Source organism: Zalophus californianus, chromosome 5, assembly GCF_009762305.2.
Source record: "Zalophus californianus isolate mZalCal1 chromosome 5, mZalCal1.pri.v2, whole genome shotgun sequence".
Classification (NCBI taxonomy): domain Eukaryota; kingdom Metazoa; phylum Chordata; class Mammalia; order Carnivora; family Otariidae; genus Zalophus; species Zalophus californianus.
The window spans coordinates 108,584,480-108,654,925 of record NC_045599.1 but is presented as its reverse complement, the minus strand read 5'-3'; the positions used below and the strand labels follow the sequence as shown (position 1 = coordinate 108,654,925).

Genomic DNA, 70,446 nt, shown 5'->3' with positions numbered 1-70,446 from the left:
CCAGACTTGGAGTCCTAGCTTAGCTGTCTTCTCCCCCAAGAAACTTCCAGCCCACCCTGTCAAGAATAGACCTCCCACACACATCATTCTCCATCATGCTGAGCACCTCTGTAGCCTCCTTGATGGCACTTATCCTGATATACAGTCCATTCCCATTGTTCATAGTAGTTATGTTCTATCATGTCACCGCGAACACTGAATTAGCAAATATTAAACCACACCCCTAGGGCAAGTACACGGGTGAGCTCCTGCGAGCCTCTGCTCACAACATTTTCACACAATAAACAGAAATGCACATGTGCATTTCTGTTTAAAGACACCTTATTTAATATAGGTCATTAACTTGTCAATCTCGAACTCAGGGCCAACACTAGAACTAATGCCTCAATGAAACTTATCTAACACACATAACGTTCTCCGTAGGCACATCTTAGTGCTTAGGAACACTATACAGCACCTCAGCACTATGCCTGGGGGCATTTTCAACCACAATCACCAACAAAAAGCACAAAAATATGTAAAAGGTGACACTACATAGCCCACGAAAAGGATAATTGTTTAAAGCATGAGCACTAAATCGACCTCCGCTGGGAACGTGCATATTGAGTGACTCAAATTCTTCTCCACTCCACACATGCACATGTCTGCAAGTGACCTCAGAGGTGCCTTGAGTATTGGCTTTGAGATTACAAATGTATTTTGGTGAGTAGGTACATTTGCAAATACAAAATCAGGGTCTGGGGCGCCTAGGTGGCGCAGTTGGTTAAGGGTCTGCCTTAGGTTCAGGTCATGAACTGAGGCCTGGAATCCAGCCCTGAGCCAGGCTCCCTGCTCAGTGAGGAGCCTGCTTCTCCCTCTTCCTCTGCCCCTCCCCCTTGCTTGTGGGCGCTCTCGCTCTCTCTCTCAAATAAATAAATATCTTTAAAAAAAGGAGAGAAATTTTCATTTTGTGACACTGACTAATAACCCTTACTACTTATGTCACCATTAGCTACATATTTAGTTAAGGCCAAAACTAAACAGCTTTCTGGGGCTGACTTTTCCTGACTGAACTCACAAAAGACTGATATATGAATCAAAAGTTGTTCATTTTTTTATGGGCATTAGACCCAGTGACCCAAATCCCCAGGAACCCAAGTAATTATGTGCAACCTCCTAGTATCGGCTGAATTATTCCTTAGGAGAAGTTTGCTTGGTAATCTAGCATTAAAGGAAGGAGAATCAGAGAGGGCAAAGGGGTCTTCTGCCGTCCCATGAAGGCACATACACCCGCACTTCCATACATAATTGGTTTCTGAAAATGTGACTAACGTCGAAAGTAAAAAGTCAAACAAAAAATTTATACTGTCAACAGGGCACATTTGTTCCTAGGGAATAAAAAGGGTATATCAGTTGCAATTACACCTGCATTTTTGGACACAATCTTTCATGATATAGTTCCTGCTTTTCCTACTATATCCCCAATTTGATTATTTTTCTTCACTAATCAAAAAATATGCGTAAGGGGGTGCCTGGCTGGCTCAGCCAGTGGAACATGTGACTCTTGATCTCAGGGTCATGAGTTCAAGCCCCACAATAGGCCTAGAGCTTACTTAAAAAAAAAAAAAAAATGCTTGGGGCGCCTGGGTGGCTCAGTTGGTTGAGCATCTAACTCTTCCTTTCAGCTCAAGTCATGATCTCAGGGTTATGAGATGGAGACCCACGCTGGGCTCTATGCTAGGTGAGGAGTCTGCTTGGGATTCTCTCCTTCCCTTTCCTTCTGCCCCTCGCCCTCCTGTGCTCACGTGCATGGTGCTCTCTCTCTCAAATAAATAAATAAATATTTTTTTAAGATTTTATTTATTTATTTGACAGAGACAGACAGCGAGAGGGAACACAAGCAGGGGGAGTGGGAGAAGGAGAAGCAGACTCCCCGCTGAGCAGGGAGCCCCATATGGGACTCGATCCCAGGATCCCGGGATCATGACCTGAGCCAAAGGCAGACGTTTAACAACTGAGCCACCCAGGTGCCCCATGTAGGTGGGGGGAGGGGCAGAGGGAGAGAATCTTCAAGCAGACTCCCCGCTGAGTGCAAAGCCCCATCTCACAACCCGTGAGATCATGATCTGATCCAAAACCAAGAGTTGGTCACCCAAACGACTGAGCCACCCAAATGCCCCAAATTCTAGAATATTTTTTCCCCCAAAAAAGAAACCCCATAACCATTAGCAGTCACTTCCCACCCCAACTACCCAATCCCTTAGCCATTGGTAACCGCTGATCTCTATGGATTTGTCTTTTCTGAATATTTCCCATGAATGGAATCATGCTTATGTGGCCTTTCATGTCAGGCTTTCACTTAGCATAATATTTTCAAGATTCATCTGTACTGTAGCATGTGTCAGTCCTTCATTCCTTTTTATTGCAGAATAATAATGTATCCGGAAATACTACGTTTTGTTTATCCATTCATCAGTTGAAAGACGTTAAAGTTGTTTCCACCTTTCAGCTATTATGAAAAATGCTGCATAAGCATTCAGGTACAAGTTTTTGTGTGGACCTATGTTTTCATCTCTCTTGGGTAGCTACCTAAAAGTAGAATGGCTGGGTCATATGTAAGTCTACCTTTAACCCTTTGAGGAACTGCTAAACTGTTTTTTTTTTTATTAGTCACCATACAGAACCTCATTAGTTTTTGATGTAGTGTTCCATGTAGTGTTGCATATAACACCCAGTGCTCCATGCAGTTTGTGCCCTCCTTAATACCCATCACCGGGCTAACCCATCCCCCCAACCCCCTCCCCTCTGAAACCCTCAGTTTGTTTCCCAGAGTCCATAGTCTCTCATGGTTCATCTCTCCCTCCAATTTCCCCCCCTTCATTTTTTCCCTCCCTTCTCCTAATGTCCTCCATGCTATTCCTCATGCTCCACAAGTAAGTGAAACCATATGATCATTGACTTTCTCTGCTTGACTTATTTCACTTAGCATCATCTCCTCCGGTTCCATCCATGTTGATGTAAAAGTTGGGTATTTTTCCTTTCTGATGGCCGAGTAATATTCTATTATATATATGAACTACATCTTCTTTATCCATTCATCTGTTGAAGGGTATCTCAGCTCTTTCCACAGTTTGGCTCTTGTGGACATTGCTGCTATGAACATTGGGAAACATGTGGCCCTTCTTTTCACTACATCTGTGTCTTTGAGGTAAATACCCAGTAGTGCAATTGCTGGGTCATAGGGTAGCTCTATTTTTAACTTTCTGAGGAACATCCACACTGTTTTCCAAAGTGGCTGTACCACCTTGCATTCCCACCAACAGTGTAAAAGGGTTCCCCTTTCTCCACAACCTCTCCAACATTTGTTGTTTCTTGCCTTGTTCAATAAATGGTGCTGGGAAAATTGGACAGCTATATACAGAAGAATGAAACGACCATTCGCTTACACCATACACAAAGATAAACTCCAAATAGACGAAAGACCTAAAGGTGAGACAGGAATCCATCAAAGTCCTAGAGGAGAACATAGGCAGTAACCTCTTCAACATCAGCCACAGCAACTTCTTTCAAGACACATCTCCAAAGGCAAGGGAAACAAAAGTGAAAATTAACTTTTGGGACTTCATCAAGATAAAAAGCTTCTGCACAGCAAAGGAAACAGTGAACAAAACAAAGAAGCAACCCATGGAATGGGAGAAGATATTTGCAAATAACACTACAGATAAAGGGCTGATATCCAAGATCTATAATGAACTTCTCAAACTCCACACCCAAAAAACAAATAAGTCAAAAAATGGGCAGAAGACATGAACAGACACTTCTCCAAAGAAGACACACAAATGGCTAACAGACACATGAAAAAATGTTCATCATCATTAGCCATCAGGAAAATTCAAATCAAAACCACATTGAGATACCACCTTACACCAGTTAGAATGGTAAACTGTTTTTCGAAGATGGATGCACCATTTTTGCATTCCTACCAGTGGTACGCAGGTTTCAACTTCTCCACATCCTCAGCAATACTTGCTATTATCTGTCTTATGTACTATAGCTATCCTAGTAGGTGTGAAGTAATATCTCATTGTGATTTTGCTTTACATTTCCCTAATGATTAGTGATGTTGAGCATCTTTTCATGTGCTTTTTGGCCATCTGTATATCTTCTTTGGAGAAATGTCTATTCAAAATCTCCACCCCTTTCCACCAGCTTTCCGTGCTACCATAATGATACACGTGAATGTCCTGGCAGATGCTCTCAAGAGCATTAACAATTCCAAAAAAAGGGGCAAATACCAGGTTCTTATTAGGCCATTCACCAAGGTCACCATCCAGTTTCTGTGATGAAGAAGCATGGTTACATTGGTGAATTAGAAATCATTGATGATCAGGGCACCTGGGTGGTTCAGTAGTTAAGCGTCTACCTTCAGCTCAGGTCATGATCTCGGGGTCCTGGGATCAAGCCCTGCATCAGGCTTCCTGCTCAGTGGGAAGACTGCTTCTTCCTCCCCCACTCCCCCTGCTTGTGTTCCCTCTCTCGCTGTGTCTCTGTCAAATAAACAAATAAAATCTTAAAAAAAAAAATCATTGATGATCACAGAGCTGGGAGAACTGTGAACCGCTCAGGTTAAACAAGTGTGGAGTGATCAGCCCCAGATTTGATGTATAACTCAAAGATCTAGAAAAATGGCAGAATAATCTGTTCCTGACCTGCCAGTTTGGTTTCATTGTACTGACAACCTCAGCGGGCATCATGGACCATGAAGAAGCAAGACGAAAGCACACAGGAAGGAAAATCCTGGAATTTTAGGGATGTAATACATACTTGCAAATAAAATGCTTTAGTGGACTCTGGTGCTTAAACACAAACAAACCGAAACCCCTTTACCCACTTTTTAATTGATTTATTTGTCTTTTTTATTCTTGAATTATAGGAGTTCATTATATATTCTGAATACAAGTCCCTTATCTTTGCAAACATTTTCTCCCATTCTGTCAGTTGTCTCTTCACTTTCTTGATACATAGTTCTTATCACTACTATTGGTACTTTCATTTTTCCATTCACAGAATTTTTTAAGATGAGATTAAGATGCAATAAAATACCTCTGAAACAAATAATACATTATATGTTAAAAAAGAAAAAGAAGATAGTAGGAAGGGAAAAATGAAGGGGGGAAGTCGGAGGGGGAGACGAACCATGAGAGACTATGGACTCCAGGAAACAAACTGAGGGTTCTTAGAGGGGAGGGGGTGGGGGGATGGTTTAGCCTGGTGATGGGTATTAAGGAGGGCACGTAGTTATACGCAAACAATGAATCATGGAACACCACATCTAAAACTAATGATGTAATATATGGTGATTAACATAACATAATAAAATAAAATTTTTAAAAAAGATGCAATAAAATAATCAAGTACTTTCCCAATCATTGCTACGCTGATGGATATGGAGACTGCCTGTGCGGAAACTGAGCGACTTGCCATCCTGCAAGACGATGTCTCCTTCCCTAACAGGCAGCAATCTGAACTTGGGTACAATGGGAAGCTTAGGGGTGTCAGCATGTAATGGATGAACCTTTACTGTGTGCGAGACACTGTGCCAAGTGCTTTACAATATCACATGTGATCCTCACAATCGCCCCATCAGAGAAGTACTTTTATCATCCCATTTTACAGACGAAGAAAACGGAGACTCATCTAGTTCATGTATGTTGTCCACGGTCCTACAGCCAATGAAGGGGCAGAGCTGGAATTCCAGCCAGGGCCTTTGCTCTCACCCACTGCACCAATAGCTACCATTGGCCAACAGCAATGTCTGTCAAGTGCCAGGCTGCAGACCAGAGCCAGAGCCAGGGCAAGCTTTCATAGGTCCTCAGCGAGATGAGGAAGACAAGGACAATGTTGTGGGGTTTTCATAAAGCTACATCTATTCCATTTAAATGACTGTCCTTGGGGCCCCTGGGTGGTTCAGCCCATTAAGTGGCTGCCTTCGGTTCACGTCATGATCCCAGGGTCCTGGGATTGAGCCCTGTGTCAGGCACCCAGCTCAGTGGGGAGTCTGCTTCTCCCTCTCCCTCTGCCCCTCTCCCTGCTTGTGCTCGCTCTCTCTGTCAAATAAATAAACAAAATCTTTTTTTAAAAAATAAAGTGATTTATTGAAAAAATGCTTACTGAGTCCTACTCTTGTTAGCCACCAGAATGGGAGAATTAGTGTTAGATGCACTGGAGCTACAACAAGCAGGACAGACATGCTCCTTGCCTTCATGGAGCTTATATTGAAACGGGGACAATTGCACATTGTGATGAGTGCTAATAAGAAAAGACACTGAATGGAGAATAGCAATGGACAATGGGGGAAAAAATCCTTTTAATCAGGGAAGACTCTCTGCAGAGGTGACATTTAAATTAGACTTAAAGGGAGCACTTTAGTGGCTCCATCGGTTAAGCATGCAACTCTTGATTTTAGCTCTGGTCATGATCTCAGGGTTATGAGATCGAGCCCCGCATCAGGTTCCAGACTGAGCCTACTTAAAATTCCCTTTTTCTCTCTCTCTCTCTCTTTCCTTCTGTCCCTCCCCCATCTCTCTCTCTCTCTCTCTCTCTCTCTCAAAAAAAAAAAAAAGATAAACTAAGACTTGAAGGATGGAGCCTGCTGTGGGTGAGGAGGAGCAGGCAGAACAGCATTCCAGGTGGAGGGAACTGCGAATGCAAAGACCTCGGGGTAGGGAGGAGTGTGGCTTATTTGAGGAACTTAAGGCAGAATAACAGAGCTGAGGCAGAGGAACAGAGCCAAGAGATGGCAGCAGGCACTGTCAGAATGCACTGGAAAGCTGGTGAGGGGCCTTAAGAAGGGTGGAGCACGGTCTGGTTTGTATGGAGGCTACATCAGGAAAGAGTGTTTAGGGACCAGCTCAGAGGCCAGTGATGCACTGCAGGCACAAGATGATGGGGGCCTGAGCTGGCACTGCTTCTGGCCATAGGACATGAGGCAAAGGGGACCGAATCTAAATATCCATTGGAAGGAGAAGAAAGTGCCTCGATGATGGGTGGGCTTTGAGTGGGGTGAAAGGAAGGGAGAAACAAGGAGGTACAGGCGGCACAGTTGATGGATTCGGGTATCAGAGAAGTTTCTTACTTGAACATCTAGGTCTGCGATGCCTCTGGAGCATCCAAGCAAAGAACTGAATGCTGCTTTCTGCAGCTCAGAGGAGAAACCTCAGCTAGAACTGTAAAGTTGGGGGTAATCTACACGCAATTTTAAATATCTAGAGGTAGATTCGGGCATGGAAAAGAATGTTACAATTACAGACTCAAGTTGCCCATTATAAAACCTAGCTTTTATTAAAGGCTTTATGTTCAATTTACAAATCTTGTTATTACATTATAAATCTAGTGATTTTTCATGTAAAGATAAGAACAATCACTTTCACTTGTTCTCTGATTACTGTTGAATTAATTCTTAAGTTTAGTACATTCAATCCTCCTTAAACATTTAACAGACTTACAGCTTTAATTAACCAAATTTCCTTAGACATTTCAGACTACAAATTTAACATGCCTGATTTTCTCAAACACTTTAAATGCCCAACAGAGCAGACTTACAAATCTAAAAAGCAAGATCTGTCTAAGCACTTAAGCAGCTGTTGTAAATTAATTACCTATAAAGTTATAAATGTAGCAAAGCAGATTCTCCTGGCCGTTTCAAAGAATCTCAAATCCTACACAAAGCAAGGCAAGGATCACAGAAGCGCCTCTCGGTATTCATTTCTTCATTATCTGAATATTTATTTATATTTCCTTTCTGAAAGTAATGAATATTAACAGATTTACTCCCAAAGGAATCAGAATTTTTTTTCCAAATATTGCTATTTGGAACTGAACTACATAATAACATGGGGGGAGAACTTACGATCAAATATTCCTAGAAGAAAGACTATGGGATTGTATATAAAGGGTAGTTAAAAGCATATGTCCCCCCTCCTCAAAAAATTACACGGAGGCTGGGGTTATCAGTCTGGGTCCAATTAGAAGACAAACCACACAGCAATTTGAACGGAGGAAAATTAATATAAAGTTATTAATTATAACAGGGGAACCATAGTAAAGGAGTAAAGAGAACTCTAAAGAATACAGGAATAGCAGATAAGGAGCAGCCAATACCCCGGGTGCTGAGATAGAGCACCGGAGGAAAAGGCACCCATCCTCCTCTCGTGGGGAGGGGAAGCTGGAGCTAAGGAAGCTGTGTGTATTGTAGTAGCCTGGCGCTGGATGCAAGCGGTGTTTTGAAAAAAATATCTAAGGGCAATAAATATATGTGGGAAATGTAGAGCTCTCATCCGTACCAGTCAACTTTGGAACCAACATCACACACTGACTTGTACAGATACCCAACTGTTTTTTGCTTATGTATCTGAGCTCCCCTACTAGAAGATATTCTCTTTTAGGACAAAGATTATGTTTTATCCTTCTCCTGTGGCCAGCCCTGAAATGAGTGTACATAATATGCTCAATAATTTATCCCGAATGCATGAACTCTGAGTGAGGAATTCTATTAAACTGTGCCTTTTTTTTCCATTAATTTTCATTCTATTTTGCCTACTATAAAAGCAATAAATGCTTATTGGGGAAAATGCAAAGTAGACCAAAAGGAGAAAAATATCAACCATAGTTCCACTACCCAGGAATAATTACTATTAGTACTTTGGTGTATATTTTATGCACAAATAGTTGCTTTTTCGTTTTTTAACTTAAATGTACACACATCATATCCTATATTCAATTTTATATCCTGCATTTTTAACTTAACATGAATAGAGCACTTCTCCAACTTATCATCAATTCTTTGTTGAAGAGTCAATGATGAATATTATATATAGAAAAAATTTACATTGCTGTTGAAACTACCTTAAATGTGGAAAACATCACAAAATATCTCATTCTGAAGATGTTTACTTAACCACTTCTCTTGTGGAACTTGAGGTTCGTTTTCTATTATAAATAATCCTACAATGAACATCGTTGTTTAATATTTTCTCTGGTAGGCCAATTTCCTGAAATGGCTGTCCCACATGTGAAATTACTAGGCTAGAGGGTACAAATACGTTTAAGGTCACTGAAGAAAATTTAAGATCACAGGGCATCTTCTTCTAAACATGGGAACCGGTAACTTTCCCTTTTTCATCAGGACACAAACCAAAAGCCTCTCCAATGCCAAGCCAGCTAGTACTACCTAATAGGTACACGTGCACACCTAACCTTCGCCCTCCGCGCCCCCTCCCCACCCGACCCTACCCCCAAGCCCCTACCCCCGTCAGTGCTACCCATCCGTAAATGATTGTACGACAGAATGACCCTGGGCTAGTCCCTACGGGCCAAAGGCCCTCCTTTATCACCAAGCTACCCAGCGGTGGCCTGACTAGGGGTGCTAGACTAGATTTCCCTAAGGCCTTTCTAGGTGTGTGTGTGTGTGATGCCCTGGCGCCGAACCCCAAGCTCAGGGAGTTGGTAGGTCACCGTCACCTCGGAGATACACCGGGAGGCTTAAAGCAACAGAAGCTACAGCTTCCAGAGCTCCAGGGAGGGCTCAAGACACGGCAAGTCCTTCCCCATGCCGAGATTGGCCCTTGATCCTCCACCCCCAACCTTTTCTCCGCGTCCTCCGCAACCTCTCCTCTTCCCCGGGGTTCACCGAGTCCACCCGCCAGACCTTATATTGACTTCCGATTCTTCCCAGCCGAGGGGTCACCCAAGCCCCCAAGGGTCTTCTTCCTCCCTCTCCTTCTCTTTCCGCGCCGACCAAGCCAGTCCCAGCCTCCACAGTCTGAGGTCTCCGCCACCCTCAAGCATCCGACTACCTTGCAATACCCGCCATCAGACCCTCATCATCTCCTCTGCACGTCTTTCCACGTATCTGTACCGGGTTGTCCCTCAGTCTTTCCCGCCTTGTCTGGCTTTCTGTCCTATTTCAACCACCCTACCTCCCACCGGTCTACGGGTCCTCTGGCCCTGGTTCTTCGGTTTTATCCTGTCTGCCCTTCTCATGACAGAACTTCTATCCCCGAAAGGTTCCCCCCTCAAATACCCCTCCCTACGTTTGTCCCTCCGCACCCCCGCCCACGTCTGTACTTCTGTACGCCCCCTAATGTGCTCCTCTGTTCCCGGAGTCTGGCCCTCGGTCCAGCCAGGCCCCTGCTCACCAACCCTCCCCCAGCCTGAAGAGTGTGCGGCCCCGTTCCCCGCCCGCACCCTGGTAACTCTTCCCTCTTCCACTTTCTCTACTTTGAACCCATCCCAGCAGAGTCCAGGAAGTAGCCAGGCGCCGGGGACTGGCGGCGGAGGCCCCCAATGGGGCACGCCAGCGGCGGCAGCGACCCCGCCCAGAGAGCGAACGCGGCCAATGGCCGTGCGGAGGCGGGACTTCCGCTGTCCCGCGGAGGGCGGGGGGAGCGAACTGTTGTGGTGCGGAGCGTTGGGCGGGCGGCGGCCGGGCGGCCCAGGGGCTGCCACGGGACTCGGGGCGCAGCCGAGCGGCTGCAGGGGTGGGGCGAGCCTGACGCGCCCCCGCGCCCGGGCGCCGCGGGTTCGAGGCCGGGCCCCGCGCGGGGAGGCCGCGCCACCCCGGGAGAGCTGCCCGGCGGCGAGTTTGCCCCGCAGCCGAAAGAAGGCGGGAGCCGGCGGGGGCCCTCGAAACCCCCTGGCAAGCCGGGCCCGGAGTCCCCGGGGAGCGGCTGCTTCCTGGGACGCCCTCCCGGACGCCCCCGCCGAAGGGTAACGGTTCTGGGCCCCCGGCAGAAGGCGCCTCCGGGTGACCCCCGGCGGGGCCCTGCGAGCCGCGGGAGCCAACCCCGGGGCCTCGAGCGGGGAGGAAAGGGCTTTCCAAACGCGCGGAGCCGGGGGCCGAAGGAGCCGGAGCGCGGCGGAGCGGAGCCGGGCCTCCCGGGCGCGGGGCAGGGCAGCGCCTGGTCTGGGGACGGACTCCGGGACCCTCGGGTGCGGGGGCCTCGGCGACCTGCCCCTCGGGGCGCGCGGCCGCGGAGTGGCCTACAGGGGATCCTCCCGCAGAGGGGCCGGCCCGGGGCGGGGAGATGAACGGCTTTAGCACGGAGGAGGACAGCCGCGAAGGGCCCCCCGCCGCCCCCGCCGCCGCCCCGGGCTACGGCCAGAGCTGCTGCCTCATCGAGGACGGCGAGCGCTGCGTCCGGCCCGCGGGCAACGCCTCCTTCAGCAAGAGGGTCCAGAAGAGCATCTCGCAGAAGAAACTCAAGCTGGACATCGACAAGAGCGTGAGTCCGCCCCCGCCCCTTCCCCTGTCCCCTTTGGGTCCCCGCGCGCCGCCGCCCTCCGGCCGCTGTCCCCGGCTGCGGGCCGGACCCCGGGGCCCTCCCTGCCCTGGGCCTCGCCGCCCTTTCTCTGCAAACTGGGGAGTTGCACTCGGGATTTCAAAGGCCGCTTCAGCGCAGACAGGCTCGGACTGGGATTCTGACCAAATCCGGGAGGTTGGGGGCGGGAGGAGGGGGGCTTCCGAGGACCTTTCCTGCCTGGGAAGATTTGACAACAGTTTAGGGCTTGTTGTATTGGTTTAGATATTGGGGCCCGGAGACCTGGGTTGATTCTGTTGGCCCACGAAGAAGCAAGTGTTGGGGAGAGGGTGATGAAGGGACCCGGCTCTTCTTCAACTTTTCTCTCCTTCTCGGAACCCTGTTATTCCTTCAGAAAAGGAAAGGTGGCAGTTACGTCCCACTCCCCCCACCACCCCCCCCCCCCCCCCCCCCTGCCGCGGCCTCGGCTTCTGGGCTTCTGCAGAGGGTCACCGAGCTCGCTGCTTCGCATGCAGCTGTGGGGGAAATAGGATTTTGAAGGATGTGGCAGAAATAAGGCCAAGGCCAGGTCTTGGGTGGAGGCTCTTTGCAACCCAGGTGACGGGGAGGAAGAAAATCAATTTTCTTAGGGGTAGCTTCTGTAGAAAGGCGTTGGGGGAGGGGGCTTTAAATTTGAATAGAATAGCCCTGTGTTTTGTGCCTAATTATAGTAAAACTTTTCCTGTTATATTTCACCACTTCTAGTTAACAATTCTAAAGATGTGCCTATTGTCAACCAATTAAGAACTTTTTAGTTTGACATCTGTTGCTGCAAGCCTTAAGTGGCTGCCTTGTGATTAGGAATTGGAAATGAGTTAAGGGGGTATTTAATATTCAGGTAGAACTGCTAAAAGCTCAGGTGGTTAACATCCATTCTCTTTTAGGACCAAAATTCCACTGTTGGGGGAAATTAGAGATTGCTTGTTAAACTGAAAGGACACGCACTTTTCTACTTTGGATCTTACAGTTGAAACTGAGGCCCAGAGATAAGAAGTGACAGAGCCAAAGTCACACAGTGACTAAGAGGCTGGTTAATTTCTTAAACCCATTATCTGACTTACTTCCAAGCCCCATGCATAAGCTTTGATGAAGTCCTAATAAATAAAGTCTTCCCACCTCTTCTTCCAGGCTCTTCCCTCCCACCCCCAATTTTTTAATTTATTTTTTTACGTTAACAATTGCAGTACCTTTGCCACTCTTGAAAGATGCTATTTTTTAAAATGGCTGGGGGTGAGTTAATGGCTTTCTTACTACAAATCTCTATCAACGAATGAATGAAAAGATTTCATCAGAGAGCAAACAACTGGCTAGACACTAACGTCCAGATTAGGACACGTGTTGAAGCGAAATGCCTAATTCTAACACAGCAGTGAATTCCTCCGCTTGGAAACACTGCCTACCTTTCGTGTACGTGGTTGGGAGCCTTTACTTGAGCAGCTTATAATATTTTCCTGTCCTTAAAAAAAAAAAAAGGAAGGAGGGAAGGAATTTCCAGTTCTTTTAAAGCCTTGGATGCCATGACATGTGAACAATTGTGTCGCTGCCACTGGGGCACCATTTACCCAGTGACCCCACTGGAGAACCTGTGCTGAGCTGTGTTGGTGGTTTCACACACACTGTCTACAAGAGAGGCAGCAGGAGCCTCGCCCTGGAGTTCCCCAAACATAGTGCTTCTGGAGGAGGAGTGTCTCAAGGTGGGATCACGCAGTATGTTTCAAGGTGGTGGCGCAGAATCATTTCTGAACGGGATTCTACTTCATTCTCACAGGCTTGGGCAGGAATTCAATTCTGAGTAACTGCCATGTTACAGGAATTTTTAGCTGTTGCAGAAAGTTAAAACAGAAAAGAAAAACACTGGAACCTTTGCTACCATCCTCCTTCCTCCACCTGTAGCCCCCAAAGGCCACTGAGCTCTGAAATTTCTGAAAACCAGTACGTACTTGAAAATGGTTAAGAAGAAATAATGACTATTTATCTTGTAAAAGGGCCTAGCAGAGAACCTTTTTAAATAATAGCACCAGAAATCCAGCTCAGGCAGCTTAAACTCATTTCATGTAGACATTGGCCATGTGCTATGAGTTATTAATATATAACATGCTTTCAAACATTCCTCCAATTGACATATTTCTGCTTTATTCTGGAGAAAAGTGGAAGTTGAAAATAGTATAAAGAAAATGCTGGGGTAGGAAAGGACATGCACAAGGGGTCAGAAGGCCTGGGTGACTGACCAGATCATAACCCCATCTGTGTGGCTTCTGTTTATCTCCGTAGAAAATGAGATTGGGGCCAGTGGGGTTACACTGGTGATTGCTAAGTTCTCTTCCATCCAGAATTCCATTATTCTAGTGTCCTGACCTGAAACCTCCCAGCCACAGCTTCAGGAAATCACCTCTTCCACCTGTTCTCCTACCAAGTGTGTCCCTCTATGAATTTGAGGAGCTGCTTCATCTCAGAGTTCGCATGTGGAACTAGCTAACAGGAGGGCCAGCTTCCCATCAGGGAGGGATAGTATGCTTTCTTCCCCGGTAGCAGCATGTCCGATGCACTGTACATCAGCTAGGAGGGATTCGTTGGGACGGTGACACTGGCTGTGTCCTAAAGTCCTTTGGCAGAGTGGATGCCGGCAAGGCTACTTGAATTTGTGACCATATGTAAAAGGTGGCTTTTGCTGGCCGAAGCTGCTCTCAGACAGGAGGGACCGCGTGTGCTGGTACAAGTACGCTTAGAGAATGCCTGCTGTCTGCAAGATGCGGCCACAGTATAAACTGAAAAGTGCTCCGGACTCACTAATCCAACCCCATGGAAGTGCTGCTTCATTGGACTAAAAAAGCAGTTTTCATTATTTTCTCCATGCAAAGATCTGAATTAATTGATGCTGGCTTCCTATCAGCTTAGTTTTGTCTTTAAGAATTTAAGGAATAAATTCAAATTCAGAAGTCTCTCAAGAACATTTGTGTCCATCTGTTCCAGTGTCAGGACCCCCAAGTCATTGACACAGGCACTTTGTTTCTGTTAGGGTTTTGAGTGGCTCCCCCAGCCCACACTAGAAAGTCGGCAGTAGCATCCAGCTTCTTTCATGTGGTTTCTGGGAGAAAGAGACTTTCTGCATCTCTTCCCACTTCTCTTTGTGGACCAGATGTGTGGTGATGCAAGGAGTATTATTCTGATACACAGGAATAAAGTTTTTCAGATGTCCTACAGTAGGAGCTGTTGTCAGTGTAAAAATAGGAAGTCCCGTCTACCATTACCACAGTCCCTTCTTTCCTCCTTCCTGGGACAGTACAGTGCCTTCCAGCCCATTGTAAATTCATAACTCCTGTAAGTCACATCACTCTCTGTTTCAAAAACCTTGGGGGACTCTGTCTAGTCTGAAGGAAAGTCTAAGCAGTTCTCGTGCCCCCACCCCTGAATCTCTTGGTCATCCATATTTGAAACTCTTAAGTCTTGGCTCGTCTTCCCATCTGGAATGCTTCCTGTCTACCCATAAATCCTCCTGTTTAGTCAGGGACCTCTACACTGACTATCCCAGCCACAGGCCTCTCTCCCTTGGCTGAACCCCTGCCATTTATTATCTCTAGCCTTCAGGGGGAACTTAGTTTATAAACTGTTGCCCAGTGTGATGGTAGTGTTTGTGTCCCTTTGTTGGCTTCTTGTTCTTCACCTCAACAGTAAACTTCTGGAAACTAGGGCCTCCATGTTGTTCTTCCTTCTGTCTCTCTAATGCCTGGCAAAGAAGAGAAGCCCCATAGTTCGGTAGATACCTGTTGCTGTTCCCATGGAATTGGCAAGTCTCACTTTAATTTGCTTCCTATCAGGTAAGACACCTGTATATCTGCGACTTCCACAAAAATTTCATCCAGAGCGTACGAAATAAAAGGAAGAGGAAGACAAGTGATGATGGCGGAGATTCTCCTGAGCACGATACTGACATTCCTGAGGTAAAAGTCAAAGAAGTCCGCCTGAGAAAGCTGGAAGAATGGATTCTAATGTGATCTTTATCTCTGGCATGGTCCGCTTTTTGGATTAAGAAATAATTTTAGTCCCCTTTGTTTTGCTGTGGTTTATCTGAAAAGTGCATCATAGAATCATGGTAATATTGAATCTGAGAGCTGAAAACTTAGAAATCAGCTGGTCTCACTGCCCCATCGTTTTACAGACAGGCACAGAGACCCGAGGTCACACATAGAGTTCGGGACCTCTGGGCCACTGCCCTTTCCACTAGGCCCTACTGCCTTTCCTCAGGAAGCCCCTGATACATTCTTGAATATAACCACAATGTCAAGTTTTTTAAAACTCTTTTTGCCTTTAGAGTTGGAGACTGAGCTTGTATGGATTGGGGGAAGTTACTGGCCCTCTGTTTTCTGATCTGCAGAATGAAGGTGTACATTGTCAGTTCATATCAGCTCTGGTCCCTGGTTCCCCAGCTCTGGTTCCCCAGGAGCCATTCCAAAGTCAGTTATACGGGCCCAGGGTTTCTCAGCCCTGACTCTGCTTTGTCGTGGGGGCTATCCTGTGCATCACTGGATGTTTAGCAGCATCCCTGGATTCTGCCCATTAGATGCCAGTCACCAAAGTAGTGACCATCAAAAAATGCCTCCAGACATTAGAGGATGTCCTCTGGGGGCAAAACCAACCCTTGCTGAGGACCATTGCCCTGGACGATGAGACCTAGGCTTCTTGAACCTTCAGGGTGCCGGTGCCTATTGAGCAAGGCTACAGAAAGGAGTATTGGATTTTTTTTCTAAGTTGTTTTCACTTAAGACTCAGCAGAAGAAAACCCGTTTGTAATGTACATTGACTATTTGACACGTGAATATTTCATAAGGCAACCGCCTGTTAGCACTCAGAGTGGAAATGACTGCGTAGGAATAGAAAGAGTAGGCGGGCCTCTGCAGATGTGGAGAAAGCCTTTGAAAATATGGTCCTTTCCCTCTGCCCCTCCCTGTATCCCTTTTTCTGGCATTGGTTTACAGTATTTTTCTATTGCCTTCAGCATTGGTATTATTATTTCATAAAGAAATGGATGTATTCAATTTCAGTGCTTTTTACAAAAAAAAAAAAAAGGGGTTTGAGGAATGTTTTGAAAAGAATGAAGGACTTTGGTCCCTCATATTGATCATTCATTTTGTTTTTAAGTGCTCTCCACCTGCCTGAAGCAAGAACATCTCTTTTAGAGGCAGGTAAAAGCAGCCCAACTTTCTGGGCCTTCAATACTTAATGACTGTGCAGCTTTCCTCTCTTCCTGTGTTAGAAAAAAAGGGGGGGTCCTTTCCCTCTGTTATCCAGTCATTTGCAGGGACCCCAACCTAACCTGCTGATTTGTATATTCACCACGGTAGCTTTCGAGTTTTCTCTGGAGAGTTGTTCAGGGTTCTGACACCTGAAGGCTGAGCCTAGGGAAGAACTCTGGGAACAGGAGTACCTCCCGCTGTCCTATCTCACGCCCCTCCATCTGGTCTGCTACCAAGCTCAAGCCTGTCTTCCTCCAGGATGCCTGTCTGGGTTTACCTTTGCTCCCCATGCTTGGTGTCCCCCTCTGGTATCACCAGCTTCCAAAGCTCAACTTGAGCATCTCATTTCCGATCACGGCTACAGCACGGTCGCCTACACCCCCCATCAATCTTCCCTACAAACCACCACTAGATCCGTCTTCCTGAACGTCACCCCCCTACCACCTATGGTCGCTCCTTCTGCTTTTCAAGACATGTTACCCTCCAGTCTCACCTTTTAAACCCATCGTGATTGCCTATGACACCCGAGTCTGTCTCTTCATCTCCTGGCTTTCTGTGCTCATGGTCTTCTCTCTCATTCCCTAGTCTAGTCCTGTTACTTGCCGCCTCTCTAAGCCCTGCTCTCCTTAGCTCTAAGTTTCACCGCCTCCGTGAGCTTCCTGGGACCACCCCTCCCCAGCTAGAACTCTTTTTCCACTGTTTTGTTTGGTTTTTTTTTGGTTCTCCCAGCCAGTTATTAGTCCTCATGGACCATTTCTAAGACATCTCTGTAGTCCTCTTCCCCCCTCCCCCCGCGCCCCTCCTAGTGTAGTGCTGGGCACGAAGCGTGCTCCCGGTGAGCCGTGGCTAGTCAGGTGATGGATAATGTGTTTCTCCTCTTCTCTCCAGGTTGATCTGTTCCAGCTGCAGGTGAACACTCTACGGCGTTATAAACGACACTACAAATTGCAGACCAGACCAGGCTTCAATAAGGCCCAGTTAGCAGAAGTAGGTAGACAAATTGCACTGCAAAAAGAGAGAGCCAGCATTGTGCTTCTGATGGTGACCTTGGTTCTCCCTGCTGCTACGTGTGTCTGTTGATCATAATGCCCTGCAAGTAACTTCCTAGTTCTGCAAGTAACTTCCTGTTCCTTCTCTCGTACAGTCTAGAATCCCACACCTGTAAGACCTGGAAAGGCCCTCTTTCTATAAAAGAAACCATGGCACTGAGAGAGGAAAAAACTTGCTTAAAATCACACAGCAAATTAGTAGTAGAACTGAGCCTTGAATCTCCAGACTCCTGATTATAAGTTCTGAGTGTGCTTTTGTTTGTGCATTTGTTTGAATCTTGTTTTGTAAGATTCCATATAAATATGGTTCTTCCTGCACATCCAGTGTGTCAGATTAATCACCCCAAAACCTTTGCTCATATTCTGTGGGAGCTATTCTTTTTCTTTAGTTTTTCCTTTGATTTCTTCTCTGATGTTGGTAATGGAAGTATTTATTATAATGAATAGAACCCAAGAAATTTTTCTCTTACCCTGAGCTCTTAGTACAATTCAGAGGGGGAGGAATGCTCTATTGGCCCTTATTTGAACATACTGACAGCCTGGCTTGATACTTCTGTCCTGTTGGCATTTGTGCGGGTTTCCTCTCGTCCCTCTTTTCTCAATGTGCTTTTCTGCCTATTGTTGAAAATACGGAAGATGGAAAAAAGAACAACAGAATGCTACCATCCAGAGGTCACCACGCGGTGGTGCTAGTTCTCGGACTCTTGATCTGTCCTAGCTCCCTCAGTCCATTCAAAGATTTCCTTAAAGTTTGACAGCCCCATTGGTTTTTGGTCTTTCCTTTAGGGGTTTCTTGCTGATCCATCATTTTTTCTTAAACTTCCTTCCCCAGCATCTAGATAAAACAGAGATCGAAGAGCACAACTCTTTTCTACTTTAAGGTCACATCACCCATTTGGCAGCATTCCCCTGCTGAAAGGGATGGGATGAGGTGGGGCAAGGGCAGACCTGCATTATGAGGACTTGTAAAACCAAGCCAAGTGTCAGGAGCACACAGTAAATGACGAATTCTTTTTCGAATGTGATGTGTTTTTCAAGTGGCAGCTATGTAGTATTTAGATGAATTCTTGGGTCAAACACTTATATCTGTCCCAACTGGCTATTCATTTGACACAGTTTTAAAAAGACGCTTTTCTGCCCGGTGGTGCCAGGGCCTGAGAGCTGGTGATGGTAGCAGCTAGCCAAGCAGAGCCATCCCCACCTAACTCCTCCTTGGGGGTGCCCTTGAGATTATGCCATGATGGACAGTTAGCTGCCACTGAAATAGAACTGCACCTTGTCAATGTTGTGGGTTCAAGCGCTGCTTTTGGAAGCCTTGAAACCAAGTCACCCAGCCGCCTGGGAGAGAAGGGCGTCTTGAGTTCTGCAGCACTGAGTTCTGCAGGGATCATAACCCCCTCCCTAGCTCTGGAAGCTAACCCCTGCTCCGTCTTTTGCACAGTTCAGAATTTGTGGTCCTGATGTATACGATGCTTTAATGGACTCTGGTGTTTTCCCCCACGCAGACTGTCAGCCGACACTTCAGGAACATACCTGTGAATGAAAAAGAGACGCTCGCCTACTTCATTTACATGGTGAAGAGTAACAAGAGTCGGCTGGACCAGAAATCAGAGGGCGGCAAACAGCTTGAGTGAGGATCAAGTGCATCAAGGAATGAAGTATAATGCTGAACGCACAGGTGAAATCTACGTGTAAGCCCGTAAAGACTGTTCAATTTTATTGTAAATAAAAAAGTTTGAATGATGAATACTGTAAATCTTTTTGGTCAGGAGGATTATATTCTCATGTTCAGCATGTGCATACAAAGACTTTCTTTTAAGGCAACTACCGGACTGAAAAAACAAGATCGCTGAGAGATTTAAAAATGATGTATTGCAGCATTCAACAACGCATTAAGTCAATTCTACCGGAAATGTGGGATAAAAAATATCCTGGTACTCACCTTGTACGACCACTCTGCCTTGTGTGAGGTATAGGCCTGGAAGAGCAGTGGGGTGCAGCTAACCAGAGAGGCACGAGTAGACCCCAGTCTGGTGGGCACAGTCGTGCCCCGCTTTGTTGCCGGCTGTGTCGTTGATCAGCAAATCGGTTTGACAGTGGTCTCCCTCACTGGCCGCTGCCCGGCACACAGTAAGCACTCAGTATGGGTGGCCAACTGCCAGCCTGGTAGCATCTGCTTCACACCTCCAGTTAATGAGACCTTTGCCATTTCTGTGGCTCACCACTTAACTTCTAGAATGTGGAGGAAATCCTGATGCACCAACAGGAGGTTCCTCATCAGAAGAGGATTTGAGGGCAGTCGCAGGCACCAAGCTATGTTGGCGGAGAGGTTCCAGAAACACTGATGCAGGGGCCCTCACGGGAGATGCAGCTCTTTGTACATCACTCTGTGCTTTACTCTTTGGGGTGAAATTATAAAGTATGACTTCAGTCATCCTCCTAGGCCATAAATACTTTGATAAATGGAGATATTTAGTGATTTGGGGCTCGTGTTTTCAGAAATACTAATCCTTAGTTCACAACCACCAAGAAAACTGCCAAGGATCATGTGATTCCTGCTCAGAAGTCCACTTCTGGGATAAAAGGTCTGACTGGCCGTGACTCCGTGGGCTTGGGGTCACCAGCAAATCATGGGTTTGAGCAACAAAGGTCAGTGCCATCTGATACTCATTTTTGTGAGCCGTTTACCTCCCTCGGGGGGGCCGGAGATTGCTACAACAATTTTTTTTAAATATGAATAATTACCTGATTTTTTTTTTGAAGTTCAAAAACTCAGATTCCTGTATCTTACCATATCAGAGCCAAAGTCTCCTTTGAAAACAAAGCTTTATATCCAAAAGTATGCTTTTGCAAAAGTTTCTAAAGCGTGCGCTAGGGGACAAAAGGTATGAATAGGGGATGGAAGAAAAGACCTTGGATTCCGGGTTCTGACCGTCGTGACACGTGTTGCGGTCAAAAGCGTCATCTTCTTACTCAGTTTTAATTGTCAGTGCTTTCTTAGGCCTTAAATTATAAAAGGAGCCGTGGATGGCCTATCCCGGCAGAGAGTTTTAATGTCTCGTAAATGGCTTACTCTGAGCATCAGCACAGAGAAGTCCGAACACAACCCCCGCTAAGCAGGGCGGTGCAGTGTCTGAAGGCTGGGTTCTGCGGGGCAGAGGACCGTGCTGTCTGTGGATTGGGGACAGGCCACCCCCTCACTAAATTGCAGTGTGTTCCATTGCAGCAAAGTGTGCACCAGTGTTCAAAAATCATGTCTAGCAGATTGCAGCCTTTTTAAATATGTATAAACGAATGTACATAGAACATATTCTAGGCTATGAGGCGATCTTATTTTAATACACCCAGCTGTGGATGGCACATCAAGGTGCTCTCTGAGTGTTTTTAGTCATTCAGATTCAGTATGTAGAGACTGTCTCACTGCTTATAGCTGAAGGATGTTGATGTGCAGACATCAAGAAGCTCAAAGTTCTGTTGCTTATATAGGTTTTTCTCCTGAGAGACTGAGTTAGAAAGTCTTGAAGGCATCAAACACCAGGCCCCCTTTGTCAAGGGGAGTGTGTTCTCATCGGGCCACAGTTTGGGGGGCAGATGGCACCTACAGGTGAAGGCATGGGTAACCTGCTCTCTGGAAATGTCCATCTCTTACTGAGAAAATGTATCTTTCTGACATTGAAGTGAAAATCGCCGATGTGTAGGTCATGTCACTATTTCTCTAACAGCAAATCTGTTTCCCAGTTGAGGGAGACAACAGTACATTTCTGTACAAGAAGCTGTGGTGTTGGGATCCATCTGTTCCCGTGTCTCTAAGAATATTTTTGTTCCAGTGTGAAGCCTGGGGAAACGCTCACCTTCAGCCAGATGCTCTGCGCACCTGAGTCCACCCTGCCACCTTCCCTCAAAAGAGAGGTGCTTTTGGAAAATAGAGGCTGTGGGTATCTTTTCAACTTTTGAAAACATGTCATATGAGAGAAAGGACAAAACTATATGAACTTACGATTTTCTTGTGTGCAGAAATCTGTTCTTTCATCAAACCACTAAGCCACTTGCCTTAGCCTCTTCTGCAGTTTCCCAAGGCTTCATCTGTGGGCAGGAGACTTCTGCCTGTTAGAAATGGCTCCGAAGCAGTGGAGTTTGGGGAAAGCAGCGTTCATCTTGGCTGCCTACATTTTTATACACCTGCCAAGGACTCTTGCGCTTCTCTCCACCTATAATGTTGCAACATTGCCTTCTCTCCTCTTGGTGCTCCTGGGCAAAACTGGAATGGAAATCCAGAGCTGACCTTGTCTTCTTAAAGAGTACGGTTCCTGCCTCGGTCCGGCTTGGTATGGTTCTTTCATATACCCTGAAGGTTGTCACGTGGAAATGCCAGTATCCTGCCACTCATGTTGCTTCGATTTAGGGTTTTAAAAAAACAAATGGACAAACTTCTTATTTCAGCAAACTCTTAGGTTGGCAACATCACGGGGAAAAGCTCATAGCCAAATCCCACGAGAGATTGAAACCAAAGGCGTCAGGATTGGCATTGTAAAATGACAAGGAATTTCACTTACGTGTTAGAGCCACCAAGTTGTCAGAAGTTCCTGTCGTAGCTAAATACTCACTGCTAGGCTTCCAGAGAACAGATATCAATAATCGTTTGCAGCTGGAATGTTGCATCTAACCTTGGCATTTCAGCTGCTTATTTTGTGGGAACTTTTTGGTTAATATCCCGCAGGACAACTGCCTGGTGGAAGGGAGAAAGTAGGAGAGGGTACTTACTCGAGGGGTCTTGTCTGTTGAAATAGGCTGTCCAGACCATGGATCCCAGAGAAGTTGCTCCATGGAAGTCACCTGAAGGCTCTCGGTCGTTATGATGGTGAGATCCAAAAGTTGGGAAAGGGTCTTTAAGTCATCAGTCCAGTCTTCCCACAGGTGCTGACATTCTGCCTACAACTGTCCCACCAAGGGTTTGAGCAGTGTGGGCTTAAACACCTTTGAGGTCAGGGAACTCACTACCTCCTGGGGAAGCCTGCTCCATCTCTATAAACCTCTGGCTTTTCTGTGTTCTCTGTCATTTCCATCTTAGTCTCTGCCCAGCAGGGGCCGTGTGGAACAAGTTGTTCATCTTGGTCAAGGACCCTCATTGCTGGCACTGCCCCGGGGCACGGCAGTTGTCTTTTGGAAGGGAGCAGCTAGCAGATAGATATTTTGGTGTCCTGGCTGTCTTTCCCCTTTAGTATGGGTCCACTTAGTTCCTTGTTGAAGGATGTTGTGGAAACCCCATCAGCCTGGTTCTCCCGTGTTCTTGCGGAAGCTGATGGAGGGGGTCAGGGAGGAGGGGATGCTATCAGCCTGATTAAAAAAATAACCTAAGAAGGGATGGGGCCCTAGTTCTGTGTTTGCCCCACAAAAACTGATGCTCACGTCACTTAGGAAAAGTTTTAGCTAGGAGATTGTAAAATACTGCTCTGTGTGGAGTTTACGGGCTCCATGGCTGCTGAGAGCTTGTACCTTAAGATTTCTGCAAGTACTTCTACACATTGTTTTTATGGAGAAAACAAAGCTTAGGACCTTGGGGGAGGGGCACGTCACATGTCTCTGTGTCTAAGAAGTGCCATATTTTCAAGCTGGAAAGTCTTGTTACTCTTGCCCCATCATTCATTTTGAAGACAGGAAACTGACATTGAGGACGACCTGTCTGAGTCACGGGACACTGTCTGGACTAACCTCCTGTCCTTCTGACCTGTCCAGAGCTCTTCTCACTCTGACTTGCACATGACTCGAGTCCTGTTCAGAGTAAGCTGCCTTCAGATATTTGCGACCTTGCCACTGGGCAGAGAGGTCCCCAAGGCCAGCCTGGCTCCCAGGGCCTGTGAACCAACCTGCTGGACTCAAGGCTGTGTGACACGATCAGGAAAGCAGTTGAGTTTTGCCAAACGAACGTGAGGGGAGAACAGAATTAGCTGATGATTTAAGACCAGAGTTCAGAAGTCCTGGCGGGAGGTGTAGTGTTGTCCTAGAATGGAAATTCTCATGAAATGGGCTTGCTCTGAGATCTGTTGGTCAGACTTCTGCCTTACAGGTGGTCCTTTGGGCTTGTGTCATTCGGTCAGCCCTGAGTCCGACAGACACCACTCTGAGGCCCTGTGATTCGCGGCCTCCCAGTCCCCATTACTGGGCTCGACAGTTGAACCGAAGGACAGGTGAACTCGAGGTCATGGCCCGGGAAGCATGGTGCTTTGGGGCGCCTTTTTATTCCCTTCATTTCATTACAGACCGTTTCCAAGTTCAAGGTGAGGAAGGGTAAAGTTGATCTGACGTTTTGAGGTGGAGTTTAGTCTGGGGCCCGGTGGGACCTCTTCCTAAGGTAGAAATGTCTACACGCCGTTATTTCATCTAGCTTGTGTCCTAAACCACGAAGCCTTTGGTTGCTCTCACTCCACGAGCACCTCGTCACCAGGGGTGGAGGGTTGTGCGGGACCCCTGCTGTACGTGTCTGCTGTCCGTGATGCCCATCGGAATGTTTTCGCCGTGTGGGTTTGTGTTGCATTTTGTAACTGCCTTATCAAAAAGCAAGTGCCCTTCCATTCCAGGCCTCCTCATATTGTACTTGTTTCCTGCCAAATTCGGAGGATCATTTGTATTTTAATTTTGTAATCTATGGCTCTGTACTGTTGAAAGGCTCTCAATTCTGTGGGGTCTCCTTAGTATGTATGTGACTTTTCATGTTGCAATATCACACAGATGGGATGGCCCGACTTTCGCTCTTAATAAACGATCTGAATGAGTAACGAGAGACACATTCTGTTGTTCTCCTTGACCGTCCACATGGACTTCGGATGCTTTCACTTCCGTATTTGGCCCCAGGCTGTGTCGTACAGCGATCGGTGACGATGGTCTTTCCTCCGGGCTCTGAGTACTGGCTCCCACGTTCCCCCCTTCCAATCCCAGTGCACAGCGAGTGAGCTTAGGTGGTGAGGTTGATTCCTGCTCTCTCACTCCTGTGGAGAGAGACTGAGGTGTCTGACCGCCAGAGGCTGGAGCCTGAATGCTGCAGAACATCCCAGATACCCTGAGCAAAAAGAGTTTGCTCGGGGTCTGTAGGTAGCCATCTCTATGGACCCTCAGGAACCTGGCTGGAGGACTGCAAGCCGAAATGCCTGTGGGGGGCAGCTGGGGAACACAGGTCCCTCCTGAGGGCAGTCGCTCCTCAGCTCCAGCCTGTTGTCGCCACGTGGGGATGCCAGCCCTGTGTGGCCACTGCTCAAAATTTCACAAAAGGACCTGGTCTAGATTATCTAGATTATTAATGTTCAGATGTCTCAAAAACATCTCTCACAGGGTGTGGACTAGTGTTTCTTCACATACAGTAGAGGCTTGCTATTTAGAGTTGGTTCATCATCTGAACACTTGTTAGAAATGCAGAACCTCTGCCCCCCTCGCCTGCCAACTGCCTACTGAGTCAGGTCCATGTTTTAAAAAAGTCCTCAGGCAAGTCACATGCTGACGATGGGGCTACCTGACCGCGTTTCTCTGGTGGGGGCCCCTGAGGCCACGGGTGGGTGGGGGGCGCGGTGAGGCCCTTGCCCAGCTGCGCCTCGGACGCCAGGCTTTCATTTCATGTCTGCACCTTTAGCGCCCTTCTGTCCTCAGCAGAATGGAAGGGAAGCAATGCAATGAATGTTTGTCTTCGTTGTCTTTGTTAACTAGAGGGAATACACGCTAGCTCTAAAATTTTGAAGGGCCCACCCAAACTGACAGCACAGCTCCTCCCCCTCGCCGCCCCCCTCACCCCCAGGCCACTTCCTTGTGTGGAGGCTGACTCTCAGGAGGCATTTTGGGGGGCAACGAGGGTGGGGAGTCCCGGCTGTCCCTGGGAGCCCACAGGATTCCTGGTGGCTTGCTGCTGAAGGATGCCATCGTTTAGGTGATTCCTGAGGTGATTTCCTTCAGAAAGCAAAGGCAGTTCTACGTTTTGCAGCATGTTGTCTCCCCATGTGAGTGTGACAGTTGCCTCCCTCCCTCTGCCCGCCTCTCTGTTCCTCTCTCACAGAAGCGTCGGGCTGCCCGCTGCACTCTAACCCCACACGTACTGAACTCAGAGAGGTGCTCTGTCCCCAGGCTTCCCCCAGCCTGGCCGACCTCTGCTGGAGTCGACCTCCCATGAGCATCTGTAGACATGGGTTATGATGGCAGGATGGACCCACATCTTCGTGTACAGAAGGTTCACTAGGAACCTGACACCCCTTTTTCAAAATAAACCTTTCGAATATTGAATACCAGATCATCTGAAGTCCAGCGGTTTTGAAAGTGTGGCACTTGCCACCTCCCACCTGCATCAGAATCCCCTAAGAATGCTGTGTACAATGCCAATTCCTGGGCTCCATCCCAGAGTCTCAGAACAGAAAGCCCAGGGGCCGAATTCCAAGAATGTGAATTTTTTAATTTCCCCCATGTAAGACTTAAGCTCGATAAAGTTAAGAATCTGGTCCAGAGGTTTCCCAATCCAGCAGCTTCAGCCTCGTTGGGAATTCTAGCTCAGAGTTCCCAGTGAGACCTAGTAACTCCTCAATCTTCCCGGGGCCCAGGAAACCATTTTTACAAAATCACCTGGTGCATTTATCTGCACATCCCGGTTTAGGAACCACAACCCCGCAAGGCCCAGGGAGAGAAAGTAGCTGCGTTCCACCTGGAACAGCTCAGACGTGTCAGAGCCTGAACAAATCCGAGGACATGCACAGCCACAGGGACACTATTATGAGGAGTCATTGCAATGGATCATCTTCAGTCTGGATAAAACCAGAAAGAAAATAATCCACAGTTCGAGCACCCTGCCCGGCATGGAAGGCAACGCTATAAATGTCTGCAATTGAATCTTCCATTAACCTAACCGTTTTTTAGTTTATGAGGATCTTTCCCATCTAGAAACAAGAATAGCTGCCAAGTGCAGCCTGCCCACCAGACAACACACTGCTGGTTTTACACGCGTTGACTCATTTACACTCACTACAATTATATAGAATAGGGACTGTTGTTAACTCCAGTTTATAGAGGTGTAAATGCAGGCATGGAGAGGAGGAACTTTCCCCGAGTCAAAAAGCTAGAGGCACTCCTGGGATTGGGTCCAAGGGTCATCTGGTCCTAGGGACATGTCAGGGAACTCAGGAATGCCACACTTTGAGGCAGGAGAGCCGGTCAGCCTTGTCCCAAAGTGGATTTACTAAGTGGATTTACTAAACTTTAATGAGGGATTCCTAGAAGTCACTAAGACTCTACTTAGGAAATTTAATAGGGTTTAATGGAGGTTAACAAGGTACATCCAACTTTCCTGCCAGGTTTTTTAACTTACCAGAGCCGAGTGGAGATTAACAAGCTCAGGAGGTGTAAAGGCACCTGCGTGATTTAATGGGGTTAATGAAACTGTCAGAGGTGGGCCGGGAGGGACAGAGCTGGGGCACGCCACTGTTAACCACTCAATCTAGTTGAGGTCAAGAGACATTTATTAAAAAGCTGAAGCCTGCCCTGTCCTGCTATGGGCACCACAGGGGAAGCAAGTCAAAGAAGGCCACAACCAACATGCGGCCATGGTTACTCCTCGATGGTGGGATTTGGAGTCTTATTTTGTGCCTTTTTGGTGTCGTCTAAATCATTGATAACGGGCATGAATCATTTTCACCAAACCTATAAAATTGCAAAGCAATTCTTCTCCACATGCTTAGTCATGAGGTGACATATTCCTCAAACCTGTAGAAAATAGGTAAAAGCCACAAGAATAAGACAGTCTTAAATTGGGCAGCACTTCACTGGCAAAGGGCTGTCACCCATCGTCTCAGTGGGTTTTGTCACACCCCGTGAAATAGCCATATACAAGGTCACACCGGGCAGTGGGGGAGAGCCAAAGCAAATCCTCTCTTCTGCCTCCCAGCGTGGCGCAATGTCTTCACTGAGCCTTACTACGTGCCAGGCCCAACGCTAAGCACGTTACATGCTTTACGGCCGTCAGAAACAAAAACTATTATTCTACTACCTAGATAAGTTTATTAGAGAGGTGAAATGGCTTGTCCCAGGCCACCAGGACGTGGTGGGGACGAGAGTCAAACACAGGTCTGTCTGGCCTCAAAGTCCAGCGTGCCCTGCTGCTCACTCAGCGGATGAGCTACTATCTCATGGGAGCATTGTTCTCAACAGTGAAGAAGTGGAAACAATCTGTATGTCAAATAAAAGGCAACCGGTTTTAGAAGTATTATGTCTACGTGTAAAATAATCTCTAACGCATGGAAGAACTTTCATCTCAGTTTAGAAATACTAGATAGGTATAGTACATAGGTATATATGCATACGTGTTATATGAACATGAATATATACACATACACACGTAAATACATGCGCGCACGCACACACCTGTGTCTGTGACTCAGGCCGCATCTGTAGGCATATCAAAACATCTACTTCCCAGCTCCATGTATAGCCATACTGTATCTGTATCATATGATTCAGAGGAAGGGGAAAATAGGAAGAAAAAGGCTTTCTGAAAATCAAGGGAGCTTCCTGGAAGAAGAGGCTCCTAAACAGGCCCTTGAAGAAAATGGAAGGTTCCACAGGAGCCTAGGCTGAGGGGAAGTCCAGTCGGGAGGGAAAAGCTCAGATGCCAGAGTGAGGAGCATGGACTTTGGAGTCACCAAACCTACTGTTTTGTTTTTTTTTTAAGATTTTATTTTTATTTATTTGAGAGAGAGAGAATGAGAGAGAGCACGAGAGGGAAGAGGGTCAGAGGGAGAAGCAGACTCCCCGCTGAGCAGGGAGCCCGATGTGGGACTCGATCCCGGGACTCCAGGACCATGACCTGAGCCGAAGGCAGTCGCCTAACCAACTGAGCCACCCAGGCGCCCCACCAAACCTACTGTTAATAAAAATCCAAACCAAGCAATGCGATATGGCCAAGAAAATGTTTGAGTATCTGCTGTGTGCCAGGTGTCTGAGGGAATCTGGAAAGGGACTCTGTCCTCCGGGAGCTGGGAATTTCAGAGGAGTTCATTGTGAGACAGGGACGGAAAGTAAACCTTCCACTGCTGAAATCCTAGGGTCTGCGGGGCGGCCTCGGAGCCCCGCACCAGCCCGCCTTCAGATGAAGGGGCCGTGCATAATGGGCTCTTGCCATCTTAGAGAAGCCAGTAAGGCTTAGCGAATGCAATGAGCTTAATTAAGCGAAGGCGGCTAATGAGAGAGACTTTCTGACGGCACATGACTACCAGGAAGATGGGACCATGCTAAAGGAGCAACGGGAGGACCCCGGTGCCCAATCAGACCCCTCTGAGGCTCCTGCTTAGGGGACGGGGGAGTTCAGGGGTGGACCCGGCTTCAGGGCCAGCAGTGCCCTCAGCTGTGCGGGGGTCCAACTCAGCCATGTCAACAAGCAACTGCCTGAAGGCGAAACTGTAAGTAATGAAGCTTAAGGAAGCCCAAAGAATGAGAACTGAGGAAAGCAACACTGACAAAATCCCAGCCTGCCTACTGGGGTTTATCTGCACTAGACCAAGTTGGACCTCACTGAGCCAACTTAAACAGTTCTGAAGAGGCTCCACCACCTTCAACGGTAAGGATGTTTATTTCTGGTGGCTAATATCATTTGATATGATGCATCCTATTTGTGTCTCTAGCAAGGAATATTTCCTTGAATATGAAAAAGTGGTCAGGACACCATATCGGCAGAAACAAGAGCTATTATTTGTTAAACACCTACTCAGTGCTAGACACTGTGCTAGGGTCATAATTCTCACACCAATCTGCAAAGAAGCTATCAACATCCCTATTTTTCCAGTGGGGAAACTGAGGCTCAGGGAAGTTAGATGGCTGTCCTAGAGTCTTATGGTGAGCTGGAATTTGAACCTATGTCAGTTTGATTCCTCTGTGCACCGTGTGACCCCTACTACAGAGAGAAGTCGAATACTCACAGTGTGGCAGACATGGAGGGGCAGGAAAGCTCTCAGCAGAACTCGGGATCCCAGCAGTCGGGGGGTTGGGGTGGTTCGTGCAGGGAAAAAGCCCTCCACATCCCATGAGCCCGGCGCAGTAGTGACAGAAGGAGATTGAGTTACCAAGAGAAGATTGTTTTGTTCGGTGGCTCCTATCCAAAGAAAGAGAACAAAACGTATGATGTGTTTTGGACTTCTGTAGGGAAACACAGACTTCTGTCCCAAGGTGACTTTAGGGAAGAAGGCCTCAGAGATCTTGGATTGCAAAACCCCAACATCCCTCAGGAGTAAGCCTCATGCCCAGAACTCCTAGCTCTGGGAACTGTCTGGGTCCCCTCTCTGCTCCCCTGAGCTGCCAAAGGACGTTAGGAAAAGTGGGTCAGGGGCTCCGGGGTCTGGAGTCCTTAACTGGTTTCTCCACACCGAACTCGGAGTAGGGAGTGTGGCCACCAGGTGGCGCCCTCCCCCTAGTGGCAGCCCCAGGCCACAGGGGAAGGCTCAGGGGTATTTTCTGTCCCCTCACAGGAGCTGTGTTCAGTGACTGCTTTGATTCACACCACTGTAAAAATCTAAACAGTCAAGGCAGAAAGGGACTTAGATCTCTGGTCCGACCCCCTCATTTTACAGATGACACCAAGGTCCGGGGGTGGGGGGCAAGGAAATGCCCAGGGTCACACTGCAGGCTAAAACCCCTTCTCTAAAGCCACTGGGTCTGGTGCTATCCCTACACACCAAGTGTTCTCACACTCCCACAAACACCTCCCACTTCCCACCAATGAACTGCTGGAACTACTCCGAGCCAAGAGCCGTAGCTCAGGGCGTTGGGGGAAGTCATCTCTTCCCTCTTCCCTGCCATTCCCTCTTGCTTCTAGATGAAGCCCTGCAGCCCAACCCCAACTACCACAGAGGCAGTAACGATAGTTCATGTTTACCACTGCCTATTCTGGGCTAGCCTGAGAGCTTTCCAATCATCATCTAATCATTACTGGGTCATCACATCTCCGTGAGTCATTCTGCTTTCCCTTTTACAGAAGAGGAAGGGCTCTGGGGCTCAGAGAGGTTAAGAAACCTGTCCAGTGCCACACAGCTTATCCAACCAGCTCATGTGGTTGTTGAGTACAGGCCAGGGGATCAGTCCCAGCCTCCCTGTTGACCTTGGCCCTGTCTCTTGTACTATATTCTCTGTTTCAAAACACTTCAAAAAACCTTTTCCCGTTTCAGCCTGACAAGAGTTCTATGGATCGAGGAAAAGCATCATTAGCCCATCTTAAAGATTAGAAAACTGGGACCCGAGAAGATGGGTGGCCCAAGGTCACCTGACACATGGTAGGCTTGGATCTGCAACCCAGGGCTTTACCCACTGTGTGGAATACTCCAAAGGACCCTCCACAGCTCAGCCCAACTACAGCCCTGCTGATGTCTCCCAAACTCGTGGAACTCAGTGGCTAAAATCGCAGGTTTAGGAGACAGATGAGTTTGGGTGTGCACGCCGGCTGGGCCACTTAGTTATGTGACTGTGAATAGTTACCTACCCTCCGTGGCTGTTAGGAAGCGTAAATGAGCCCATAGATGTTGCACACTGCTCCCTGGTGCACAGTAAGTGCTCAGGAAATGGTGGCTAGTTATTGATATGATTAACTAAAGCTCTGTGTTTAATATTCCTGCTACATGAGCCTTAAGATGTACCTTGTCCCATATGGCAGCCATTAGCCAAGTATGGTTACTGAGTACTTGAAATGTGGTCCAAGCTGAGATGTGCTCTAAGTATAAAATACACCCCTGAATTTGAAGACTTAATATGAAAAAAAGAATGGAAAATATCTCAAAAATAATTTCTATATGGACTACATGTCGAAATTACAGTTTAGACATATTGCATTAAATAAATATATATATAATATATAAGTAATGTAATAAACTATATTGTTCAATTTTATTCCACCTGTTTCTCTTTACTTTTTTAATGTGCCTCCTAGAAAAACTGTAATTACATACATGGCTCGCATTTGTGGCTTGCACAGTATTTCTACTGTATACTGCTGCATTACTTTCAGAAATCCCACTACTGCAGCCTGCCTGCCCTGGTTTACCTTAATGATGTGGAATGTAAGGGATTTGAACCAGGAATCCACTCACTGGCTGGGTGCCCTTGGGCAAGTCACTGCAACTTTCTGTGCCAATTGGAAATACAGGTTCGCCCCCTCTCCAGCCCCCCCCATCTGAAAGCAGAGCATTCCTATGACACCTTCGTAAGCCAAAATGGCATAAAGCAAAGGAGTAATTACCATGAATCTATATGGGGGGAAAAAACTGAGCATTCCCAGACCAAAACAAGAACTTCCTAGGCTTCTCTGATACCTTAGGACACATCTAGCTAATGGAGATAGAGCACAGATGCTCACAGGCGCAGGTCAAAGCTCTGGTAGATTCTGATGCTGAGATGCTGAGTGTGGTTCTCAGGAAAGGAGCCTGGTGGGGCCCCTCTCACCACGGGGGGCCTGCGCTGCCTCTTGTAACACCTCACTGCAAAACACACACTGAATGCTATTTTTGCTTTTTGGCTTTTTTCAGAAAAGTGAAAATTCTCTTCTAATTTCTTTTGGTTAGCAGAAAGCAGGTCCTCACATAGGTCTTTCATAAAGTGAAGTAGCAGAGGACAAACTTCTGAAAGGCAGGGGTACCTGTGTGCCCTGACCTTTCCAAAACAAAACAAACCAAAATAAATCCTCAACGCCTCACAGGCTATTGTGGGGGTGAAATAAAATCATAAAAATAGATCTACCAGGGACAATGCACTACTTTGCATGCCTTATCTCATTCAGTCCTCACACAGCCCAGGAAGTTGGGGTCATGATCTCTCCCAGTTTGTAGGTGAGGACACAAGGCTCAGAAATGTTCAGTCACTTGTCCAGAGTCTCTTGGCCACTGTATTGTTCTATATCCTGCACTAAAAGTTGAAGTAAACACAGGGGGAAAAGAATAAAATTCCCCGCCGTGACCTTGAGCCAGTCCCTCCATTCTATGGGCCTCGGTTTCCCCTTCCTGTAAAATGAGGGAAATGTTTGGATGGTGGGTAAGAATCTTTGAGGTCCCAGTGTTATGGGGTGCTCTGAACATTTCTGTGAAAACAGGACTTCTGGAACTCTTCGAAAGTCCGATGACTTCCATTGTCCATTCTGTGGGGATAAATGTGCATTTCTGTTTGTTTTAATAACATTTGTAGGAGCTTTATATAGTGTCTATGTCTGCTTACATTAGACGCTGTGTATTATAGTTAAGAGTCTTTCACTATTTCCCATATAAACCTTGTTTTTTATGGGTTTGGGAGAGCTCAGCTGTAAAAACTCCCTTGGCTGAAAAAAAAATTTTTTTTTCAAACAGATTAGGTTTAAATCAGGAGGCTGATTTCAGACACTTCAGACCCTGCATATTTTTTCTTCCTAGTCACTTTTCATTTAAAAATGAGACTGGCTGATTTCTTAGTTTCGTTTCTTTTATGGGGATTTAGCAAGACCATAAGCTTAACTGTTGGTTGTATGATGAGAATGGATCCAGAGCCTTTTCCAAGGGAGCGGGGAGGGGGGGGGGGCGCTGAAGCCTTCAGACGTCCTTCTAATCCTAGCTCAGTAGCTCAGTCTTCGACTGGATGTGTGACCCTGAGCTGGTCATTGGTCATTTCACCTTCCCTTCTTCCTGGCAGGAGCAGGATTCCTGCACTGAACCCTTCTAGTTTATGGGGAGAAAAACATGCTCGGAGAAGTGGAAGTTCCAAGGAAAGATGAATGCACTATACAAATATCAGAGGCTGGGACAAAGAATAACATGCTGTTTTCACCAGCAGAAAGTAGATTCCTGGAGTGAGAGTGTTACAGTCAGGAGAGAACCCAGAGGTGGAGAAGCCTACCACCTTCCTCACATTATAGATGGGATCCACTCTGAGCTGGGACAGGGGAAGAGAGTTACTGGTGAAGGCTGGGGTTAGAATCCAGATTCCTTCCCAAACCCCCTTCTTTCTTTCTAAACCACCTCACTTTGGGGGCCAAGAAAGGTCCGACTGAGACAGCTATATTTGTATGAACACACACACACATCTTGGAGGTGCTCTGAGATGTGGGGAAAAGCCAAATCTCCAGAGGCAGACAGAGATGCCCTTTGATCCGAGCCAACCCACCTTTTACCGTCTGTGTGACCTTGAACGAAGTCCTTCACCTCTCCGGAGCCCAGCTGCCTCAGTATTAACCTCATGCAATCTTCATGAGGCTTAAATGAAATAATGCATGCTAAGGGCTTAAATGATTTCCTCTACAAATTTTAGTTGTTATGATTATTTCAGGCATTAATAGGTTTTAAATGTAAGAAAAAAAATAAACGTAAGAAAAGATTCTATTTACTGCGTGGAAGGAATAATAAAACTCTTCACAACAAATATTTACTATTGTATGTTAATGGGTGGTGATTATTAGGATTCTTTCATATTCTTATATTGATACGCACAGTGCCTAGCACCAGGTGGGTGCTCAATTCATGTATGTTGAATCAAGTGTACGAAAAGTACACTGGCCACTGGAGAAATTGGAAGGCAATGGCGGTGTAATTTTTTTCGTTGTAAAAGTAATACTTATTCATTGTTTAAAAATGTAGAAAAATATAGCTCAGCAGAAGGAAAAGTCAAAATTATCCCTATTCCCCAAACTCAGAGGTAGAGGTGTAAATGTTTTGATGTATATTCTTCCACTTTTTCTCCGCGAATGCTATTTAGGTTAGTTTTACATAAAGCAGGTCTGGATAAACAGTCTTTAGCAACCCGGGAGGGTTTTTTTTTTTTTTCCTCCACTTAATATATCATGAACAATCTCTATGTCAATTCCCACACTTTTTCCAGTGGCTGTGTAGTAACCCACTGTACTGATGGATTTATTTAACCAGTTCTGTAATTATAACACATCGGGTCCTTCTGTATTTTTCACCCTTCAGTAGAACAGTCCTGTCGTTAAAGCTTTGTAACATCAGTGACTACTCCCTTACAATAAATTCCTGGAATTTACTTTTAAGTCAGCGACCATTCCATTTCCCCCCTTGATTAAAAAAAGGGGGGGATGTTCTTAATTCAAAAATACTAATGACACTGTTTCTGCCTCTGCTGGATTGAGGCAGGTTTCCGACAAACCGCGTTGAACCCTGGGAGAGAGTAAGGAAGCACCCGTCAGGCTCTAAAGCCATTCCATGGAGCGAGCGCTCACGAAAGGTGAGAGGCTGGAGAGCCGGCGGCGGAGACATGCCCAGGAGCCCGACTCCGGAGACCCCCTGCGCAGACTGGTTTGTGAAACCCGGAGCAAGTCCGCCGCGGCCTGGGGGCTGGGCTCTGCCAGCCGGCGAGGGAGGGCTGCAAGTGTGGCTCGGGCGTTCTGGGGGAGAGAGGGAGGACACCCCCACAAGGGGCAGCCCCCTGTCTCAGCTCCCAGGTCCTAGGCCTGAGATGGGGACCACACATGGTTGGAACTGAATTTGAGGCTCCACCACTGTCTTCTCAAGCACGGCTTGGGCCCGGCCGGATGGGGCTTCCTGAGGAGGCATGGTTATGCCAAGCTTGGCTCCGGCTGCCTCGGGCGGTACCCCTCGGTACCCTCTCCACTCACTGGCCAGGGCTCCGGGAAAGCAGGACCCGGGTGCGCATTCCTCCCGTGCCTAGGATACTTCACGGCGCTAAAAATAGTCGAGGGAGCCGAGCTCTGCGTAAAGCCAGAGGACCATCTATCTATAAACTACACTGGAGTCCTGGGTTCGAATCCAGATAAGGCCCCCTTCTGTGTGGAGGAACCAGGATCGGCTTGCTCCCTGAGCCTCAGTTTCTCCATGCGTGTCAGGATGTCTAACAGGCTTCTCAGCTCTTGGAAAGAAAAGAAAAAAAGAAAAAGAAAACCCCTCGATTTTTCTTTTCTGTTTCTCCCTGAGGGCCTCGGGGCCTGGGCCCGGGGACTGAGGCCGGGGGAGGGGTGTGCCGGGCGGCTCATTACCGCGAGGTGTTGCCCTAGTTAAATCGCGGGCCTGTTTGATCTGGCGGCGGGTGGCGAGAGGAAAAAAAGGAAAAAGTAGGGGGGTCAGAGTAGAGAGACGCTCACACCTCCCCCACCGTTTCCTCGCACCCATAAAACACCTTTTATTAACTCCTTCGCGTCCGGAAGGGCTGGCGTAGCCGTTCAGCTCCTGCCACGGTGTTTACAGCCAAGTCTAATGGGGCCCCATATTCACCCCGATGCCGGGACGAGGCGCCTTGGACACGCCTGATCCTGGAGCTGCCCGGGGTCTCCTTTCTGGCGCACGCCCCAACTTGAGGGCCTCCAGCTCCGGAGCAAGAAAGCGCTCGGAGACCCGCGCGTGCGTCCGCGCGCCTCCCTGGCAGTGAACGCGGAGACCCGTGCGGGCACCGCAGACCGTGAGTTCCCTCGCGCAACGTGGGAGCTGTTGGGACACGTAAAGCGCTTAGCCTCGAGCCTAGCGCAGAGTTGCGCGCAAAGCTAGTTGTCTGTACACTGTTATTTAGGAATACGTAATCGCCAGCGTTTGCCTGCCCCACTTTAGCCTTCCACGCATCCTCGCCTTGGCAAATGCATCCGCTTTTATTCGCTCCTACACCCAGTCTGGGTGTGCCCGTGGGGGCACAGAAACCAGCTGTCCTGCACAAGTGCCCGAACGAGCAAGCACACACAGTCCATCGCTTTGCACAAATCCACATGCTCTCTCACAAATATCTGTTTAGTGCTTTGTTGCTGGAAAGAAACCTGTCTCAATGTAACCATAAGCACTCACGAGCTTATTTTAGTCAAGGATAAAGTAATAGCCGCTATGATCTGTCGAGCTCTTACTGCATGCAGGGAGCTGTGCTAGGCACACCCTGTGCTTATTATTCCCCTCCCCCCACACAGTTGCGGGGCTCCGTGTGAGTTCCTGTACCACTACGCACACATCTATAAGATCAGGAATCTCACGTACATGAACAAAATCCCCAGCGCATCCGCTCCTCCGAGGTGCAATGCCCTCGGATGCCCTTTATTTGTGTGACAAACCCCCTTCCCAATAACCCCAAAACACCGCCTGCAGACACCATACTAACCCACACACAAGCTCAAATGCTGACCCATATAAAACCTAGCCTGCCCTCGCTGGGTCTAATTCGTTTCCAGTTTTCCTGTCTGTGGGTTCACTAAAGTTATCCTGGCCAGCCATTATATTCTAAAAACTTTGTTCTTTGTCCCACGAATAAATCCTTTACCCCCTTTCCCGACTTGAGTTGCAATTTGGTCTGAACATTTATCAAAACAGAAGTCAGAACAGAAGGTTCTCCACCTAGCAGAAATGATGGGGCCAGTGGATATACCCACCAAGACATCACACAGGCTGCCTCTGATTTCAGAAAATCTTTTATTAGTCAAGAGCATAGATACTGCTTTGGCAAAGGGAGGGGGCGGTGAGTGGTCTTATAGATTTGAGGTAGAAAAAGGGTAGGGATGGGGGATAAACAAACACCTGAGCGCAGCAGGCATGGTAGGTAGTTTAAATACATAAAAACTTTTCAACATAGAGAAAAGTTTTTATTTACGAAGGAAGGAAGGAAGGAAGGAAGGAAGGAAGGAAGAAGGGAGAGGGAGAGAGGAAGGAAGGAAGGCAGGAAAGAAGGAAGGAGGGAAAGGAGGGAAGGAGAGAAAGCGTTTCCCTTGGAACTGAATAGGAAGTGCAGCGACAATAAAATAAAATAAAACACCACTGCTTGAGGGAGAAAAACAAAAGACAGCCCTCCATCTTCCTGGTTTGGTTCTCTTTGCCTGGCAGAAAACTATTGATTCCTCTTATTGCATTTTAATTTGGGAAGAGAGCGCCCGGGGGATTTGCCGCAAAGCGGACAGGAGGATGAGAAAAAGAGCCAGTAGGCAAAGTGGAGAAAGCATCGGGGGTTCTAAATTCGCCCCAGAAGGGTTGGAAGGGTGCGTTTTAGGGCGCTGGAGTCCCACAGTCCCTCTCTCCCGCATTGTGCAGCCAAGAGCCGCCCTCTCAGTTTGGGGGGGGGGTGGATATATATATATTTCTCTTTCTCTTAATGTATTAAAAACAATTTCAAATGACATTGCACGTGCGATCCAAGTGTGTTGTTGCAGCCGGCGACCTGCCAGCTCGCAGCCGAGGCTCTGCGGGATGCGCCCCTATAAGCCCCTGGCACCCAGAGCCTGGCCCTCGCTGCCGCCTTCCTCTCCTCCCGGGGCTCCGGGGTCGGGCAGCCGTGGCGGGGTCCTCGGCGCGGCCTCAGCTCACTGGTTTAACTCCAGCGCCCAGACTTGCTGCGGCCAGCCTGTGCGCCCTTTAATCCTCTTCTCGCCTGGGCCCAGGGCAGGAGGAAAGGCTTCGTGTTGCTGCTGCCAGAGGACACACAAGAAAAGAGGCGAGAGACAGGTTTAAATTTTTCTGCTCCTATCGCCCGGGCATTGAGTTGGGGTGGGGAAAAGATTTTGGGAGCAGTAACTGGGCGCCTTTCAATAAGTGACAGATTTCTGTTTGCGAAATTGGCAAACAGGCTCATAAATTTGCCTTTATGCGCCAGAGTTTCTGGGGGCCAGGATGGGCTGGGCAGCTTCTGGAAGTATGGTAATGAGAATTTTCTGTTCCTCCTGAAATTGGTGCGCGTAGTTTGGGCTTTATGGCGCCAAAGGATGACCACCGGGGTTGGAATGGGAAGGGTGGGAATCAACAGTTTTCCCGCTCTCAGACCTGCTTCCCCCACCACAAGTCCCACCCGCTTTCCAACCTGGTTTAGCGTCGGGCTTAGTTGCGGGGTTGGGTCCCTGCTGGCATGCTGGGAGTCTCAGATGGCTAGGTGAAGGAGGAACGAGTCGGCCTGGCCCACTATCCTCCTTGCCGGCTCTTAGCACGAACCAAGCGGTGCTACTTGCAAGAGGTGTAGATGAGCAGTGGGTGGGGATATGCCCCCAAACTCCTTGCAACCAGGCATCGCCCCGGCCTGCCTCTCCTCCACCCCAGTGGCAGTTTAGAGACCTGATGCCTATCAGTCTTTCCCAGTCTCCCCAGGAGAGCTTTCCCTAGTTTACCACAGCCCCTGCGAGTCAAAGAAAACCTGGCAGGGCATTCTGGCTGGCTCCAAACTTTGTACGGCGGGCCTGTACAAACCAATTTAGAGAAAGGAGTTCGCTAGCCTGGAAATCACTGCCCTCAGAGGTCCCAGAGCCCTGGGCCAGCGGCACCGCCCTCCAGAAAGTGTTGCCCTCCCTGGAGAGGATCGAGAAAGGTCGAGTAGGGATTGCGATCTCCAAAGCCAAAAGCAGTGGGGGATACCCGTGCCTCTTGCTTGTCAGAGTTTACACACAAAACGGTCAAGTTCGCCCTAGAGAACTAGCTCGTGGCCAGTGGAGCAGGGGACCCGCTCTAGACTGGGAGTAGAAGACCTGACTTGTTTTACCCCAGTTCCACCTCTGACTCCTCAGTATGTGGCCTCTACCTCCCAGTCCCGTTCTGGGTCTCAATTTCCCTATCTGTACAACAATGGAAGTAGCCTAGCCTCTTCAGCAAAAACCCTTTGAAAATAGTAACTGAGCCCACGTGCATAAACCCCCACTAAGGCAAATTAAACACTTCTACAGCATTCTTAATGTGGATTCCAGGAAAGCCCAGGAATGGATCAGACCCCCTTGAAATTGGAAGCAAAATATAAGACATGTGCATTTTCCCAGGTCTGCATCTTCCAAAGGATCCTTAAAAGGGATCCTTTTAGGATGGTCTTCATTCACAGCTTTACAAAGACTGTCCCACATTACAGATGAGCTCAAATATGAATCCGCCTCCCACCACCCACACAATCCCACACTACAGCCTCAGAATTCCCCGCAGCCTCTCAAAATCTCACACACGGCAACGCAGACTCCTTCCACTGCGAACTGGGCCTGCGGGTGCTGACCCAGTCCTCACCCTGGGCCGGAGCCCGCAGGCCCCGGACTTACCAGCTCCCTTTTCCGCTTGCTCTCGCGGCCGCCATCCGCCTTCTTGAGTTCGGCCTTGAAGGCTTCGGGGTCGCCGGCCTGTGCGTCCTTGGCCAGCACGTCCATCAGATAGGCGATGTAGCTGGTGGCCAGGCGCAGAGTCTTGATCTTGGAGAGCTTGGTGTCCGCAGGCACGTTGGGGATGCACTCGCGCAGCTCTGCGAACGCGCTGTTAATGCTCTCTGTGCGCCTCCGCTCCTTCTTGGGTCCTGAGGCTTTCCGCCGGCCCAGGCGGCCTCCGAGCGCCTCCAGCCGCCCGGGGCTCTGGCCCGGCCTGGCGTCCGGACCGTAGACTGCGGTGGCCGCCGCCGCTGTGGGCGGTGGCCCGCCGGCGGGGAAGTCTGGGGCAGCGTCGGCGGGGCTCAGCAGCCAGCTCTGGAAGTAGGGCCGCTCCTGGTGACAGCGCGAGGCCGGGCCGAAGAGGAAGGGTTCGTGGAGCATGGGGTGCGTTGGGTGTGGGTGGTGATGGTGGTGATGGTGGTGATGGTGTGCGTAGCTGCCCACGAGGTTCATGTTGGAGCGGCCTCTGGCCTGCGCCGCCAGCGCGATTAGCGCCGCCCCATGCGCCCCACGACTGCCGGGGCCACCCGTGGGCTCCGGGGCGGCGCTGTGCTGGACGCCGGCTTTGGGGCAGTGTGGGGCAAGGCTGAAGAGAGGCGCGCAGCCCGCCGGCTTCTCGCGGGCTAGGACGCCGAGGCCGGGAGACCTATTTAACCCTTCTGCGGCCTCCCCTTCAGGGTCTGGCTTATATAAGGCCGCGGCTTGGATGTCAACCTCTCCCTGGAGCCAATGGTAGGGGGCGGGGAGGAGGAAAGGGGGTGGCCGTCCCTGGTTTTACGCTCGGGCTAGCCAGCACCGCTCAACTCTAGGCCGCCTGCGGGGACAGGGAGGCGGCCCCGCCTCCGCCTCCCCACCCCCAGTTCCTGGCTGGGGGGAGGCGGGGGCTCCCTACTTGAGGCACAGGCCTGTCAACACCCTAGACGGTGGCTGCCCCCTCCTCCCTGTGGACCCAGGGAAAGGAATCCAGAATCATCCGGGAACAGAAGGCCTTCACCTAGAGCCCACCCCTTGATTTCTCCTGATAGGGAAACTGAGACTCAGAGAAAGAGTGTCTTGTTTTTAGACTGTACAGAATTCGGAATAGGAATTCTAGCCCTTCTCAGTCCTGAGCTCCATCTACTCCCCTCAGCGTCAGAAGACGAGAGGGCCCTGCCAGAGGCAGCACAGACCCCTAACGTCTCCCTGAAGCACCCCCAGCCCCTAGTCATCAGCCTCAACCAGAGGGGGCCCTGAGCGGTACTTTGCAACCCAGTAGCGCACCCGCCAACTCTGCCCAAGGCATCTATACGGTCCCACAGCCCGCCCAGGGCTGGAGAAGACTTGGTGTGTGGGGGAGGGGGTGGAGGAAGTCAGGCTCCAAGCCCACAGGCATTTACTGATTTGTTCCGGGCTCCAGGGCCTGGGAGTCACTCTTCTCGCCTCCCGGGCGCCTGATCCAGCCCAAAGGCCGGATGGAGGGCCCGAAGCACAGCAACGTTGGGCCACTCCGCCCAGGTCATCCCTGCTTGAGAATGTTCACACCAGCGCCAAGGCTCACAGCAAGAGAAATCGGCGCTTGGCAGTGAACACATACAGAAGGGACCAGGACCTCCACACTATTCGCAAGGCTGGTGCAGCCGGAGAACTACCACGCTGGCATCCCCCACCCAGGAGAGCAGAGAGAAATCCTGGCGGTGCAGACCTCCACTCTTGCCCCTCCCAGCTAGGGCCTCTCTGGGTCTGTCGGGTTCTCCCCTCGGGGGCCTTTCCCAGGACTCTCACTGGGACCTGAAAATCCCAGGGTGGTGCTGCTTCTCCGACTGAAGTAGCTTCGCAGCTGACGCCCTCATACCTGAGTCCCTCCATCCGAGCCAACCCTCCCCAGCCAACCCCTTCCCTAGGTGGGGCAGAGGGAGTATGCCTGTCTCTCCAAAGTGATGCTCAGGCCGGCGGGGGGGGGGGGGGGAGATAAATATGTGATTGCTCTTTTTAAAGGACAAATTCATTCCTTTACACAGTCATTCAACATTGTTTATTGACCGCCCATGATGTGCCTGGCACACTTAGGAGCACAGAGGCAGAGGGAGAAAGGTCAACTCTCTCCTCGTCGGGATAGGAGAGGTGAGGCCCTGAGACGATGAGCCATTATCCCTGGGGTTGGTAGCAAGTGGAGATGTGGTCTTCCTCTCCTGTACAAGGGAATCAATGGAAAGAGGAGGGGACACTACAGGACAGAGGCAGACAAACAGTTCTGAGCAGGTTCCACTTGTGGGAGCTCGGCTGGGCTGTGGGCCCTAGAGGTGCGTGGGGGTGGGGGGAAGGGAGGTCCTGGTTTCCTGCCTGAGGCGGGCTGGAAACCCGTCGCTCTCCCGGGCGCCTGGCGCCAGCAGCGCTGGGGTTGGGCCGAGCGCAGAGCCAGAGGCTCGCCGGGAGGGAGCTCCCGGCGCCCGGTGCAGCCCCGGCTCCACGGGGTCCCGAGCCTCCCTGGCCTGGAGGCGCTCTTGAGTGAGGGTGTGCGGGTAGAAAGCTGTAATTACCCTGTGGAGAGGGACCTCAGTCCTCAACACACACCCAGCGTTTGCCCTAATCCGGGCGATCTCCACCCGCAGCATCTCGCAGCCGGCACACGGGGGCTCACCATGACACGTGCACATATAGGCGCACACAGGCTCACAAAAATCACTGGCGTACACAAAAGTCCATCTACTTATACAGATGCCCAGAAGTATGGGTATTCTCACGGTAACACATTTACACCCATGAGACACACAGCATTTCAATATTCATGCATTCCTAGAATTGTATGCATTGTCTCTGTCACCCACAGGGCACACATCCCAACTCAGCTGTGTTACAGCTATGAGCCACTCCCCACCCTCTAAGCAGGCATGCATAAAGATACCATCATACAGTAGAGGCACACGGATTCTACAAAAGTATCACACAGCTGCAGGGTTTTACACATAGTCTTCTGCCCACAGTTGTGCACAGGTTCACCAATTTGTATTTTCTTACAATTCCCCACAATCGTCTCCACAGCACAAACTGCTGAAAACGCCACCATACATTTCGTGTATTCTGAGTGTCGAAACTAAGTCTTCAGTCCCACAAACACACCCAAGCACACAGCCACAATCACTACCGTGTACACACAGGTGCTCCGACGTAGACGTTTTCGCATGTTAGCGCACTACACGCAGTCACCCAAATTGCAAACCCTTAGACACTTTGACATATATTCTGTCTTACCTATTGGCAGCCACATTCACCAGCCTTGAAAACGGAGTTGAGCAACAGATGCACACTATCACAGTACCCACACAAGGGCAAGCACTCCTATGGATCCTGGCACTTACCCTACAAATTCACAGTTCCAGCACCCACTCACGCACATCCAAAGTATTTCCCCCACCTTACATAGATCCCTCAGAGCCCTCCACACCCCCCCCCCAAATATCCGGCCTGCTTAGTGCGGTAGGAAATGCATTATCAATACTGGATGATGAGTCCCCTTGAGGGCCCTGAGAATGCCTGGCAGCCTCTCGTGGGTAAAGAGCAGGGTGCACCTAGTCATCTGGGCTTTAGAAAACACTGCTCTCCTCCCCACACCCCCCCCCACTCCACCCCCCACCCCCGCCTGCGAAGGAGTCAAGTTGTCAGCCCAGCGGGGCCCGCAGTGAGAACGCAGCCCTAGGGGACCCGCTGGAGCTTCGGGTTTGGCAGCCTCCAGCAGGATGGAGGCCACCGAGATCGCCTGCGTAGACCGCAAGGCGCCTAGACTCCAGCTAAGGCCTTCTGGGAGACCCCAAAGTGCTTTTAACTCCAGCCTGGCTCAGGTGCCTTTGCAGTGCAGCGAAACGCGACCGTGGGGACCCAGTGAGGACGTTCTCTCTCTCTGCCCCAGGTTATATGGTGTGCAACCCAGGAGTTTGGCCAACACAGCTGTCGGCTGAGATATAAGACGCGTGTTCCTTTCCCTCTCTGGGCCTCAGTTTCCCCAATTTCAGAAGAAGTATAGGACTGATAGTCTGGAGTTTTAATTCCCAGCTCTGGACTGTTGCAAGGACCCCACCCTGGTTGCTCTCTCCGAGGACTTAGCGCTCCGCTCCAAGGGTCAGAAGCTAGGGACTCCGAGGGGCCTACGCGCGGGTCCACACTCCCCCGGCCCCGCCTCCCTTCCGGTACCCCGCAGTGCTCACCGAGATAGCTCCTGCTGAAGGTCTGACACTCGTGGCGTTTGCAAATGCGCGCCTTTTCCTCCGATTGTGCTAGTGAGGTCGGGCAAGAACTCTTCCCCCATCTTACAGGGTTGAGAGCTTAAGCACAAAGAGGTTTAAAAAGTGTAGTAAAGGAGTGCTTCAGAGAGGCTGGCCGTGGAAACTGGTGCACCTGGGTTGAAATCCGGGCACTGTCACCCCTCCTTGTGTAAACCTTAAGATCCTCAGTTTCCTCCTCTGTAAACTGGGACACAGTAACACCCGCCCAGAGTGCTAGTTTAAGATTAATTGAAATAATATAGGTGAAGCTCTTAGCAAAATAACCGTAAACCTGGATGGATAAACGGTGGCTCTGGTTTGGGAATTAATCTAACAGGGGAAGAAATGGAGTTTCGGGCGTCCACACGACTGCATAGCCCTGGATAGGGAGGGGGTCCAGGCCACTGGTCTCTGCTTGAAGTGCTGTGTCCCGATCTGACCAAGCCTGTTTCTGACCGCACTGGAATTTTCCTCTTTCCCCAACTACCTACGCTACAGAACCCCACTGCCATAAGGCTGGAGGTGAGAGAGACCGAGCACTGCCAGGTGTGGGGGGTCATGTTGCCAGAGACCTGAATTCCTTCCGGATCCCACCCACCTGCATTTCATTGGCTGTCTGATCTGGGGTAGTTCCGGCCCCTCCAAGACTCAGTGCCCCCGTCTGTGCAGTGGACTGGCTGCACTTAGACGCTCCAGAGTGACTTCGGCCTGGGCCCTGGGGTCCTTCTCCTGCCCTTGCCCCACTCCTCCCCTCACTCCCTCCCGGACCCCACACTCCAGGACTGGAAGGCCCGAGAGCCCGCGCCGCGGCGCCTACCGCAAACCCTTCTCCCGCCGCGTCCCGTGACCTTGACGCCACCGGCAATCCCCGCACCGGACCCCTTATCTAAATAGGGCCGTAAATCAAGGACCTGTCAGGGCCCGGGTAATTACAGGAACTCCATAAAAAGGACCCGGCCGGCCGCCTGTTTATATTAGCGTGGTGTAAAATATTCTCGCTGTCTTGGGGAATCGCGTCGCGCGGTAACGCGCCATAAATCAGCCCGCGGGCCATTTACCCCGCAGCTTGAGCGCGCAAATCCCTTAAACATTTCTCTGCGACATCTAAAGAGTGCTTAGGACTTTTCGTTCTGGTCCCACCCGCTCCCCCGGGCAGGAGAACAGTCAGGGCAGGGGAGAGAGAGAAAGCGGGTCGATTTCTCCTATAAGTTCGGGGTGTGAGAAGCCTCCTTGACTAATGCCGGTATGGGGGAGTAGCAAGTCTACCCAGAGATCTGATCGCGTTAGGACAAATGGGGAAGCCGGCCCAGAGAGGGGAAGCAGTTTACCTAAGGGCAAACAGCTCTGCCAATGAGTGGCAGAGACGCAGCTAGAGGCCAGACCTCTAGGAGAGGCGGGGATTGATGGCGGCCTCTGTGTCCCCTTGTTATCCCCTTTCCTGGGATGAGGAGTGGTCCAGCCTGAGAGGGTCCAAGCTACGAGCTGACATTCCATTCTCTACCTTTTAGTTTCGGGGGTCCCTGAGCTCCCTGCAACTGTGCACAGCATTACATGTGAATGTTCTTGTGGGCAACGGGGCCTCTGCTTCCTAGTGTGGTCCCCTTATTTTACAGGTGGCAAAACACAAGCCCAGAGGATGGGGCGCACAGCTAGAAATAGAAGACCCTCCGCTAATCCATTTCCGTTTATCTCCCCAACATTCTTTCCTAAAGAAAAACTGAGAGAAAGAGAGAGAAAGCGGGAGAGAGAGAGCATGTGTTGGGGGGGGCAGGCGGGAGGCAACTCCATCCATTCTTACGTTTGTAACAGCCTCAAAAACACAAAATCTATTTAAGGTAAACCTGATGCGGTCGTTGTCTAATGAGTAACATAAATCAAGCTTATGGAAAAAGAATATTAAATTTTCCGTGTCTTCCCTCGGGGCTGGGACCTGAGGAGTCGGAGAGAGCTAAACATCTTCCTCCCCCATTCCCTTTCCCTTCCGAAGTCCGTAAATGACAACGTGTTTACACAAGTTTTTATGTCGTCTGAGCTTCGTCCCGGCTCCGTTTCCTCCTCTGTGTATTTTCCGCGCAGAGAAATGTCTGCTTCAGGACGCGTTCAACCTAAACAGAACCCCGTCTGATTGGAAAATGTATTTATTTGAAAAATCGTAACTCACAGTTTTGGTGAAAACGGCCCCCAAATTTATGGGATCGTTTGGGGCGCGGCGGTGATAAATTTAAAAGCACCGACGTCCCCCTCCTCCTCCGCTGCGTCTCCGCAGCCGCTCCAATCAGTGCTCGTGGGGGAGACAGGGTCCCCCCTCCCTCCCCCCCCCCCCGTTCCACTCTGCGGCCCTCTGCGGCCTTCTGCGGCCCTCGCTGCTCCAATCCCCTGCGTGGTCAGTTGCGCTGTAGCAGGCAGGTGGATTTCATTCTGGTTCCTTTCCACCCAGTCCGGTTGCTTTCGGGGCGCTTTCATTTGGTTTAGCCTCACGGCGATCAGTTTCAGGTAGTCAGCTAACCGGGTTCTGTCGTGCACCCTCCGTTTTAGACACACCGGGTTTTTCGTTAAGTGTACGCTGGTTAGTTTCATATTGCTAGGTTGCAGGTCGCTTGTTCCTGGCCCCCAACCAACCGATCAACTGTGTGCCAAGCTGTTTTATGCGGAGAGGTTTATCTCTAAGGTGGGTGTCATGAACGTCAGTTTCACCGCATTGCTTCCCAGGTCAGAGAAATTTTTTCCTTTTTCAATCCAATGTGAATGCCTTGGGAGGATGGAATCAATCCACTCCACCTATCTTTTGGATCCTGCTGCTAGCCTACCCTGGCTGAGGACTGGCAAAAGGCTGGAGGTGGGACCATGTCCCCAAGGACAGATGCCACCAGCCCCATAGGCTGGGGAGTCTTGTAGTCCAAACAGAACTGGATGCATAGGGCCTTCATGAGCAATCATGGAGTCTGCTTTCTCCCAGAAATGCAAGGCTGAGCCTTATCTCCCCGTCTTTTTTACTAGGGATCATGCACTTCTCTGGCAGCGCCCCCACAGCGTCCCCAGTTGGGGGCGGGGGGGCAAGCTCTCCACTCTAGGCTTGTTCGTCTAAGCACATCTATTCCAGGGAGAGAGGTTTGGGATTTACTCCAAACTTTGTACGCACTGGAGCAATGCGGCTCTGCGCAAGAATGGTGGCGAGGTAGTGCGGGAACCCCAGGTTGCTCCGTAACTTATCCCAGCCTACGGGTTCCACCGCAAGCCTCAGCCCTCAGCCACAACCTGGCAGGAGTGATCTATATGCGGTAGCATTTGGTTCAAAGAAATGCAATAAATTGCTGTGGAGAAAACCCAGTCGGGTCAACCTAGTCGGTTCTCTTCCAGAACTGGTGGGAGGTAGACTGGGTCAGGAACCGTGAGGAGGCAAGGGCTGCTCTTCCATTATCCAGCCTTAAAACTTGGGGTCGGGGGTAGAAGAAGGGTGGATCTTCCTTCCTTGGGTCTCAGTTCTCCCAATCTAAAACGGAATGGGCCATGGGATCCACACTTTCTCCAGCTGCCGACAGGACTGGGGCAAGATACAGACTTTTAAAGTTGCTTGGATGCTGAGGTATTAATCTTGAGAACTCTGCTCATCTGAATTCCTGGTGAGGAAGTCCACAGGAACCCAAACGTTTGGGCAACTGGGCTGGGGGGACGGCTCAGTGGCTGGCTACACTTACTGGTGAATATTCTGGCCTCCTCAACTTTTGCTTTCTTCGGAGAGGCATACGGAAACTGAGTCTGCGGGCAAGAAACTGCATCATTATTAGTCTTATTATTTTAAACGGGACCAGGCTACATCCGTCATCTTTCACATAATAGTCAATTGTAAACACACTTTAAGAGAGAAACACAAAAAAGGGATTTAATGTTGACACTGGGAAAATGCTTAGCTCTGGCGTTGCAAGGGAATTGGCAGGCTCTCCTGTCCTTTGGGAGAGAAGTTAAGTGCTTCATGTTTTTTGCCTTTTCCAGTGAATTTTTAAATCTCTCAGGGGTCTTCTTTGTCTCTTTAGTTTAACCAGAGAAGTCCTTACTTAAAAAGTCAGGGGTGGATAAAAGGGCTTTGGCTTTGGGAGGGAGATGGGATGGGACAGGAACTCTGCAGGCTTGCTCAGTCTCTCTCCCAGCGTCTGCTTCTTTCTGCCCCACAGCTCCCCTTGCTGCAGCAGAATGTGGCTCCGGAGCCAGGGGCTGAGAAGACAAGTGCATGGTGGGAACAAGAGAAATCAGAAAGAAAGGCATACCTGGTGACTAAAAAAAGGGGGAGCACACTTCGGGTTCTCATTATGAAACTCCAAAGAAAGCCGGCTCCCTGCCAGAAAGCCCTCTTCCTGGTGTGAATGTCACTCCTTAGCCACAAGAACACCCTGTCACCTCACCTACACACACCACAGGGCACACGATGGTCCCCATTATCTTCCCAACACCACTCAGAGCATGGAGCAAAGAACAAGAAGTCACAGTGGAGCCCACCCCCAAACTCAAACCAACTGCTGGTAGTTATTACATTCATTTTCATCCATGCAAGCAAGGCCCTCAGAAAGTCTATTTTAAAAAGAGCAACAAAGGTGGCAGGAGAAGAGAGAACAGAAAGGAAAGCCTTGAAACCAGAGGAGAAATTAATTTAATTACCTCCTCTCCTCTGCCGTAAATTCCACAGAGGAAATCAAATCTTTCTGTGCATGTGTATAAAAACCAATCAGTCTATTGAGCTCGCCAAAACCCATTATGTCTCAAACTGGGTATCCTAATTGAATGAATCTGACTGTACCAGGCAACCAGGAGTCAAACAAGCCAGGTTTTTCCAAGGGCCTTTGCCACGGAGCCAGAGAGGATAAACATGGGTTGGAACCACACACTAATCAGCTTGCTTGCGGAGAAAGGGAACTCTCTCAGCCTGGGTGCTTGCTGGCAGATGCATCCTAACATTTTGCGTCAGATTGTAATGGAATATTTCTCATAAACAGCCAAGTGTCTCTCCCAGCCACTCACCTGACATGTTTCTTGTTGTTTAACTTCAGATCTGACAGATGATGATAACCTGGAAGAGAGAGAGGTTACAAACGCCAAGGGCTGTGGGGCTGGGCAGTGTAAAGGGCGCCTGCTCAAGAACTGGGACAGGGCTGTGATTTGTAGGGCCCGGAAAAAGCTGTTATGCAACCAGAAGCAAGCAGGGCTTGGGAGGGAAGCACACAGCAATGAGACCTTGGGCTGCTCACTCTAAGGTGTGTGCCACTTGTTTAGTATTCCCTTTTGTCAGATGTTGGATGCCCCCTCCTTTTCACTCTCCCCCCACCGTCCCGCACCCCCCCCCAGGGGCACGCTGATTTATAGCATCTGTTAAAAACACATAATGGATGCAATTAGTTGGGGCACTAGAGGAAAAAAAGGGAGTTGACTTTATTCCAGTTAAAGATAAATGGGTTTGTATTCATGAAATTAGTTCATTAATTTAAATTTCTGGGACGAGTTTTCTAAAAATCACTGTTGCTTTCTTTACTACCTGGGGATCAATTGGTTTTCATTGGCACTGGTTCTCAAAGTTGAGTGGGTATCACAATCCCCTTGTTGAACATGTTTCCAAGGCAGGGAACCTGGTAGGATTGGAGTGGGCCTGGGATGTGCGTTTCCAATAAAGCTCATCCTGTTGCCGGAACCGTGCTCTGAGAATACGACGTGTATGAAAATGGCAGGGGCTCAAGAGTAACCTATTTATCAACAAATATATTTTCTTGTTAGCTGTGTGACTCTAGCAAAGCCAATATATACACAGTTAAATGTGATACGTGTCTACTGCGGAAATTTAGAAAATGTAGAAAAACAGGGAGAAATGACAATTCCTTGATCCTTATAAGCTATTTCAGTTTTCTCCACTGAATCCCACAGAGTCCAGAAAGAGACAAGGCTCCTGTCTTCACCAAGGTGTCCCACCCTTGGCACCCAGCACACATGTGACCTCCAAAAAATTATTCCCTGAAAGAAATAATTGGTTAAATGAAGCTGTGGTTTAGATGGTCTCTAAAGTCACTTCCAACCCTAACATTCTATTTTTCATTTTCTGCTCTAGGGGGAAAAATGTAATTGCATAAACTCAGATGTATTTGTCACTGGGACTCTTGACATTTAAACATGTATATGCTTTTCCTCCGTGTCTTGTCACTTGATCTGACAGCTTTCTGCTTGCTCTCTCTGATAATAGTTTAGGGCTGTCCCTGCCTGAGGCAGCCTAGCCACCACCGTGGATTGCAAGTGAGTGGGGCGGTCCCCACCTCGTACCAAACAGAACGATCAGAGTACATTTTTGGAGACTCCAGCAAAATTGCACAGACAGCCCAAGAAACAGGATAGTGGGCTGTTTGCAGTTCAAAAATGTGCAATTCTTTCCTGAAACCATGAAGCAGGAACCCTCCCCGCTCCCCCCCACCCATCACAGCAGACCACCATTGACAGCTGCATTAAGCTCTTACTGGATGTCATGTGCCTTACACACATCCCTCATTTAATCCTTGCAGCAAGGCCCTCAACTCCATTCTATAGATAGGGAGATAGGCCCAAGGTCACTCAGCTAGGACCCTGGAGAAGTAGGATTCATCTCCAGGTCTCGATTGACCCCAAAGTCCTTGCTTTTAACCACTGCAATGATGTGTGTGTTGGGGGTGGAAGAAGGATCGTTAATATCCTGAAAATATTTTTATTTCTCCAACAATGTTTTTTGTTTGTTTGTTTTTAAAGATTTTATTTATTTATTTAACAGAGAGAGAGATAGAGTGAGAGAAGGAACACGAGCAGTGGGAGTGGGAGAGGGAGAAGCAGGCCTCCGGCAGAGCAGGGAGCCCGAGGCGGGGCTCAATCCCAGGACCCTGGGATCATGACCTGAGCTGAAGGCAGACGCTTAACGACTGAGCCACCCAGGTGCCCCTTTCTCCAACAATGTTTTAACAATAATAATGTACTCTCATTAAAGAATATGAACCTGCCACCTGAGCAATGCAACTCTGTTTCACTCCCTCACCCCCAAATACCATATACTAAGACTCTTTCCTGATACACAGAGTTCATGCTCATCAGTTTTAATAGGAGCATATGGGACTCATCAGGCTGCATCTAAATAGGTAATTCATAATAATAAGGTTATAAACCCCTTGAGGAGAGGAGTCAAATCGGTTGTATTCACTGATGTATCCCCAGCACTTAGCACCTAGACATAGAAATCACTAACTAAAGATTTGTTCACTGAATGAATGATAACTTGCTTAATATAGACAACCCTGAGGAAATGCCTCTGGTACTCTGATCATCTAGAAATTAATCATACAGTACAGCCCCATCACTCAGTGGAGGCTCAGCAAGATGTGCTTGAAGGAACAATCTTTTAGGAAGAGAGCTGGCATATGGAATTTTAAAATAAAGTCTCACTTAAATTAGTAAAATGGAAGTAAAATAGATTCTGCGCCTTAATTAAGTCCCTTGCTACCCTTCATAAGGAAGGCCATGCTTTCTGATCTTAGCTCTGTGCCCCTCATTGTGTGACCCCAGGCCCCAGATCCTCCCTGGGGCCCATTAAGTCCCAAAGTTCTGTGTGTTTGTAAGGTCCTAAGTCATGCATCCACTGCCAAGGCTAGCACTGACTGGAGTCAAACCTCAGCCAACTTTGTTGGGATGATTTGATTCTAGAAGTCAGACTTGTCACACTTGGCACTACTCCCATTTATACTTTTAGAATGAATTTCTAGGGAAAAAGTGAATATAATCTAATGTTGAGTAAAAAAAAAGCAGGACACAAAATTAAATGTACTGGGCTTTTTTACCCCCCCTCAAAATAACAATAAGAAAGGCTTTATTTTTAAGACAAAACAAATAGCATGAATCCACATCCAAATGTAAGCGAGAGATTTCAATGGGTTTTAGAAAAGAGAAAGTTGCACTCAGGCATCAACCAGAAACCAGGACCATCAAATAGGCATGTGCAAGAAGACTTCCCAAAACAATCATTGTTGATGGAATCGTTGGAATTATGGATAATATTTTTTGCCTTTCCTCTACTTTTCAAACTTGTTGTAATGTATAATTATGATTCTATGATTAAAAAATAAATTCATACTCCAAACTAAATATATAACATGAAACATAATTCCTATGAGAGGAGGCAGTCAATAACCAAAGTACCATGGTAATCTGGGCAATAAAAATAATAATGACCACAACATAGCGTTTATTTGACACTTATAATGTGGTGGGCAACGTATTAAGAACGTTACATGGGTTATCTCATTCATCTCAAGAGTACTTCATCAGAAAAGTGCAGTAATTACCCCCATTTTGCAGGTAAAGAAACTGAGGCACAGAAGATTTAAGTAATTTGTCCAAGCTTCCCCAGCTAGTAAGAGGCAGAGTCGTGATTTGAACCACTGGCTTCTCCAAACACATTTATGAAAGGATAGAAAGAAGAAGGAAGGAGAGAAGGAAAATTGTCCCAAGGAGGAGGAAAATTGTCCATTGGCAAGAATGAAATGGAACCAGTGAACCGATGTCAGAGATACCCGTCTGCTCACCCCACATGGAATCACCTAGGGGGCTCATTAGAAATGCAGACTCTTAGGGTTCCTGGGTGGCTCAGTTGGTTAAGTGTCTGCCTTCAGCTCAGGTCATGATCCCGGAGTCCCTGGTTCGTATCCCACGTTGGGCTCCCTACTCAGTGGGGAGCCTTCTTCTCCCTCTGCCCCCACCCTGCTTGTGTTCTCTCTCTCTCTCTCCCTCGCTCAAATAAATAAATAAATAAACAAAATCTTAAAAAAAAAAAGAAATGCAGACTCTTAGCTGCACCTCAGAGCCACTGAGTCCAAATCTACTTTTTAAAAACATTCCAAGAGATTTGTAGGCACAATAAAATCTAGGAAGCGCAGTTAATATAGAATCCATTTGAAAAAAACAGAGAGTGAAAACCCATTTGTGTTTGTCTGGACTGGTACAGCCTTATCAGAAATAGGGGGCAATAGCTGCCTGAATCAGTGTTTTTCAACGTGGAAATGATACCTGTTTCCTCGATTGAAAAAAACACCTGAATAGATTGCAATCAGAGATTTAAAAAAAGAAGCAGAATAGAATGGAAAATATCAGAGTGCATCTCGTGAAGGAAAGGTAAGTGTTCCTGCATGGAACTTTTATATCAAGTATATGTGTGTGTACTGGGTCTTGAGCTGCGGTGACTATCTTATGAACTCTTTGCCAAAAAAAGTTTTAGCAACTGGCCCTCACACTGTGGCCGGAGGCAGCCATGAAATTCCAGGCTGACATTTAGAGGTGTGGTGGATCTACTTCCCATTTCTGATAAATGTAGAAACTCTGGCCGAAAGAGTTGGGTGGCTGGAGCAGGGATGAATGTCTCAGAAATGATCTATCTTCCTGTCCAGCTGCAGAAACATGGGCCCAGAGAGGGGAGGGACTTGCCCAAGGTCACACAGCAAAACTGAGACTTGTGCCTTTGGATAAAGGAGCCTCACGGTGTCAGGGCTTTCATTCACTTTTTGTCCCAACCATGGAAGTCCTGAGTGGGTGGATGGGGATCTGGCCAGGAGGCCAAGCAGGCTGGGGGACATGACTCTGGAATGTGTTAGGGAAACAAGACGCCTTCTCTTCCAGGCCCGACAAGCCAACAGGGCTATGTGTGGCCAGAAAGGGCTCTGGTTATCTGCTGCCCGTCCCTGTTTCGTTTGGTCTGTCAACTCCAGCAGCAAAGTGCCCCAAAGGTGTGAGGCTTGATAAAGGTGGGAAGGTAAAAGGGTGGAGGTGGCAGGACATCAGGGACCAGAGCTTGAGAGATGTTCCAGAGCCTCTGCTTCTACATTTCCTCTCAAGAGGCTGGGAAAGTCGGTCAGACCCTCCTCTCCCTCTAAACAGCCTCCCCTCCCTGGTGATTGTGGCTGAGACCCTGACCTTCCCTGGGTGCCTGGGTCCTCTCCATCTCAAGATGGACACAGGATCAACTCTTAAAACTTAGATGCTGAATGAATCAGAGGACTTAGAATTTTAAAAGAAACCTACCTTCTTATTCTTCTTTTTGTATTTATTTTTTAACTCGAAAAGTACTACAGAGAACTTGGGAAAGAGAAGAAAACACCTATCACCCTACCTCCCCCAAATGACTGTCGCCATTATGATGCGAATGGTTTTCAAAACCGGGTCATAGTCTATCCTATTTCGCTTTTCTCACTTAGCGATGGGTTGTGAGTTTTATTTTATTTTTATTTTTTATTTCCTAGTCAATGAATATCATTTGCTTTTTTATCTTACCTGGATATTTGATGATGATAAAGAATTGTCGCTAGCTTTTTATTTTAAGTGTCACAATGCATTGTGTCCATTCTTTTTTTTATACAGTCCTTCTAGAGATACATTCTGAGCAGTTTCTGAGTCAAATGATGTCTGAGGTTCCCTTCAGAATAATACAGGAGGGGGGCTTGGGTGGCAGTGGAAATAAAATAAGGCTGGCCACAAGTTGGTACACATGGTAATTGCTGATACTCTCTTATCTACATTTAAATAAGAGGTTTTATCAATATTCTTCCATAATACCAGTTGGTTTTTTTTTTTTTTTTTTGTCTATTTTGGTCACAGATCCCTTTGAAAATTTTAAGCAAGCTATGGACCCACTTCCCAGAAAAATCCACATTCCCATATCATACCCACAATTTTATTTTTTTTATTTTTATTTTTTTAAAGATTTTATTTGTTTATTTGACACAGAGAGAGCGAGATAGTGAGAGAGGGAACACAAGCAGGGGGAGAGGGAGAAGCAGGCTTCCCACCGAGCAGGGAGCCCGATGCGGGGCTCGATCCCAGGACCCTGGGATCATGTCCTGAGCCGAAGGCAGACGCTTTAACGACTGAGCCACCCAGGCGCCCCCATACCCACAATTTTAGAAGGCTCACAGTCCCCTAAAACCCAATCATATATCCCAGGTTAAGAACTCCTGAATTACAACATGATTGTTCTTTAAGATTACATAGTATTCTGGTAGATCTATCATCATTCACTTCACCAATTCCCCTATTGTTGCGTATTTTTATAATACCTAGAATTATTTTTAATGAAACATTCTGTGACATATGTCTTTGCATGTGCATTCTCTATGACAAAGTCCTAAAAGTATCAAAGGACATGCCCATTAAAAAAGCTTTTCTTAAAGGATATCACATTGGTCCAGAAAGTAGAGCTCATGCCTTTTAAATCTATTTATTTATTTAATAGTTCACATCTTTTAAAATCCATCTCCATCACTGGAGTCAAGACATCTGGGTTTGAGCCTAGGCAGCAGGCTGCATGCCAATTTGCCCTGCCTCTCTTGAGGCTGTTTTCCCACCTGCAAACACAAGGTTAAACTAGCTGACCCCCTTCTCCCAATCCCCCCCCCACATCTCCCACTCTGTTCTGTGATTCTTCTGATCCTGGAAATTCTGGCAAACTCTATGTGGTCTTCACAGACCCTGTACTTCTGCTTTTTCTCGAAGGGCAGACTCTACATGCATCTAACTGTTCTCACTCCCCCAGTCCATCTCTGACCCCCAGGATGCTCTTCCTAAAGCCTCTGTAGCCCACGAGGCCAGGTTTAGTGGGCTCTGGAGTCAGACTTTTAGGGTTGGAATCCTGACTCCAACCAGGGTGCAACTTTGGGTAAGTGGCTTAACCTCTATACCACAGTCTCTGGGTATTTAATATCAATACATACCTGATAGAGCCAAGTGAGGATTAATTGAGCTAATACATGTTCACATGCTTAGAAGAGTGCCTACCATAAAGGAAACACTCATCCCAAATACTTGCAATTCTTATTATGTCTCTTGCTTATCCAGCCCCTTCTGAGGACTTTCCCTTGCCCGCAGGGTGTTTGTAAGGCCTCTTTAGCCAGGAAAGCCAGCCTTCTCCAGCCCCTCTCCACATCCTTCCTTAGATCCTTTCTGCCTGTGTCCCCCCACATACCCTGTTGTTAAAGCCAAATGGAACAAGTCCTATTTCCACCTCCCCCCCCATCACCATTATGCCTTGGCTGGAGTTTTTCCCTTCATCCCAATGCATCTCCTCCTAGAGCCCTCCAGAGGAAGGTCCAGGGCTCAAATCTACTCATGCCTGAGGCCAGACTGAGCCCCTGGAAGTCCCTGCTCATACATGGGCCTTAGTTTCCCAGTCTGGAAAAGATGTTGGGGGTACTAAATGGTGCCTAAGGCCCTTTCAGCTCTGGAAAGCTCACTGGTTCCAGAATGAGACCTGGCCTAACATTCAGTCCCCAGTCTGGAAATGTCATTTCCAATGCCTTTCCTCAAATCACTTTTATTACAACACTCAGAACACACAGGCTTTGATGCACAAGGAACTTGTATTTTGCTCCCTGTGTCCCTTGTTATTTATTCTGTGGGGCTAGTTATCCCGACCCTATATGAAAACTGGGGCAGAGCCATGAGTTTTCTGGTCCCTTTCAGTAGTGAAAAGTCCTAGAGCCACTTCCAGTCACTAGATGTCATCTCAGTTCAGTGCCCCCAGACCACCACATCTCCACATTGGGCTGGAAGCAGGGCCTTCTCCCTGCAGCCCTCATCCCCAGCTTGGTTGTGTGGAAGGTCCACTGAAGCCTTTATTCAAGGAAGAAGCATATTTGGCTTCTCTCTTTATCTCCTGCCTGGTGCATCTCCCCTCCCTGCACAATTTGGTAAGCTCGATTTCCAGGGCTGGAGCCATGGAGGAAGAGAGTGGCTACCTGTTGTGGTACCTGTTGTGGTAGCCCGTGTGGGGGCGCGCTGGACCGGGCAGGCATCTACAGTAGACTCCCACAGGGGGGCCTTTCCGGGGCTCGCTCTGCCCTTCCTGAGGCTCTTCACCCGCAGGTCCTTTGCAAGGTGGATATATCTCTCTATACTTGGAGGCGGCTTTCTCCTTCCTCAGCCCCTCAGCATCCAGCAGGCCCTCCAGCTCCTCTCGGCTTGCCCTCCAGGAACCCTCTTCGGACAGACCCTGAGGCTTCCTGGATCTCTCTCTAGCTGCCCCATGTGAGTGCACCAAACTGCACAGCCCTTGCTCCAATCAGCTCTGAGAGTAAGCTACCCAGTGCAGCCATGGCCCCTCCGATCCACTGTCGAAGCAGTTGGCCAGCCCAGAGGTGGCCCATTCAGTGGGAAGGGCAGGGTGATCCAAGGGCAGGTGTTGTGCCCACTGAAATGTAGGAGACATATTTTGATCTCTAGGAGTACCACCCTCCCAATGGGAGATGAAGGGAGAGCATCCCCCATCACTCTTTTTTGAGGGCAGGGGGTACTCACGGAAGACCAGCAACTCTACAGAACTACCTCCTCCCCCCATTCCTCAACTTCTTCCAGTCCTTTAACAATGCCCACAGTGAGGGGTTGAGAACAGCCAGTTCTTATCTACCATGGTCTTGTACCTTACTCTGGAATGTAGCATCTATTACACCTTGGCCTCTTGCTGCCACTTCCATTTTATTATCCTGTTACACTTATATAATAATAGCCACCGCTAATTTGACGCTTACTGTACACATGGCAGGCTCAGGGCTGACCATTGGCAGTGAATATTTGCTTCCCACCCACCCCCCCCCCCCCCCGCAGCTTTCCGTCTCCAGTTCTCCTTCTTCAAACATTGCCCTGATTTCTTTTCAGGTAATTACCTCTCCCTCATTGTGGGACATTCAGTGATGCTCCGGGTGCCCTGCCCAGACTCCCTTCTGGGCTAGTGCACCCTCTCCCCGAAGCAGATGCTGGGTGCTAATGGCTCTCAGCTGCCTCCTTCTCTGGAAGAGTACCCCCAGGTGAATTACCTGGAGCCACCTGGGAGGCTGTGCGTCTCCCCGGGGGTGGCCTGTGGTCAGTGACTGACTCATGGGGGCTATAAACCCAGCCGCTGGGCCTCAAGTGTGGACAGACTGTGGTACAAACCATGCTCCAGCCTGCCCGTGGGATCAGACCAGGACTAGACTGCTCCTGAAACCACATCGTTGACAGGCTTCTTCCCTCCCCAGTCCTGTGCCTGCCTGCTCTTCTCCTGCCTGCACCCTCTCAGCAAACAAATCACACAGGATTCCGCATCCTGAGCTCTGCTTCCAGGGAACCTGACATAACCCAGGTAGGAATGGGACCCAGGGCAGGCAAGGCTCCTGGGACACTGAATAAAGGATGCGGAGAAAAGAGTTTGGACGCTTGCTGCTCCAGTGGTTGTCCTTTATTCCTGCTCTTTCATTTCCTGGTTCTTCAGTTTTTCTTTGGATTCGGAGTAGTCCATGTCCTTCTACCCCTTTTTTTGGTTCATTTTTTAGCTAGACTCTCTTATGCCTGCCACCAAAGAACTCTACACATGGAGCATTCAAATGCACAAGCTCAGCCCTCCAAGAACCCTCAGCACCAGGCGTTCCTCTCCTTCCCGTGTCACAGATCAGGAAGCTGAGGCTCCACGTTCAGTCGCTCGCTTGGGTTCCACAGCTGGGACATGGGATTACCAGCAGTTGGGTTCTGAGCTCAGGTCTCTCTCACACCAGAGCCCTGCTCTTGACCACTCTGATGTGCTATCTCCACGGGGGAGGGGGAGGGCAAGCTGAGGTGGGCCACAGCCCTCCCACACTCCCTCTGGGTTAGGTTCATATGCAAATGAGCAGAAGGCCATTGCTGGTCCAGGCAGGGGTGTGGCATGCGGGCTAAGTACTCCCTTGGGCTCTGCAGCTAGGTTGCAATCCAAACTCCACCACTTGCTAATGGCGTTAATTGGGCAAATGACCTAAGCTGTCTGAGCCTAGGTTTCTTCATCAGGTCCACACGGAGACAATAATGCCTAGATAAGATTGTTGCGTCAAAGGAGGTCCTGAGAGTGAAGTGTTCAGCTCGGTCCTCAGCGTGTAGCGAGCACTCAATAAATAGTAGCTGTTACTGCGGTGTTGTGGCTTCCCGACATAGAGGGGTGACCAGACATTTCAGCCAATGAAGGGCCAAAGGAGGCCCCTGGCAAGGACTGTTTCTTGGAATGCCAGTGTCCTTCTGGGCGTTCTGTTCTTGCCCCGGGTGCACCTGTGATGCACCCCTCCACGGGCCTCCACTGTAGTGCAGGCCAGCAGAGACCAGGTAGGAAACACCCCACAGCGGAGTGCGCCAGGTGGGGCTGTGCAGAAGGCAGTGCCCCGTCTTCACGGGGCAGCAGTGCTCAGTGCCAGCTGGCTGTGGCCATTTGGGAATTTGGGCCCAGAGTGGCCAAATCTTGGAATTTTCAAGAAAAGCAGGAATCTAGGCTATTACATGAAATTTTCCACTTTAAAATTTTTTAAAGATTTTATTTATTTATTTGTCAGAGAGAGAGAGAGAGCACAAGCAGGGGGGAGCCACAGGCAGAGGGAGAAGCAGGCTTCACGCTGAGCAGGGAGCCCGGTGCGGGACTCGATCCCAGGACACCAGGATCATGACCTGAGCAGAAGGCAGATGCTTAACCAACTGAGCCACCCAGGCGTCCCCATGAAATTTCCCATTTTTTAAATGTTTTAACTTAAAACACATTTTTTAAAGATTTTGTATTTGAGAGAGAGCACACACGGGGGAGGAGCAGAGGGAGAAGCAGGCTCCCCGCTGAGCAGGGAACCCTAAGCAGGGCTTGATCCCAGGACCTGGGGATCATAACCTGAGCTGAAGGCAGACGCTTAACCAACTGAGCCACCCAGGCACCCCTTAAAACACGTTTTTAATGGTGATTGGGCCAAATTAAACCCATCTGTAGCCAGATGTGGCCTCGGTTTGCAACTCTGGCTTAAAGGTTTCGTGGATGATTGTGTTGAAAGAAAAAGCTGCTCTCCCCCTAAACCAGCAGAATCCATTTCCAGAGCCTGAGGATCAGGCTGGGTCTGGGGGCTCCTTCTGGCTTTCGCTGTTACTGGTTTTCAGTGCTAATTTAGAAGAAGGGTCTGACTTCATAGCGTGAGTCCAGCTCAGGTGACTAAGACCCATTCTCTGCTCTTGAAGGGATGAGATTTCATGTTTACCAACAATGCAAGGAGAGGAAAGAAGGGGTGTGTGTGTGTGTGTGTGTGTGTGTATCCGCGTGCATATCGTGTACACGCACACACGTGTGTGTGCGTACGTATCAGCTGTGTGTGTTGAAGGGGGTTGGGTATGGCATGGTCCATCTCAAAGCTCAAAATTGGAATCCTGAAGATTTAGAGGTAGCTTTTATTTTCATTTGTTTCTGTTTGTAGAGGCAGGAAAGAAAATTAAATATTTATTGAGCAAATCTAAAAAGAAATGAAATAGAGCTAGTTTCCTCTCCTAGGGATGTCTGTGATATATTTCAAGAGAGAAAAATAAATTGCAGCGGGGTATACAAGATGATTAGATTTCAGTAAATGCAACAACAACAAAAAGCCCCAAACAGACCTTTCACCAAGGTGTCAGTCTCTGTGTGAGCGAGAGGAAGAGTGTGGAATGATCCCCAATGGGCTGTTAACATTGGTTACCTCAGGGGTAAGAGCAGGGAGGGTTTGGATAACAACCTGTCATGTGTACACATTTGTGTTCTGTTGTTTTGCTTGTTTTAGTAAAAGCCTGCAATGCTGTGGTAACCTGTAAGTCATGCAGTTAAGAAAAAAATTTAAATATAATTACATGCACACCTACCAAAAAGACTAACCATCCAAACTATAGAGTCATCTCATTTTCTCCCATATTTATTTTTGTCAGTTATACTGCTATACATGTCCACTGTAAAAAATCAGCAAGTGTTTGAAGGCAAAAAAGAAAAAAAAGGGAAACTGAAGTCACTAGAATCGTATCACCCATTAACATTCTGGTGCAAATCCTTTAGACTTTCAAGTCATAAGGAGAACTGACACTTCCTGTGCACCAGACTCCGTGCTGACACTTGGGGACCACAGTGCCAATTCTCACCCTGTGCTGCAGGGCCTGCCAAGTCACACGCAGGACGTGGTGGACTCACAGGCCTCTTCCCTAGGAGATTCTGGGTCAGCGACGCTGGACACCACTGGGAATTGGAATTAAATAGACTCCCTGGGGAATCCTGATGCAGGTGTTTTGGGGCCAGCTGTAGTCCAACCTCTCATTTCTGGGTGGCAAGACTGAGGCCATGGTGACTCACCCAGGGTCACCAGCCCTCATGGCAGAGCTCAGACTTCAGAACCACCCCCCCGACACACCCACACACCTCCTTTGGAGCTCTCCTCACTGGGCTCCCGTAACTCTCCTCCTGCAGACAGATGTTATTGTTTTCTTATGCCTCCAATTAAACAAAAAATCCTGTCAACAGGCAACAGGCCTAATGCACAGAGGCAGTAATCAGACTTGCAACCCGACCCGGGCCCTGCTCCTGTAGGTAAAGCACATTCCCTCCACAGGTCGCCCTTGTGGGCTCTCTCCCAATAAAGGGCCCCGCTGAGGCACCATCGGCGACCCTACTGCAGCCTTTAGGCCCACTGAGATAGCTTGGGCACCAGGAAGGTCAGAGCTGGGGAAACGGAGGCCCAGAGTGGTGAAGGGCCTGCCTGAAGTTACCCATGGGGTAGAGGCAAAATCTCCCACCAGCTTTGTTTCAGTTTAGGGCTGTTAAGGAAAGGGGGAAAGGATTGACAACCCTGGGGGACTGTTCCCCAAGAACAGGGGCTGCAGGAAATGGGACCACTGCTAACATCAGGGCCGGAGCCTTTCCTGCATCTCTGCTTCCATTCCCAGGTGCAGAGGCCCTGGGGGGTAGGGGACAACTGGGGCCTCCCCAGTCCTCCTCTTAACCTGCTTCCCAGAATCCTGTGTGGGTCCAGGACCCTGAGGGGGGAGGTGTGGACTTGCTTCTCAGGCCTGGGAAACTCTTAGCAAATTCCAGCTCCTTCAGATTGTAGATAGGGAAACTGAGGCCCAGAGAGGGGGAGGTACCCATCCAAGTTCACATAGACTCAAACCTTGTCCTTTGAGTCTCTAACAACTGCTCTTTCCATAGGGAAACCCATTCCCAGCTCAAATTCCTACATGGGGAGTCATTGTCCCAGCAACGCCCAGTGGGTCCTACAGGCAGAGCCCAAACCTGGGTGCCCTGCTCCACAGCAGCCTCTATGGCCCTCGCTGTGCTGCTTGGATGTGAGTAGATGCATTGTATTTATTTATTTTTATCTTATTTTATTTTATTTTATTATGTTATGTTAATCACCATACATTACATCATTAGTTTTTGATGTAGTGTTCCATGATTCATTGTTTGCGCATAACACCCAGTGCTCCACGCAGAACGTGCCCAGCTCTTTCCGTAGTTTGGCTATTGTGGACATTGCTGCTATAAACATTGGGGTGCAGGTGCCCCTTCGGGTTTTTATTTTTCAGTGGCCTCTGTCTGCTCCTGCTTTCTAGAATGTAAGGTCCATGAGAACAGATAGCTTGTACATCCCTTAGCCCCAGTGACACAGTTTTGCACGTAGTAGTGCTCAGTAAATATTCATTAACTTAACGAATAAAGGAAAGAATGACCTGGTGTGTGGTGAGCCCTCTCACAACAGTGAGAAGCAAGTGGAGGCTGGATGTTTATCTCTGGGCGAAGCTGTAGAGGTGGCATGCCTTAGTCATGAAGAGAAATTAAGAATCTCAACCTCGGTACTTGCTTGCTGTGTGACCCAGAGGAAGTTACTACACCTCTCTGAACCTCCCTTCCTCCATACGTAAAATGACGGCAGCAGTAGTACCCAATGCATAAGGCAGTTGTGATGATTATGTGAGATGCTGTGGTAAAAAAATTCAGCCAGAGCCTGGCAGATAGTGAGTGCTCCATAGTGAGTCATCAGTAAAATTCCATCATTGGGGGATCAGGTGTTACATATGGCTCGACGATCCATTCTAACTGTGAGTCCTTCTGACTCTTTGACACTGGAACTCTTGGGTGACATGTGCACTTGCTTGAGCATCCTCCGCTGTCTTCTGTCTCCACTCAGTACCTCTGTCTCCACTCAGTACCTTCTCTGCATCCTCCCTGAGCCCCAAGTCTCTGGGTCTAGGGACAGCCACATTGCTTCACTCACGTTGTTGGCAGTGAAGGAGGAAATGGAACACGCCGGAGCCTGGTTCTCAGGGGGTGTGCCACACAACTGCCCAGGGGAGGTGTGAGGACGGGAGTTGCATTTCTGCTACAGACATCAGGGAAGGCTTCTCTGAGGAGATGGGACTGAATTGTACCTGCTGAGTGGGCAGGACTAGAAAAGAGGGAAAGGAGGAAGGAGTACAGGCCTGGAAGAAGGGGTGTATTGATTCATTCGCCCCTTTGTTGATTGGAATATTTGAATGATCACCTAACATGCAGCGGGTCCTGGCTGGGCCCTGAGTGGGGCAAGTCGCCCCACAACCCCCGTCATAAGGGGAGTTCAGCCTCGTAGGAGGACAGACAAGTAAGCAGACAAAACGGTATAAAAAGAGAAACAAGGATGCCCAGGACCTCTGGGGTGTCACTGAGTCTACTAAGAGTCAGGGGATATTTCCTGGAGGAAGCAACACTTAAGCTGAGCCCTAAAGTCAAACAGGGGGCAAGACTAGTGTTCTTGAGGGAACAGACTGTACAAGGACTAGCAGCAAGAGAACAGGCTTTGAGTTCGAAGACCTAAAAGGCGCTGTGTGGCTGGAGCTCCAGAGAGGAGGATTAGCCTGTGCAAGGGAAGGGGGACAGAAGCCAGGTTGGCAAGGGCTCTAGCTTTTATCCTGACAGCGGTGGGGAGTCCCTGATGTTTAAAGTTAAAGCAGGGGCTATGTGGATCAGACCAGAGCTGCATTTGCCAAAAGGTCACCGTGCTATGTGGAGAGGAGCATGCCAGCAAGAGGGAGACCAACAGGTTAGGTGGGATGCTTCCAGGATGAGCCACACAGACAGAGGGAAGGAGGGAAGTGTCCCAGCAGGCCTTCCTTGGTGGGGGGTGGGGGTGGGACTAGCCTCCATGGGGGGTCTGGGGGGACGGTGGGCAGGAATGAGAGGGAGCAAGGCAGATGGATTACCAAAGGGGAGTCACTCTAAAATTTTGGCTTGGAGATGCTTAAAAGGCACCGTGTCTCAGGATCCGCAGGTGGGATTCACCTGGTGGGGAACCTTATAAATGCCTGGGCTGGGTAACGAGTTCACCAACCATGTCCCGAGCGCCTAGTATGCATCAGGCGTTGTTCTGGGTGCGCAGGTAGGTGGTGAGCAAGACAGAGGAGGTCCCTGCTTCTTTCCTGCTGGAGGGGAAGGACGATGAACAAAAACACAGGTCACATGGCTCACGGTGAGAAGTGTTTCAGAGGACAATAAAGCGGAGTGAGGCTCAGTGTGAGGGGCAGAGAGAGATTGCAGTTTCAAACTGGGTAGTCAGGGAAGGTCTCACTCATAAGGCCACTTTTTTTTCCCTTTCACTCCTTTAAAAATAGCATTATAGAGAGAATTTGCATATCATACAATTCACCCTTTTAAAGTAAGCAATTCAGTGGCTTTTAGTATATTCACAGAGTAGTGTAACCATCACCACAGTGTAATTCCAGCACATTTTCATCATCCCAAAAAGAAACCCTGCCCCCAGCCACTCCCCATTCGTCTTTACCCCCAGCCCCTGGCAACCACTGATCTTTCTGTCTCTGTTGGCTTGCCTGTTCTGGACATTTCATATAAGGGGAATCATGCGATGTGTGGTCTTTTGTGACTGGCTTCCTTCACTTAGCATGATAACTTATTAAATAATTAATAAGGCAACTTGGGGGCACAAACCTGTAGGACATGAACAAGTTGGCTATGCAGATGTCAAGGTACGGCACTTGGGGCAGAGAAGACCAGGGTCAGGGAATCCCAAATTGTCCAGTGGCCATAGAGCACGCAGGATTTGCTCCAGCCCAGCTGCCCTGGGCCCTCGTGGGGAAGGGGGTTTGCTGGGCAGGTGGTGAGGACCAGCAAGTCAGGCAGCTGAGCTTGGGGACACCTAGAAACCCTGTTATATACCTGGGCTATACCTAGCCTGGCCTGGGTAGCTGGGTTGTAGAGATGGCCTCTGATACCCCAGGAGACTTTGAAAGGCTCCCTCGGGCCTCAGTATCTTCATCTATATAACCAGGGGAATCATTTGGCTCCTCCAAACATATGGAATTGGAATGCCATTCCAAAGGACAGATATGAGCCTGTGTGGATCAAAAGCCTCGAGGTGGGAGGAGCTGGGTTACTGTGATGGTTCAAGGCCCTGGGGGAATAGAGGGGTGATCGGAAGCACAGCTGGGCCTATCCTTAAGAACCAGCTCTGTCACTATCTCTTTTCCTGGGGGTGTCCTGGGTCTATACCAGGCCCTTGGGGATCTAGATGGCCTTTTATGGGATTTTTGCACAGCCAGAGGATGAAGACTGGAAGAGATTTCTTTGTACTCATTGGCAATTCTGGATTTTTCTAGGCTGGGTCAGAGATGGGGCCCAGGAAGGCATACAGATGCCCAAACCCAGCTGTAGCCTCCTGCTCACAGCAATGTGGAGGAACGGAAAAAGGAGTCTTGGGTGGGGTCTCAGCATATGGAGACCTTGGCAAGTTCCTTCTCCCCCATGATCCACAGACTTCCCAAATGAGGACATGGACAGCATAGTCCAGAGTATCCCTCAACTACAATACTCCAGGACTCCAAACCTCTAGAATCACTGAGGAGAAGTGCCCCAGAACCCCGATACTTAAGATAGGACACATGGTTGACACATGGTCGTCTGACAACAGAGTACAATTTTTCTCTTAAAATGAATTACTTTTTTTCATTTGTAAGTATTTTAGTCCATACCTCTGAAATGTAAGGCTTTTTTTTTTTCCAAAAAAAAAGCAAACTATAATACCATCATAAGATCTGTATCAGCCAACTATTGCCACAATAATGCTGAGTAACAAAACACCCAAACTCAGTGGTGTAAAAGACAGGTTTGTGGTTGTTTCTGGAATGTCTGTGGGGCAGCTGGGTTTGGATGAAGGAGCTGGGGCCTGGCCCCAGGCCGCTTTTGGGCTCAGATCTGTTCTACGTGTCTTTTGTTCTTATGGGGCCAGAGGGTCAGGCTGGGACGTGTTCTTCCTCCAGGGGCAGGAGCTCAGGAGCAAGCCCATCCATGCAAGCACATTTCAACTTGCTGTTTGGTCACGTTCACCAGCATCCACTGGCTAAAGCAAATCCTGTGGCCTTTCCTAGATTCACAGTGGGCAAGGGATAGACCCCACCTCCTAGGGAGGAGTTGCAAAATTCCCCAGAGTTTCAGGGAAGGGTGAAGAATTGGGTCTATTTTTGTGATCAGCCAAACCCAGCATCCTCCACAAGAGATGAATGAGGTATGTATGGATGGATGTTTCTTTATGAACTCTAGATTCATTGCTGTTATTTACCATATTAATACTCCTTTTTCTCCTCCCATCTCCTAGTCAGTTTTGCATGAACCCAGTAGACTCTGAGAGCTCCCTTGCTCTTTAACATTGATTATAAGATGTTCCCGGCTCATCTTGCACATTTCCTGCCCCAGGTCTGGAATCAGCCTATTAATTATTTTTAAAAGCTATGCATTTATAAGGTTTAAAAGTCAAGCCATTTTTTAAAGTACAGGATGTGCAGCCAACTCCCTACCCCCCCCCCCCCCCACCTCCAGGGCTCTTCACTCCCTTCCCTGCAGGCGGCCGCCACTATCAATGCCCCGGTAATCTTTCTGGAGGTACTCTATGCCTAATTAAGTACAGGTGATAGGTATCTTATTTTTTAAACACGTTACATTTCATGTTTTACAGTGTGCAATAACTTTATTTCACAGTACATAATAACAGTCTTGGTTGCCATTTGCTTTTACTGTGTGCTAGGAGAACCAACGTCCAAATGAAAATCTGCTCAAATCAGAAGGCTTTAATCACACCCTGTCCACCATCTCCACATCCAGGGGCCCAGAAGCACCCACTGTACAGTGATCGTGTTTGATAGCATTTCCAAAGTATGGTAAACCACATGATTTTACATCGTGTTACAAAGTGAGCTTAACTATTATTTTGTTAGGAACCTATTTGAATATATAAGAGAAAACCGAGGATAACAAGGAACTCCACAGCATCCCCCGATTGCTTAATGGAAGCCGTTGTTCCATTACTGAAGCCATGTTCCTTTGGGGCCAGCTCCTGGCTCTTTCTGAGCAGAAGGAACTCTCATGTCGAATCCGGTCCCCATTGCCGTCTTTCCAGGTCCCTCTATCCTTCTGCATCTCTGCCTCCCCTCCCCTGCAAAGACCCAGCCTCCAGCCGGGGTTGGGGGTGTGGGGGTGTGGGAGGGGTGTGGGGGTTGGGGGGAGGGTTCTGAAACTCTGATTAGAGTCGACACATCCCTGAGCATATGGGCTCTTGGGTGCCGCCTGCGCCAAGCCCTCCCTTGTAGAGAGGGGGACACTGAGCTCTGAGCACGGGGGTTACACATGATGAGTTACCAGTGTAGCCATCTTTATTCCACACCAAACTGTGCCAGCAGTTGAGGGTTGGGGGCGGGGGGGGGGGCAGGGATCAGCCACTGTGCTCTTGGGAAAGGAGGAAGATACTTTCCTTCTGAACTCAGAATCAAGGGATTAGGGCAGCTTCACAGACAAAAGAATAAAAGAACATGTTCAAACAGTACAACACAACAAAGTGAAAAGTAAGTCTCCATTAGTAAACCTCCCTCCCGCTCCTCCCTGCTGGTTTCTTGGTTTCTTGGTTTCTTGAGTATCTTTCCAGAGATACTCTGTGCATACTGAAGTAGAAGTGTGTGCATGTGTCCTTAAAAAAGGATGGGCGGAGAGTTTCGGTTTGGGATGATGAAAAGGCTCTACAGGACAGAATGATGGTTTCCCAGCAATGTGAATGTCCTTCATGCCACTGAATTGTACACTTAAAAATTGTAAAATGGTAAATTTTCTGTGTATTTTACCACAATTTAAAAAATAATGATGTGTGTATTATCCACATTTTCGTCCACCTTTTTCAATTAACTATGTATTTAGGAGATCATTCCGCCATCACCCCATGAAGTGATTTGTTCTGGGCCATCTTGGTTAAGCTGGGAGCTGTTTCCCTAAACACCCTTCCCTGTAAGGGTTTCTGGTTAGAGTCGGTCAAAAGAAGAATTTGTGGAGATTTGAAGGCAGAAGTGAAGCAGCAGTCGTTCCTCTCCTGAGGCTGAATGCCAAATGATGACCCCACAGACCAGCAGCGGCTGGGACCTACCACCCTGGACTGCGGAGGTGCTCTGGAGAGACGCAGCCACTGAAGCACCTTCCCAAAGCCCTTCCGGCGACACCCCCTTGCTGGCCTCTCAGATCCCACCAGTGACCTTCCTGCATTCCCATCCCCCAGTTGTGTAAGGGCGTGATTCCCATAACAAAGCCCTTTTTCCAGAAATCACAGTGGTTTTGTTTCCCTGAGGGAACACTATTTCACCTATGTTCTGCCTCATCTTTGTTTTTTGTTTTTGTTTTTAAGGTTTTTTATTTATTTATTCGAGACAGAGAGAGAGAGAGAGAGAGAGAGAGAGCATGAGCAGGGGGAGAGGCAGAGGGAGAGGGAGAAGCAGGCTCCCCGCTGAGCAGGGAGCCCGATGCGGGGCTCGATCCCAGGACCCTGGGATCATGACCTGAGCTAAAGGCAGCCGCCCAACCATCTGAGCCACCCAGGCGCCCCTCATCTTTATTTTTTAATTGTGGTAAAATACAAATGACATAAAATTTACCATCTTAATCTTTTTTTTAAGATGTATTTATTTATTTTGGAGAGTGAGCAGGGAGTTGTGGCAGAGAGAGAGGGAGACAGGCAGACTCCCTGCTGAGCAGGGAGCCCAACTGTGGGGCTCGATCCCAGGACTCCAGGATCATGACCTGAGCTGAAACCAAGAGTCCGGTGCTTAACCAACTGTGCCAGCCGGGTGCACCTCAACCTTTTTTTTAAAGTAGGCTCCACGCCCAGCACGGAGAGCGCAACATGGGGCTTGAACACATGACCCTGAGATGGAGACCTGAGCTGAGATCCAGAGTCAGACGCATAACCGACTGAGCCAGCTGGGCGCCCCGCATCTTAACCATTTTTAAGTGTACAGGTCAGTAGCATTAAATACATTTTATGTTGCTGTGAAACCAGTCTCCCAAACCCTTTTCATCTTGCAAAACTGAAACTCCCCCAGCCCCTGGCAACCACCATTCTTTCTGTGTCTATGAATTTGACTTCTCTAGAGATCTCATATGAGTGGATCATATGGCATCTGTCCCTCTGTGACTGGCTTATTTCATAGAGTGTAATGTCCTCAAAGTTCATCCATGTTGTTGCTGGTGTCAGAAGTTCCTTCCTTTTTGAGGCTGAGTCATGCTCCGCTGTGGCATAGCCCACACTTTGCCACTGGTGTCCGCAGCAGATGCGTGGGGGCTGGCTCCTCGTGGCCCTTTGGGGGTGCTGCTGCGGCCTCTTTCTGTCTGCTGCACAGGGCTCCCCGGGAGTCGAGGGGCAAGCTGAGGGGCACCGGTTTTGGAGCCAGGGGCTCCAGGTTTGAATCTCATCTCCCCCCTGGGGGCACCCTGTGGGACCCTCGGCACCTAGTAAGTGTTCAGTAAAGGAGAACCGCCCCCTCCCCCCCCCAACTGTGGCCATCTGTGGGAGGGCGGCAGCCCACCTCTTGGGTCATCCAACCCTCAGCAGGCCTAGGGCCGCCCACTATCTCCGGGGCCTGGCACGTGGGCTACCTCAATCTCTCGAGCAGCCTTCCCACGCGTGCTGCCGCCACACGGGGCATGGAACAGACCTTCCCACCTCCTCCGGCCCTTGACACAGACTGCCTCGTGGATGCATGCACAGGGCAGGCCGAGGGCCCTTGGGGCCAGGTCGCCGGTGGGGTCACTTGCCTCCAACTGCAAAAGCAGGAACATTTTCTCAGCCCACTGTTCTCGCATTTGCTTTTCCCCACTGTGGGGTTCAGGGCCCTGGACTGGGGGCCAACACACCCAGCTTTTCCTCTCACACAGTGCTAGCCCATTCTGTGAATGTAGACAAGCCCCTGGCTTCTGTAGGCCTCCCTTTTGTCTCTGTAAACCACAAGCCTTAACTGGATGGTCTCCAGTGCTGCCCCTGATCACCCAGGCTCTGGTTTTCCTCCGGTTCCTTCAGTCCATGTTCATTTATCCGTCCAACCTGCAACGATGGTTTTTAGTTTTTCTCTTTAGTTTTTCTCTTTAGTTTTTCATCTTATTGGGGTTTCTTCTCCTCTCATGGAGTCATGCTTGCACACGGCAACACGTTCAGCGTAGGGCTTAACAAACACAAGTCCCTCCTCACGTGTCCTCCGGATCCGTGGTTTTCAACGGGAGAGGGACATGTGGGAATGTTGTCACAGCTCGGGTGGGGGAGGTGGCCCCGTTCCTGGCATCTGCAGACTGGAGGCCAGGACGCTGCTTGGCATCGTGTGGCGCACAGGACAGTCAGTCCCCACAGCAAGGACTTACGCAGCCAATGTCCAAAGTGCTGAGGTTGAAAAACTCTGCTCTGG

At 48.9% G+C, this 70,446-nt stretch overlaps 2 protein-coding genes across 4 annotated transcripts; one reads left to right on the top strand and one right to left on the bottom strand.

Moving 5' to 3' along the window:
- Positions 1 to 10,441: 10,441 nt before the first annotated feature.
- On the top strand, positions 10,442 to 24,396 carry SAP30L (SAP30 like). 2 transcript variants are annotated; one of them, XM_027605882.2, is made up of 4 exons: positions 10,444 to 11,261; positions 15,152 to 15,274; positions 17,456 to 17,554; positions 19,122 to 24,396. In XM_027605882.2, the coding sequence occupies exons 1-4, from the start codon at positions 11,064 to 11,066 to the stop codon at positions 19,248 to 19,250; spliced, it is 549 nt and encodes a 182-aa protein (XP_027461683.1). In that variant the 5' UTR covers positions 10,444 to 11,063; the 3' UTR covers positions 19,251 to 24,396. The 2 variants fall into 2 exon arrangements, with proteins under 2 accessions (XP_027461684.1, XP_027461683.1); XM_027605883.2 differs by lacking the exon at positions 17,456 to 17,554 and having other exon boundaries at positions 10,442 to 11,261.
- A 5,193-nt stretch (positions 24,397 to 29,589) lies between these two features.
- HAND1 (heart and neural crest derivatives expressed 1) lies at positions 29,590 to 40,311 on the bottom strand. Of its 2 annotated transcripts, none has more exons than XM_027606293.2 (2): positions 39,572 to 40,275; positions 29,590 to 29,722 (listed from the first exon to the last, which is right to left on the bottom strand). In XM_027606293.2, exons 1-2 carry the CDS (start codon positions 40,121 to 40,123, stop codon positions 29,690 to 29,692), a joined length of 585 nt encoding a protein of 194 aa, XP_027462094.1. In that variant the 5' UTR covers positions 40,124 to 40,275; the 3' UTR covers positions 29,590 to 29,689. The 2 variants fall into 2 exon arrangements, with proteins under 2 accessions (XP_027462094.1, XP_027462095.1); XM_027606294.2 differs by lacking the exon at positions 29,590 to 29,722 and adding an exon at positions 36,997 to 37,975 and having other exon boundaries at positions 39,572 to 40,311.
- Positions 40,312 to 70,446: the final 30,135 nt, after the last annotated feature.

Coding starts and splice junctions, on each gene's coding strand:
- SAP30L (XM_027605882.2), top strand. CDS start 11,064: ATGAACGGCTTTAGCACGGAGGAGGACAGCCGCGAAGGGCCCCCCGCC. Junction 11,262..15,151: donor AGCTGGACATCGACAAGAGC/GTGAGTCCGCCC, acceptor GCTTCCTATCAG/GTAAGACACCTGTATATCTG. Junction 15,275..17,455: donor ACGATACTGACATTCCTGAG/GTAAAAGTCAAA, acceptor TCTTCTCTCCAG/GTTGATCTGTTCCAGCTGCA.
- HAND1 (XM_027606294.2), bottom strand. CDS start 40,123: ATGAACCTCGTGGGCAGCTACGCACACCATCACCACCATCACCACCAT. Junction 37,976..39,571: donor GCAAGCGGAAAAGGGAGCTG/GTAAGTCCGGGG, acceptor GTCCTCTGGCAG/CAGCAACACGAAGCCTTTCC.